Genomic DNA, 70,985 nt, shown 5'->3' with positions numbered 1-70,985 from the left:
CAAGGTGTGTCTCTTTCTGTTCTGATTTCTGTATCACTTTGGCCATAGCTAGTTTTGATCTCTCAGAAACAAATAAAGTCTTGGTTTGCTATTTCCCTTTCACTATCCAGCAATCATATTAATTTCTTTTCTTTTATGCATCTTTATCAAAACCTATACTTCAATAGTTCATTGCTTTGTTTTTGTTTTTTGGGTTTTTTTTTAGAATAAGGAAAGGTCAATGATTTTTTTCAATCTGTTGTCTTAAGCTAAAAGCTGTATGTTTTTTCACTTAGCAATAAGTGGTTTTCCGTGCCAATATAATTATTTTCTGTATCATTGAATAATCTCCTAAGACAAGTTTTGAAATATGGAAATTAGTCCATTTGGTGTACCCTGATGTATCTTCTGACTTCCTCTGGTTGAACATTTAGCTTATTTCGGTATTGTTTTTGACAATTATAAACAGCTCTGCAATGGACATTCTTGCACCTGGGATGCTAAATATCTGATGATTTTCTTAGATCACATTCCTTGAAGTGGAATTGCTGACTCAAGGGTATTTGCTTTTTTTAGGACTTTATATATGTATAGCAAATTGCCCTCCAGAAATACCATACTGTTGTCTAAGCCCATCAGCTATACATATTATCATTAAAAAAATCTTTATCAATTTATTTATACTAGTAGCAGCTACTAATTGGGCACGTTGGTTTCCTCAACTGTAAAGTATGGTCTAGGTATTGGGAGTCTTGTAAAAACTAAACATGTACATCAGACATGCCCATCACAAACTGAATATATGGTAAATTTTGTTTTAAGAATGATAAATTATTGAAAAGAAAAGAAAGAAAAGAACCAGCTGGCTGTCTTTCAGTGTCGTTATGAGGATTAAATGAGATAATATATGTGAAAATACTTCTAAGTGGTGTATATGTAGTGTATGAGTGCTAAGTATTATTGTTCTCCGTTCTTCTAATCCAAGCTTCTTGAATGCAAGAGTAATCAAAATCCCAAAGCCCTAGACAGACACAGGAAAGCAAGCAAATCATGTGCGCAGCATCTGAGCTTGGGGGTGGGTTGTAGGACTGACCCATCTCTGAAGAAGATCAAACACACCAACAAAGGGTTGACCTCAGGCAATCTACTTCCCCTTGGCGAAGCATTCAGACTTCTTTTACTTACAGATTTATCTGAGCATCTGCGTGTGAGCCATTTATCCACCAGACTGCCATTGTCTCCTCCCTGTGCTCCATCCCTGTGGCTAAGTGATTTTCTGCTCACCCCCACTCCCACTGAGTCTTTATAGGAATATGACCCAGGAACGGGGAGAGGACACATTTCTGGTTCACTCAAGAGCTCTGGGGGTCTTGATAACATTGGGCAGGAAGGAAGGGACAGAGTTTTGAGAAGAGTAAAGATGAGAGAACCAGCATAATAAACTGTGGGTATTTAAAGGGATAATCTTAGATATAGAAAGATGAATATATAAAATTATTAGAAAGTTAGGTCCAGAACTCAAAGACCAAAGAATTCGGGTTGGACAGGTGGAACGATTGATCAGATGTGCTTTTGCCTTGAGGTTTTCTGTAAATTTAGGGTCTTTGGGATCAAATATTGGCTACACGAAACATTTTATGTTAAAAGCCTTATTTTCTGGGACACCTGGGTGGCTCAGTCTTTAAGCATCTGCCTTTGGCTCAGGTCATGACCTCAGGGTCCTGGGATCGAGCCCCGCACTGGGTTCCCTGCTCCGCAGGAAGCCTGCTTCTCCCTCTCCCACTCCCCCTGCTTGTGTTCCTGCTCTCCCTGTCTCCCTCTGTCAAATAAATAAAAATCTTAAAAAAAAAAAAAAAAAGTTATTTTCTTCTTCCCCTTTTCTGCCTTTTCCCCCTGCTTTTCCTGCCCTGGGGTACACCCTAGTCATTTAAATGAAACCACTGTTTTACGTGGACGTTCAGTTCTAAAATACATTCGATTAGGAATAAATGGTCACTAGACCCACTCACACGGTCTTTTTGTCCTGCTTTGTCTCCTACTTGTGTGGCCCGAAATCAGCTCAGCATCTTCCATGTGTTGCCTTGTGAAGTAAATGAACCAGGCAAGTGTCAAAAACAAGGGTGTCCTTTTGGAGTTTATATCAATTAGGTTATGCATTCTTCTGCAGGTAGGAGATATTAAATCATCATGGTTTAAACAAACAAATAAAACGTTGTTTCATTTACATAAAAGAAGCCCAGAGTGAGGCAGCAGAGAGCTGGTAAAAAGGCTGCAGAGTGGTTTGGGCAAGAGAGAAGTTTATTCCCTTTTGCATAAAAGCCTGAATGTCAGTCGTTCAGGGCGGTTGTAGAAGCTACACAGTGTCTAGGACGTGGAACAACTTTCTGCTTTGTGCTCCCCAGAGCACTCATAGTCCAAACTTGAGTGAAGGCGTCCCACTCAGGCACCAAGGAGCAGAATAAAGGAAGGAGGACAGAATGAATGTATTAACTTCCTTTTGGGACTTTTAGTGAAAGTTGCATACCACATTGGAGCTTACATCCCTAAGTCACATGGCTATGCCTAGCTATAAGCAAATCCGGAAATAGTGCTTTTTTAATTCCAAATTTCCATATGCCCAACTACATTTTTTTTTTAAGTAGGCTCCATGCCCAGTGTGGAGCCCAATGCAGGACTTGAACTCACAACCCTGAGATCAAGACCTGAGCTGAGGTCATGAGTTTGGACACTTAACTGACTGAGCCACCCAGAAGCCCCTCATATGCCCGACTAAATTTAATTTTGGTTTATTAGAACAGAAGAGTGGAGAACAGATATTGGGGGACAACTAGTACTTTTTGCCACAACAGAATAATTTACCCGGTAGAGAGCATGGGAAAATAAATTGAAAATATGATAATTCATCAACCAATTAAAAAAACCAGAATTCTAATTCCAGTAAAACCAATAAAAGTTATACAAGAGAATAAAACTATAGTTATACCTGCATGACTTCGAAAAATATTTGTGTGGTCATGATAACAGAAACGCTATTTTGACTTTTCAGCTTTTAGAGTTAACTTTATAGACAAAGCACATAATAATTGGCCGTGCTACAGAATAGAATGTAAATGGTGTCAACCTTGACAATGTATTAGTAAAATTATAGATGACAAACTTCATGCATGGAAGGAAGGAAAAGAAACAAAGATGAAATTTAGGATACCAATAACATCACATCATGAAGTAAGGAGTCAAGAGATGGTATGGATTTTTAAGGGATAAAGAAATAAAGATATAGGGACATGTTGATTGTGAATATTGTTTAGAGGTAGAAAAATAAATAATAGAGAATTTTATAAATACTAATATAATTATGTGGGAATATTGGGCTCAATTAAGAGAAGGGATAAGGGAACTAAATATTCATCTGGGAAGACTATCCCACAACACTCTGGTGAGGTTTCCCTTCCCAAATGGTGAAGGGAAGTGTAGGGGGGCCCTTCTATGGATGGAGAACATAGATGAGAGAATGTCACTGTGATCTGAGTGGATAATATAAAAGTTATATGGATGAATGGATGAAGGAATGAATGAGTGGTCCTTAATGCAGGAGAATTCCTCTTGTTCAAGTAGATGCATCCGATTAACCGAGTGGGATACAATAAACCATTTGAGCCACCTGTACTCCCCACATGACCTTCCAGTTATCATCTGCCTTCCTGTAAGGTCTTCCTTCTCCCAAGGAAACTGTGTGCTGGGGCTAAAGAGCATGTCCCCAGAACGTGTGACAATTTTATTTTTCATTATTGAATTTTAAATTTATAAACTGGTATTCTAGGTCGTCAAGCAACCTTTGAACTTGGATAGACCATGAGAGACTGATCTGCCTTTTCTGTGCTGGTATGAATTTATGAGCCTGGAAAACTTGGGATTGCATCTTGGGCCACGATGACCTCATTAAGGGGTGTGGTGCCACATAGAAATCGTTTGGTGGTCAACAAAGCAGATCTCCTGGAGATGTCCTTCCTCTATTACTTCCTTCCTGTCATCTATGCAATGTTTTTTAAGGGAGTTAAGCCCTCACCCTCATAAAACTGGGTAAAGCTGGCTTCTTTGAAGTTGTCTTCTCCACTGACCAACTGATCTCTCTCTCTCTGTACTTCTGGGACATTTTGTGAGTCCCTTCATATGCCTCTTTGTAGCCAAAGCTTCCTTCCAGGGAGGAATACTTTTCTTTCCTTGCTGACATCCACTCCTATTCCAAATACCCCTTATCTTAGGTTCTCAGATCCTAGTTTCTCAGTCTGTGAATGCTTGGGTTCAAGTCCTGGCTGCACCACTACCAAGCTATGGGTGTCAAGTAATGAAAATTACTGAACAACTTTAGGATTCCTTATTTTCATCCATAAATATAATGGATTGACCTTAGTGAACCATGAGACCTCCCATTGTGGGAATTAATTATGTGGGCTCATAGATGGACTTACCTAGACCAACATTCCCAATACAATCAACTAAAGAGATGATTTTATTTTTACAGATATATAATTCAAGGGTTTAAAATGACAGTAATTGTTTTGTTTATTTATCCTAGAGAGAATAGTTGATGCTTTGTGATAATTTCCCAAGTTAGAAGCCAAGTGCCCTCCCTCTTATGAGCCCTGTTGACCAGTCCACTCCTTTAATGAGATCCTCATAATCATTCATACTCCCCAGACTTTCACCTGTATGCCTGTGTCTGCTGCCCTGCCTTTAGTTGGAAACTGCTCCTCAGGCCTGGCCCTCTGCCCTCTGCTGGTGTGGTCAGTCTCATTTGCACCTACGGCTTTCTTGCTTCCTTCCTCCCCTCCCCCATCCCTCCCTCCCCTCCTCCCTCCCTCCCTTTCTCTCTCCCTCCCTCCTTCCTTCCCTTCCTTCCTTCCTTCCCTTCCTTCCTTCCCTCCTTCCTTCCCTTCCTTCCTTCCTTCCCTTCCTTCCATCCTTCCTTCCTTCCTTCCTCCCTTCCTTCCATCCTTCCCACCTCCCCCACCCCTTTCTATCTGTATTTGGTACATTCAGGCCACATTTTATCTAGTTGTATGTGTGTCAGAAGTCACTAACTTATTTATCTATATTGAGCTTAAGAACACAGCCAATGTCTCACGAGCTCCTTACCTCTCTACACTTAATTTCTTTACTTTCTTTATTTGCTTTCTGGTCTCTCTAACAGATTCTCATGTTCTCACAACATTAGATATGTAACATACAGAAATGTTGGACCTGTGCCATTTCTAAGTAGTATGGCACACACACGTGACGAATATCTTTCAATTCCTTCCTTCTCAGTTTTTCACTCCAGTGAACACCAGTTGTTCTGTACCAGCTTCTTTCTTTATCTTTGCCTTCTTATCCTTCACTTCCCTTGGACGTGGGGACATTGTTCTGAAGAAATATGGGAGTTCACCTGACCTAGACAGGCCTCTGCTATTTAGTGAAAATACCACAATAGGGGCTACTTGTGCTTCACGTTTGTTTCTTCCTTAATTATAGTTTCATTAGGCCTAGAGGTAGTGGCCACACCTAGGGCTTTTACGAACCGTGCGGAAGCCAGCTCTCCCTTTCTCTCTCAGGGTGTGTGTGTGTGTGTGTGTGTGTGTGTGTGTGTGTGTGTGTGTTTGTCCCACAGGGTGACACAGCCTTCTAATGCGGAGCTTGCCTCAGCTACTTCACCAAGGACCTGAGGGGTGGTGCAGAGGAGAGCTGGAGGAGGAAGACGGTATCCCTGACAATGACCTTGCGCACCCATTAGGGGTGCTCACTTCACCTTAACTCCCTGTACTTTTCAACTCCTTAGCGAAGGATGGAACACTAAACCTCCAAAGACCACACCCTTGCCATGCAGGAGCTCCTAGGTTATTGACTGTTCGTCTTGCTTCCATCAATCACTGGGTCATATTAAATGTAATATTTACGTCCTTATGGGTAGAGAGATATTTGAAATATAAGCAAATATGCTTCAGATATAGATACATTCATGAGTAAGTCTCCGCAGACAGCTACTAGGCTCACTGTTTTTTACTACTGTGATCAAATGAAGTAATGGTGTCTTTTGGAGACCTCTAGCTTACGAGGAAAAAGGTAGAGGAAGGTTCTTCATCGAAGTGCATATCCCTAGGCCCTACTTGGGCCCTGGGTATATCTTTTACTGACTTCTAGCTGCATCTTATGCTTCCTTTAAATAAGTACTCAATAAATGTGTATTGGTGGTAGTAGTAATGTTTTTGTAGTCTGACTCAACTCACTTTGGACTTTTTCCTCTCTTTCTCATATTCCCTGATCTCTTCACTACACGATTCCTTTGAGCGTATCTAGCTTCCTGTGGAGACTCTTAATCCAGAGAGTCATTTCCTGAAAGTCCCAATTTTTGTGAAATTCGCCTTGTCTTTCAAATATTTGAAATTATTAAGACTGCAAATGCATATGCTCACAGAAAAAAATCTTGTTGTTTTGTTTTTTGCTTGTTCAACACTCTTGGGAAGAGGAAAATTAGAAGTATTTCATCTCTTGCCTCCCATCTGAGCTTTCTCTTGTTTCTGTCTCCACAGCAGGAAGCGAAAGCAAGCATTTACCTTGATAACGGGGCACACCACCATCATTGGAGCTTTGGTGCCAGACGACCTCGGGATGGCCTCTTGGCTCAAGTACCCACTAATCTCGCTGTCGTGGGCAGAATTATGTAACTAATCTGTTCCTCAGCTTTCTTATCTGTGGAGTGGGGTTGATAATCAAAGCCCCTGGAGCATAGGGTCTTCCTCAGCATAGAGCTGTTGAACATTTCAACACTAACAACAGTGCCTGAGGAAGCGTAAACACGAATAGATAGTCGAGGTGAAGAGCGTGTTTCTCTGCACACAGCAATGTGAATCCTGGCTGTTCCTCACTCTCCGGTGAGGAATAATATAGTGTAGTAGCTTAACCACATGAGCTTTGTGGTCGGTAAGCATTAGACCGAACCCAGATGATGCTTGTGTTGTGTGACCTTGGGCAGGTGATTTAGTCTCTCCAAGCCTCAGTGCCCTTACTAGTGACTTGGAATAGGACGATGCAGCTTTACTTTAAGGGCGATGATACATGGAAACCACTAGATTGCACCTGAACATAAGAGCAAGTTCTCTGTTAGAAAAAAGAAATTGCCCATACCTTCTATCTCTTTAATCCACTGATTTTAAAACTTGTTTTGGGTTTCTTTGTCATTTCATTTCAATTTGCATATGCAGCTTATTGTTTTCCCTAAGACGCTTTTCTGCAGTAACTCTTCACTTTCCTGAAAATTTCCCAACTTGCTTCTGTCTCAACTTGCTCCAGTGAGAGAAGCTCCATCACATAATGGAGGACCCACCTTCTAACAGAGCACTGGAAGATTCTAAGCGGAGTTCTGAGTGAGGCTTTGTCACATCCTCACTGCTCTTAGTAGTGACGTCAGGAGTAAACACCCCTGACAGGTCAAATAATCGCTGCTATTGATGTGACTCATCACAAGTCTTATGTTGGAATCTTAGGGCGCGCGTAGGAGAGAAGAGGTGCATGTGTGTGCACATGTGCTTTCGCTTCTCCCATCCACAGCTTCATATTCCTCTTTGGGGCACCTTGCTCTGGGAGTGACCGCAACCGGACGCCCCGGTTCTCCCTCTGACTTTGCTCTGTAGGGCTGTCCTTTTTGCCACCTGCCAAGGTTTCCGTGATCCCGGGAGCCACACCCGGAGCTCCGCGTGCCGGCTTCCACCACCGCAGCGGTGTGACCTGGTTCCCCACCCTCCATCCTGTTGGTAGCACCGGGCTGGTCCCGTTGCTGCCGACGTTACGCAGCTCGTGTCTGCTCGGTGGTACCTAGTTGTCTTTTTCTCTCACCTTTTTTTCCTGAACCGGCACCTTCGTCCTGTCTTGTTCTCTTTCCGATACTGCTCCTTGTGCTTCTCTCTCCCCTTGGGAGCTCTCCAACGCGGGCACCGAAGGAGGGGCCGGGGAGGGTGGCGGCCCGGACGGAGTACGCTTGGGGCATTTCTCCCACCTTTCCTGCGCTCCTCGCTCCTCATTATTTGAAGTCCACACCCCTCTTGAAATGGATAGCGTAGATTCCTCTGCTGACCCATAACACATCCTAGAATGATTCAGTAGCTCATCTAGGCTCTTATCTCCAGAGCGCCGCCCACGCCCTGCCCCACATCCCAGTAGGAGTTCAGTCTCTGGATTCCCTAACCCCACAAGGTCTTAGATCCCACACCACTACCAAGCACTGAATGTGCCTTTATCTTACAAGACAGTTCGTTCTCAGCATCTTTTCTTTCAGAGTTTCCAATCCACATATTCTCGCTCTTCCTGTCTTGGACCATTTACTCATGCCATGCCTTGTTTCTTTCACTTATATATCTGCAGATGGACCTCCTGACTGTCTATGAGTCTGAACGATTCCGGCACCTTTTAGATGCTTTTCTCAATAGGCATTTACTATGGACTGAAGGAAAGAAGATGCGGTTCGAGCCTAATGACTTTAAAATTCATTTAGTTACCCGCTCAAAATAAGGGGAGTGAGACTGGGCTCAGTGGATGGTATTCAAGAGTGTTATATAAATACCTCTAGCTCCAAAAATACAAACACTGCAAATCAGACAAAGGCTTTCTTGACATTTTTTGCTGCTTTATTTTTCAGAAATAACTATTAGTATCAATCTGGTGTGCATTTTTCCAGCCCCTTTTCTCTCTCTTTATTTGCATCCCTTACTAATATAAGCCACGTGGGAATGGATAGCAGGCACTCAGTGAGGACTGGTAGAATGAATGAGTGTGCCTGTGCACACACACATATACATAAACTACTTTGTGTATGTGTTCGCGAATATGTTTTGATATAAATCGTACTGCTTTATACATATTATTTGGCAACTTGGTTTTTTTCTACTTGACAGCATATCTTGGGACTATTTCCATGGTACCATAAATTGCTTTATTTCATTCAACAATACCGCTGCCTAGTACGGTATGTTATGGAGAGTTATTTTCCATCCGTTTACTGATGGGTATTTATGTGTTTCCTACATGTTGCCATTTATAAACAATGCCATAACATAAATCCTAGCAAAATTGACTGCCTGCATGTACATGTATTTTTATGGAATTGTTTCTTTGAAGAGAATTGTTCAGTAAATGTTATGTACATTTTTAATAAATATTGCCAGATTACCCTCCACAAAGACTGTTGCCGCTTCCACTCCAGCTGTGTAAACTGAGTATGTATTTCCCCACATGCTCACCAACGTCAGAGATTATTGATTCTTTTAATTTTGCCAACCTGATAAGTGAAATGGTGTTTGTTTGTTTGTTTGTTTGTTTTAAATTCACCTTTCACTGATCACGCGTTAGAGTCAGCATCTTTCAATATGTCTCTTGGCCCTCCTCACTGCAAGTCTATCCTTGAGACATTTTTCAAAATTTCTTTTCTCCTATTTCAGAGGAAGAACTTCCCCCTGTCTTGGTGCCCAAGAATTAATTTCTTCCTGCTTCCCTTGTTTCCCAATTACCTTCTCTCTTTGGCATCTTCCATTTTCCTGTCTTCGCAGATTTCTCCTCTTGCCTTTTGAACAAAAACCAGATTGCAATTTCCTTGGGAAAAAAGACTTGCCTCAACCCTACTATCCCCCTTAACTCCCCTCTGGTCTCTCCACCCACCTGCCATTTGTCACAAGAGTGTGCCGCATCCGTGGCTCTCACCGTCTCCCATCAACGATACCGGTGATTTCACTCACTCCAGATTTTATTGATCTTTTTATGGCCTTCTAAATATTCTCACCCTCTCTTTTTGGTCACCATCTCCTCTTAGCTCCCAGCTGCCACCCCACTTCTCTTCTTATTTCTAGGACTACCCTCTTTCTTTCTCAAGCTTTTTTCCTTCCTTTGCCCCAAAGTGTATGGGTTTTCATCCATTCTTATTTTTGGACCTTTGTTCTTTTCTGACACTTTGGACATCTCATCCATTCCAAACATTTCAACCCTTATCTCTGTGTCAAGGACTCCCAAATCAGGCCTGATATCCCATGAAAACTCCTGTCTTTTCCTTGGACTTTCCTCCATTGAATTGGGACACTGCACCTACAAGATCTGATCCCTAAATTACACTTATCACCACCCATCCCAACAGTCTTTGTAATTTTACCAGTTTTTGTGGGTACCAACAGGGAGAAGAATCTTATTTTCTAACTAGCAGGGTTCTCCCTAGATAGAGACTTACTTTGTCCACTTTATAAGTCAGTTTCAGTGAGGGGGGTGTAGGAGAGAGGGTGACTTCAGAAACAATGAAGCTTACGTACAACGAGGCTATGATGGAACTGCTTTCCCAGTGGGGCTGACCCACTGTTCCATTTTGGTTTTGCTGGCTGTCCTTTTCAAGAGCTGAACTGTCTGGGGCAGTAATGAGGATGGGAATGGCTGTGGAAAGAGGAGGAAAAGGTAGCTGGCATCCTGAATGGAAGTTTGGCAAAAGAACAAGCATGTTTAAGAAAGATTCTATAAAGCTTTTCACTTGGTAGAGAATTACAGATTGACACTGTTTTTCTATTCCCCTGAAAAGTGTTGCTCTACTCTCTTCCCTCTTGCATTGTGTTCGTCAAGAAAACTTCTGCCTCCTTAATCTTGTTCTGCCGTACAAACCATGTCTTTATTCGCTGGCTGCTTTTAAGATCTCTCTAACAATAGTTTTGAGCAGTGTGACTGTGGTCTTCTTTGGGGTGTGTGCGTGTATGCGTGTGTGTATGTGTGGTGCTTGGGTTTTGTCAAGCTTCTCGGATCTGAGGGTTTAGAGTTTTATCAAATGGGGAAACTTTTCAGTCATGATTTCTTCTAATTTTTTCCCCTTTTTTTCATCCCTCTCCTTCTCCTGTGGGACTCCAACAACAAGTGTATTAGGCCATTTGAAGTTGTCCTATATCTCACTGATGGTCTGTTTATTTTTCAAAAATTCCTTTTCCCTGTGGATTTCATTCTGGTTTGTTTTTAATGCTATGCTTTTGAGTTCATGAATAGTTTTTTCTGCAGTGTCTGATAGAGCATTGCTCTAATCCAGGGTAATTTTTTTTTTTTTTTTTCATTTCAGACATTGTAGTTTTCCTCTCTAAGAGTTCGACTTGGGGCTTTTAAAAAATATCTTCTATGTCTATATTTAACATCTTTCCTCTAGCCTCTTGAACATATGGGATACACTTATAATAATCATGCTAAGGTCTTTGTCTTATAAGTCTCGCATCTGTGTCAGTTCTGGGTTAGTTCTGATGGATTCATTTTTCTCCCACTATGAATTATATTTTTCAGCTTCTTTGCAAGCCGGGTAATTTTTTATGGCCTGCCACACACTGAATTTTACTTTTGTGTTGGGATTTTTATGTTCCTATAAATATTCTTGGGCTCTATTTTGGAACAGAGCTTCCTTGGAAACAATCTAATCCTTTTGTGTCTGGCTTTAAATATTTGTTAGGTGGGACCGGACCAGCATTTAGGCTAGGGATAATTATTCTCCCGGCCTGAGGCAAAGCACTTCGAGTACACTACACAATACTCTGTGAATTTTGAGGTTTTCTAGTCTGGCTGGTGAGAATATGCACTATTTCTGGCCCTATGTGAAATCCAGTCACTGTTCTCTTTAATCCTTTTGAGTGGTGGTTTTTCCAGCCTCAGACAGTTTCCTCGCATCTGTGCTCTGATCGACACTCTGCTAAATACGAAAGATCTAAGGATTCCTAAAATTCTCTTTTTGGGCAGCTCTCTCCTCTCTCAGCTCAGGAGGTTTGCTGGTCTCTACCTGGGTTTCCCCTCTGTGCACCACAGCCTGGAAACTCTCTAAAAGGAGCAGCTCAGGCAATTTATAAAACTCACCTGACTTTTCCTGTCCTTCCTTGCGTGGTCTAACATCTTAACCACTATTTTTTTTAATGTATTTTGTCCCTTACTTCATTTTGGTTGGAAGTAGAAAATCAGCTATTTTTAAAAATATTTTAAAAATTAAACGTGTCATTTTTGTATTTATCACATATTTACTATTGATATTCCATCAGTAGTCTTCTGTAGCTGGCTTACAGCAGCTCGTGAGACCCAGCTGTTATATATTCAGAAATAATCCTGACCTCATTGTTAAACTGTTGATAGCTTGAGTCTGGCCGTGGAGGAAAGATTTATATTCACGATACTGGTCAGTGCTATACATCCAAGCCTTTTTTCCCCCCTTTTATATCATAGTTCCCCACCTCTTCCCAACAGCTGCCTTTACCAAACCCCCCTGGACTTTTTTTTTTTTTTTTAATTTTGCCTGAAAGATAATCTTTAACATTTCTTGTAGTGTGTGTCTCCTGGTGGTGAGTTATTTAAGTTTTTCCAAGGTTTCTGAAAGATCTTTTCACTGGATATAGGGTCATTGCAGATGTAATTAGTTGGGTTAGGATGAGGTCATACTGGAGTCCTTTGGGCTCCTAATCCGATATAACTGGTGTTGTTGTAGGAAGACAGCCACGTGAGGAGACGACAGAGGCCGAGCTGGAGTTCCGTAGCTACACACCAAAGAGTGCCAAACATTGCCAGCAACTCAACAGACGTAGGGACAGGGGAGAAAGAATTCCCCTCCAGGTTTCAGAGGGAGCACGGCCCTGCTATCATCTTTGTTTTGGACTTCTCGACTCCAGAACTGTGAGACAATACATTTCTGCTGCTTTAAGCCACACGGGGTGCGGTACTTTGTTACAGTGGCTCAAGGAAACCAAGACCGAGGACTGATTGGATACCGGTTTCTTCATCATGGCGGGAAGCAGAAGTCCCCAGACTCCTTTAGCCTTTGCTGTCCGAATGACTTTCCCACCTTTCACTTAATGGATAATAAGTTAATGGAAGGCAAGTATCACATCTTATTTATTTTTGTGTTTCCCATAGCCCCTACTTACTACTGGATTTAACATGCCTGTCAGTTGGATATGAAATTTGTAGCTTTGGATATTGGGTAGGCAAAATGATTTTATATTTTATGATTAGTGTCATTTTATTTTTAAGTTCCCATGCCATTGGGGTACACGTGGTTCATTCAGGGGTTATCTCAGACAATGCTTTTCTCTTTATCTTTCTTCCTGGTTCTGTGGGAAGCTTAGGAAGTGTCAAGGCATTGTCAGGGAGGGCTCTTGGTCTTTGGTCATTGTTTATCTTTTCTTCAGAATTCTCATTCATGCTGCTTTTCTGCCTCTGTCCCCACTTATACCTGCTGCCTCTTAGGTGTGTTTGTCTGTCCTTCAGTCCCTATTGATCCACGCAGGATGCTCTACGTCTCTCATATTTCAACCAGGAGGTCTCTTCAGGCTTGATGTTTTCACATGAATGACAGCATGGCTATTCCTAATCTATCCTGAGTGCCTTGGGGTTCCTGAGAGACTATTTCAGGTCTCTGTCAAGATGCATTGTCGAGCCATGTATTTGTTCTCCGTTGCTGCTATATGAATTACTACAAACTTTATGGCTTAAAACAACACACATGTACTGTCTTATAGTTCTATGGTTCAGAAGTTTGACACAGGTTTTGCTAAGCTAACGTCATTTATGTCACAGCTCAGCTGTGTTCCCTTCTGGAGGTTCTAGGAGAGAATCATTTCCCTGCCTTCTGTGGCTTCTAGAGGTCATCTGCACTCCTTGGCTCATGACCCCCTTCTGCCTTCAAAGCCAGAAACACAGCATCTCTCTGACTCTGTTTCTGGCACCACATCTTTCTCTCTTCTGTTTTCCCCTTCCGTAGTTAAGGATTCTTGGGCTTACACTGAGCACACCTGGGTAATCCAAGATAGTGTCCCTATTTTAAACAAAGCTGATTAGAAACCTTAATTCCATCTTCAACCCTAATTCCCCTTTGCTATGTAGCCCAAGGGACTCACAGGTTCTGGGAATTGGGGATGTTGACGACTTGGCAGGGGCATTACTCTGCTTACCACAAGCTGTTTCTACTTACCGTTCTGGTATGAGTGACATGTACGGACCCAGGACCTGGCTCTCCTCACCCTGGAAATTAGCATAACTCTCCTCTGCAAGAACCTCTGAACTTCTGATTCTACACCTGTCTCTCATTTCGTTTCCTAATCAGGGTGTAGAGGCCAGGACACAGAGAAAGAGAGAGATCAGGGAAATGCAGGCACCCCTCCTTGGCTGACTCTCCTCCCTTTCCCATAGCCAAAGTAATTTTTAGCTCTTTCAAAGAGGAACAGATAGACCCTGCAAGTGTCTTCCAAATTCATCATTTAGGGATAGATTTCAGTTTTAAAATTAAAAAGAGAAGAGTTAAATTTATTGTCATTCTCTTCACGTATAAAGCTTTATCCTGTCAGTAGTGATTCATTACGAATCTAGTGAGGAGAGAGAAACCCAACATGGTAACAAAAGGATTTGAGGGGAGACTTGCCAGAGAGGCGGGCACCCACCTAAGAAAGTGCCCAGAAGGGCAAGGAGACAGCAGAGCATAGTTCAGGCCAGCCTTCAGTTCAGCTTGTCTGGCTAACACCCCCTCATCTGGGCCAGAGATATGGCTGGTTCCTCTCTCAGATGTAACAGAGTAGAGGAATCATATTCTCATCCACATTTCAATATATGAATGACTTGAATGAATTGAATGAATAAGCGATATTACAGATGGAGACAGAGAGTGAGGAGCTATTTTTCTAAGGCATGAGCCATATGGAAGTTGCTCCAAGCTACTGAGTTGTGACAATCATCAGAGTCAGGAGCCAGCTGGCTCCCCTGATCTGGCTGACATGTCTCTTCGCCCTCCAGTCTGTTGTGCCATCTCTCGGAAGGAAGACCATGTTGCTCTCCATGCGTGGTGATGACACTGAGCCAATGCAGGGGACGAGTTACGTCAGCTCCCATGGGCTGTGCAGGACCCACACAGCCTTAGCTGGTGTGAAAGCCCGCCAGCCAAATGGAGGGATGACGTGGTCTCATCAAGAGCAAGAACACTCCCTTCGCCCTGTATCTGGGGCCACCCTCCGCCTCCCTCCCTTCACTCGCTCAATAAAAATTCCAGGGGCCGACAAGAAGGACAGAAAGGTAAACAAAAGGAGAAAAGAGGCTGCGTGTGTGCCTGTGGGCATGTGTCCATCTTGGGCTCACTCCCTCCGATCCTGACATGTATACATATTATATTGAGTCCTCTCAACGAACTTCTAAAAACTGAGAGTGAACAACTAGTTGGCGATAGCAATTTTTCATATGTTCTAAATGTTCACAGAATGCATGCTACACTTACCACTTGATTTACCATTATTTAAATATTATAAAAGAATTCATTAAATGTGGGAAGATTAAAAAAACCAGTACTCTACCACAAATACAGTGTTGCAGCTGACACTCTGTTAGAAGCTAGAACCCCAACGCTAACTTTGAATTGTGTGACTGCGGCATTGGCAATAATAACAAAGGTATTACATCACTAGACCCTGATGAAATGGTGATGGGTCACAGATGCTTGATTTATCTCAGGCTCCTTCTCCCTGTTAGGTCACTTCTACTGCTTCCTTTCCCAGGTGCTCACCTTAAGGCACTCCATCACAGCCAACCCAAAGAGGATAATTGTCTTGAAAATGAATCTTCAAATGACAGGGCATGGCAAAGGAAGAGGGAAGAGGAGGGTGGCTGGGACACGCTGGCTGTCCTCCAGGCATCTTGGGGTCTTATGTCTCCTTTCAACAGAATGAGGTTCTACCAGCTGCCTAGCCAATTCTCGTCCTCAGCTATTATGAATCGATGGCTTGGCAATGCTTCTCGTGTGTCATTCCCTCAGCCCCCACCCTCCATCCTATCCCACTGTAAATCTCCCAGCCTGCTGCAGGCACAGGCTTTCCCTTGAGTCCAAAACCCAGCCAACACTTGTAAGAGTTGCCTGCATCAGGCAACATGCATCTTTCAACCATTTGGAGGTATTCTAATCCTTCTCTTAATCTTATGGATGAGAAAATGAAAGATCAGGGCTTCCTAAACCAGCAAGGAGTAGAGCTCTGATTTGAACCCAGGTCTGTTTGATTCCAAGTCCCCGTGATGTTTCCTCTACCTCATGTTGCATTTGGAGCATAAATGAGATCTAGGGAGGTCATTAGAGGCAGAGGGAATACAGAGTCCAACTTTGATCAGTTCACTACTTGACTCTGCCTGTCCAGGTCTCAGATCCTGTGGGCCAGGGATGAAGAGGATGCAGATCCCTTGGTTGGCTGTCAGAATGGCTTCCTTCCCTCAGAGCTGAGCCTTTTTTACTTTGAATACCCTGAAGACCTAAATCTCTTGAGCTCTGATCCGCTTTTATCTCCTTTCCAGCTACCCAGGTGACATGTCCTATAGCTCGTTTCTAGCTTCAGATACTGAAATCCCTTTTCATCATCCTGCTGGTGTCACACTTTCTCCTTCGGTTACGATGACTCTCAGTGGTCTCCTGGGGGAGCCAGAGAGTCATCTCTTGTTTACAGGTAAATAATGAGTCATTCAATATATTTACATACTAGGACTTCAGCAGGATTTCAGTAAAGATAAGGTGCTGGATAAAGCTGGTTCCCAGGGAGGATGCGGTGATTCATCACACACTTAAGAAAGGACCAGCCTCATTTCCTCCCCAGCTTGAGGGGAAATGATCACTCTGCTCTGTGGCAGCCCATTTGCAAGAGGGAGGAGCCCTGCAGCCACAGCTCTGGCACAGATGAGGTGTCAACCATACTAGCCGAGCTGAGGCTGGCTTGAACTATGCCCTGCTGTCTCCTTGCCCTTCTCCTGGGCACTGTCTTAGGTGGGTGCTGTTCTCTCTGGCAAACCTCCCCTCAAGTCCTCACCCGCATGCCAACCCTTCGAATCCAGAGTCTCGGGTGTTGGATTGACTCTTAGTACAGGCCTTCCATTTTCTGGAATGAATATGGGACTTGAATCCCTAGTGACTGGTATGCTGAATCTCGGTTTTCTCTATCCTCTGGGAAGGAGTTTGCTCTCTCGGTCTCCCCTTGCCCAGTGCTCTTCTGCACCCTTAGCCCTTCCAGTCTACTCCCTCCAATGGATTGATCCCATATGCCTGAGCCATGGATGGACTTGAGCCACCCCTGGGTCAGGAAGGAAAGCAAGCTCCATTGGGGTTCTTCACTCTAAATGGCTTTTTGCACTTCCCTCAGGTGTCAGAGCTCAGACCATCCACCAATGGCCACCTGTCAGGGTGCAGCTTGTGGGCAGTCAGCTCTCCCTGGAATGCACCGTGAAGGGGACATCAAACCCTTATCTATATTGGTACTGGCAGTCCCTGGGAGGGACCCCACAGTTGCTCTTCTCCTCCTTAAGCATTGACCAGACAGTTCGTGAGACACCGCAGAACTTCACAGCCTTGAGGTCCCAGGACGGCCAGTTCATCCTGCGTTCTGAGAAGCTCCTCCTCAGTGACTCTGGCTTCTACCTCTGCGCCTGGAGTCTCACACTGAGCTGGGTGGGGTAAACGTCTGTGCAAAAACCCCACCCTCTCCCGGAGCCCTCCCTCTGGGGCTGGGTGGAGGATTACTTGGGTGTTTGATTGTCAGCCACTGTGAGAACCACGGAATCAGGCCAGATTCTCCAAAGGAACTTCACTAAGTTCTCAGGGAGAACAAAAAGATATTTGTGTGTAGGACCTACCTGTGGATTGCACACACGGAGTCAAGTCCCCAGGGCACGGATGCGTTGTCCTGGGCTGTTATACTCCAGCCCTCAAACTGAGCTGACCTTGCCCCACACTCTCTTCGCCTGAATGCCTGTCTGTGCACACTGGGGAGTGAGAGAGGGGGGAAACACCAGTAGCAGGATGTGGTGTGGTGGCAGACAGGTGGGCACGTAGGAGGATGCCAACTTAGGTGACTTCAGTGGCTAATTTTCATCACCTGGAGAGTCTCCTTCTGTTAATCTTTCTGCAGAGAGTAGATGTCTTGGGGAAACTTGGATGAGGCTTTGTGCTAGGGAAGGGGCAGTATGTTCAGTAGGCTGTTCTCTTGCGGGCTGGAGTTGTGCACTTGTTAGTATCAGAAACCACACTTAGGGACTGTGATTATTGTTTTGGATTTTAGACTTTTTAATTCATACTCTACTGTGTCTCATCCCTTCCCTTGTAGCAAAAGGGAGCAGAGAAGCAGATGGTGACCAAAGACATACAAAAGAGGGAACAAGATGAGGGCACACGTGTATAATGGTAAAACCCTAAAAAAGAGAAATTACTTGGATGAGAATGAAGGAGAGGAAAAGGCTTCTGGGGGTGGCTGGGAAGAGATGCTACAGTTCCCTTGGCAACCGAGCTTCCTTCCTCATCCATTAGTCCCTCATCCCTCCCTCATCCTCCTTATTCTTAACAAGCTTTTCTTTTCTAATATCCTTTGTGCTCCACGAGGGGGCACAAGAATCTTAAAATCTTAAAATACTCTGTTCCTGGCATCACTTCATCTAGGACAGTTCAGACATTTGTTTATTTTTCAGTACCTTTCGATCTGCGGAGGAAAATCTGAGACACAGATAGACGGTGACCAAGATAGTGTTTACAAATGCCCAAAGACTCCTACTGCACCTTCAGAATGGGGGGGTGCTCTGAGCCATCACAGGGATCAGAAAGAAAAAGTTGCACTCAAGATGGTGCTGGGCATAGTCGCAGCATGGCTTAATCAAGGCACTTGGTTGGCTTTTTTCTCCCCCATGTGTGAAAATATTAATTTACTAAGGCAAGCAGTATATTTGCAACTCAAGTTTGGTTCACACTTAAAAAGTAAACAACGTTTCAAGCTAATGTTTGTTTGCTAGCTGATTATTGAACATTAGCAGAGTTGGATCTCTCCCTGAAACAGTGCTGCCAGATTACCTTCAGTTAATGGACCTCAGTATTTAGAACAGGCCTAGAGTCACATCAGCATTGAGCGGATGGATAATCGAGCACATTCTCGTATTTGTGCCTCTGCTCCCCCAGCTTCCCGATATTAACATCTGACACTGTGTGGCATGTTTGTTACTTCTTATGCTGTACCTGTCTGTGGTTTTTGACAAAGACATCAGTGTTCTGCAAACAGTTCTACTGGCCCAGGTGTCCCGTGCTTCACCTACTGACTTCTCTCCTCATTGCCTGATCTTTTCTGTCTCTGTATTTTTAAGGCACCTTGCTTTTTGAGTCTAAATTTACCAGTTGGTTTTAACCTTGGGCTAATTATCTCATCTCTCTTTCCTCACTTGTCAAACTTTGCTCACTGGATTCAGTGTATTAAATGAGCTGGTGTTTTAATGCCCCATTACAGGGTCCAATTGTAAACAGATATTATTTTCCTCTTTTAGCTTACAAGATATTTTGATCCCAACTTACCCAAAAGAAAGACTTATTTAAAAAAAATTAAATTTTAGGCCAGGTAGTAAATATTTTAAAAAATGCTGAATATACTCAGATGGCAAGCCGGTGAGACTTGTACCCTGTGTGGTACCAATTCAGATGCTGGTGGTTTCTGGTGGGGTTTGATGCAGTCTCAGAATCCTTCACAGAGAGCTGTTCCAGGTAATCACTACTAGTCAAGTGGTGGGAGAGGTAAGACAGGTTTTCATTCCTGTAAGATATTCAAAAGTTCTGGAAAACGTCACAAAGGAGAAGTTTTAGTGACGGTTAGCTTTTTAGGAAGCTAGCATTTAGATAAGCAAAATGACATTCTCAGCCAGAGAATCTGTTTGAATAGAAATGTGGAGTTCCCAATGAATATCGCAAGTTCTAGAAAAGCAGTGAGTGAACAACCCTGATCATTGCACAGTGACAGAGAGACAGGAGGACATTAATAGGTAAGGGGAAGCTGGTCAAGGAGAGGCTTGAAAGCCATCCAAGTTCATCAAAACAAGTTGACATCCTCCATGTTATCTGCCCTATTCATGAATATGAGTCCTCGGCCCTAAAGGTTTCCCTGTGTCTAAGGACTCAGGAATCTACCATTACCTTAATTTCAGGGGACAAAGGAAATCAGCTCAGGATGGCAGATGATGCTCAGATATACTTTCTCCTGCAAGGAATTCATCAATATCAATCCTGCCTGGTGCAGATGAGGCTGCCTCCTTTCTAGGAGAGCTTCCAGGACTCCATTCTTGGCTGACTTTGGAGGCATGGCAGGATCACAATTCCCATGCATGTCATTCCTAGGCCACTGGCATGTGGAAGATCCAGAGCCACGTGCCGGGGGCCAAGGAAACTCAGGTTGTTTTGCCTGGATCTCAGGCACTCATGGGATTTATAGGGAGTGAGCCAGGAGCTCTCAACAGCTGAGGAAGATGGGAAAGGTCCAGGGTTGGAGAGCTGGTGTTGCTGAAATTGGGCTGCTTCATATTTTTGTCCAGGATTATGTGCTTTGCGTTGAGTATGGTGTAGCCCAAGCACGCTTGGCCTGTGACATAGCCTGTCATTTCCCACTCCCTCCTTCAGGGGATTCTCTCTGGTTTTCTGTTCTGTCTGCATTATGTTCTTCCTCCTCCTCTTAGCCAGCTGGGACAGAAAATATCCATCACATAGACCTCACCCACCTCAGCAGTAGGGGATGAGGCTTTAGAGAAGCCCAGGGAGTCCAGCACACAGACACCAGTTCAGATACCCAGGGACTGTCCATGCTCAGTCTGTTGATTATTTGGGGCTGCCTTTCCTGTGACTCATTAGCACCTCTCATTAGATGAATGGAAGGCTGCAGGAGGGCGCAATGGGGGAAGGTGGGGAGGTGGGGGTGCGCATTTAGGGAACAGGTGGGAGGAGGGAGTTGCCGGAGCGATGTGAGGCCAGGAGGGACCCCAAGTGGGCCAGAGCGGTTTGCACCTGTTTTCCTTCTTCACTATCTCCACGGCACCAGCTGCAGCCTCTGATCTCGGGGTCACCTCCAGCAGGTGCAGACGTGTTGGTGGGGTGGTCTGCACGGGGAGCTGAGGTGCCTAGATCCCCCTCTAGAGGGCCTTTCCTCTCCCTCTGTAGTTCTCTTTCCACTGCCACAGTGCTCGCCGGAGGCTCAGTAGAAAGAGCCGCAGGGAAGGGCTTGGGGCAGGATGTGGTGACTGTGGTTCTCATGATGCTCAGAAGGGGTGCTGGAGGGGGGAGGACTTTCAAAGGCCTCCAGATGCAGGACCTGCTAAATGTCAGACCACATCCTGTTGTGACCCCTGAGATGAGCTAGGGGCAGGTGGGTGGCTGTTGTGATGTTGCTCAGAGATAAAGAGCTCAGCAGCCAGCCCTGCACTTAGACATCCCCAAACGTCCCCCCGGTTGTCTCCTAAAAGACCCCAACCTGCATCTTTTTACTTCCTGCCTTTGATTCAAGGCCACTCTCCTTGAAACACTATTTTCCTCTCCTCATTCACGGCCCAGCCCAGCCTCCTTCCTAGAGGAGGGCCAGGAACAGGTGTCAGGGCTCCAGGTGCCTTAACTGTGGGGTTCCAGGGTCGGCACCAGCCCCCTCCCCCCCAGAGACAGCCCCCGAGGCTGTGTCACTGTGTGAATGATGTGTGTCTGGGAAAAACTTAGGTTCCCCGAGTTCTCTTCCTCATGGTGATTTGGGGCCTGCAGACTTTGAATCACTGAATCTAAAGAGCAGAGGTTGAAGATTCTTTAGACATCACTTTACACAATCTCCTCCCTTCACAAACGAGGTGATAGAAGCCCAAGAAGCAAAAGGAGTTGTCTAGGGCCATGCAGCTGTGGACAGAGGAGGACCAGAAGCTAATTCTCTGTGTTTGAGCAGCTCCTGGATCTCAGGCAAAGCTTAGAGGAATGTGGGCTCCATATTGAGCTGTGATCTTGCTGTGAATTTTATGAGCTGCTTATGGGGGAATACATAAGGTGCAACCCTCAGACCCAAGTGACAAAGGAATGGAGGGGTCAATACAATGATCTGCAGAATTAGACTCCTCAGAAACTAAACAGGTTGAAGAGATCAGCTAAAGAATTGTGATAAGATTAAACAAGTACTCCCTGTCTCCCCTCATCTCTCCCCAACCCCCCAAAAAGAGAAAAGCAACTGTCTGCACGCCGGAAGGGTAGTGTATGACTCATAGCAGAACCTGTGAAAAAGACCCAAGGTCTGAGTCAAAAGTGAGTTCTGTGAGTGGGTACAGGATGTTGAAAATTGCCCTAACAGGGGCGCCAGGGTGGCTCAGTCGTTAAGCGTCTGCCTTCAGCTCAGGTCGTGATCCCGGGGTCCTGGGATCGAGCGCCGCATCGGGCTCCCTGCTCAGCAGGAGGCCTGCTTCTCCCTCTCCCACTCCCCCTGCTTGTGTTCCCTCTCTTCGCTGTGTCTCTCTCTGTCATAAATAGATAAAATCTTTAAAAAGAAAAAAAATTGCCCCAACAGACCCAGTGTAGACAATAGCGAACCCACCTTGCCCTGTGTTCTGTTCTGAACAGCACACTTTTAGAAAAGTAGAAGGCTGAAAACAAACATAAATGTTTTCAGAAGAGGGTGGCTGGGCTGTGGAGAGTTGGGAGTGCTCAAAACTGGGCCATATGAGGAAAACATTGGGAGAGAACTGGAAATGTTTAGCCAGAAAATAAACTTTAGGCTAATAATAATTTTTATAATAGTAGCTAATATTTATGGAGGCTGTGAGAACAGCTTTGCATGTTGTGTGCATTAATAAGATGAAACCACCTTATGAAATCAGGGTTGTGATTCAGCCCATTTTATAGGAAGGAAAGGTGAGTCTCAGAGGTGGTCATAAAGCTGGTAAGTGCAGATCTGAGGCTTCAACCAAGGTCTCTCTGGCTTAGAAGTGCATATTCTTTGTTGTCATAATGTTCTCCTCTCTCCATTGCAGGCTTTTTCTCTACTGCAAACTCCAGCTTTTAAGGGTTGTGTTTATTGTGTCTCTTCAGAGATGTGTAGACTTGGCTGGGGTGGGCTTGCTAGCTGTCACAGGAAGTGCTCTCCTGGGATTATCGTGATGGTCAGTGAGGGGTGTGACAGGTGTCACAATGAGATTGATGGATACGGAAACAGGACAGAATTCTTCACAAGAGCCATCCGGTGATGAAACGGCTACTCAGGCAGATGGAGAGCTCCCTGTTCCCAGGACAGGTCAAGCATTACCTGAGAGGATACAAGAACCCTTACCAGTGAGAGCGTGTGTAATTCCCAGACCCAGTCAAGACGAAGTCTCACCGTGGGAATGAGGGTGCAAAGGACCCAGCTGTAATGGCTGGAGTGACCTATCCCTTGGGCAGGAAGGGTCATGCCCAGGACCACCCTCAGGTCGCTATTTTAAAAAAAGCACTTCCTTCCGTCAGTGCATTTGATCAGGAAGCAGTAGGCCTGCAGGAAGCCCTGGAGGGCAGTCTCCTGTGAAGACCACCCCTCAGACTCACAGAGGACAGGCTGAGATACTTAGAGCTGGTTGAGGACGCTCCTGGGGAGACAGTCATGGCTGTGAGCTCTTGTTGACGTACAGATCCACTCATTTATCACTGGGACCCCATCCTCCCCACGGAGGGAACCCTATTAGGACTCCAAGTACAGCAAAAATAAGGACAGTGGACAGAGATGGAGGAGAGTCCCCATGTAGTCGGGCCTGTGAGTGTGTGGTGAGCAGAGACTAGGTCCTCTGTTGGAGAGAGATGATTCAGGGTACGGCCAAGTGCTGTCACAGTAAATGCTAAGGGAAGGCAGAGAGGAATGGTATGTTAAGGAACCCAGGGACCTCGGATCCATAAACATAGCTCGAGAACAGAAAGTCTCCAAGGCGGGAGGGGAACATATCCAGCCCTGGATGGAGGCAGGAAATTCTTTGTGTTTGGGGCCCAGATGGGGTCGATAACGTCTCAGATTATGGGGTATCAAGGCCCGGAAATCACCATTCTGGTAACTACAGGAGTCTGCTACAAACAATGGGAATGAACTGTAATTAAAATTGTTGCCCAGGCTTGGTGGCCTTCCATACTAGAAGTCTTCTTATGTGGGCACAGGGTAATTTCATGGACAGAGTAAAAGTGAACTTGGTCATGAAAGTTTGACAAGAGGTCAATGGGTGAGCAGAAGAGCAATTCACCCATAGGTCAGTAGTGGTTCTAAGAATTGACATGGGGGTTTTAGCCATTCCTGATCCCCATTAGGGTCTCCTAGCACCCCTACATGAAAATACATGTAAAAAAAAAAGAAAATACACGTAGGCTTAAGCATGTTTTTGGTTTCAAGTGCCAATCATCTGTTCCCACATCCATCCCTAAGTAGTGACCTCATGAGTTTCCTTCTGCACAGGACATTTAGCGCTGTGTGTCACACTGACTGTGAGGGGCTGAGATCAGTCAGCCTCCCCTTCCCTGGGTCCCTGTGGAAGAGGAAAAATAGGGAATACCTCAGGGCAGGAAATGGAGATATTAAGATCTATCAGGATCCATTGCTCGTTTTCCACCCTCTCTTGTTCTGAAATCCCTTTTTCTCTCTTCTCTCCCTCCTTCTTCCCTAATCACTTACTTACGAGAGAAAAAGTCTTTGTCTCTTGGATGGTCCCAGCCCCTTCTGCCCCCATCCCCACTGCCCAGCCTGTGTGTAGCCTGGCCATAAGCCCCACAGGAGGAAGGCATGCGGAGTCTTTCAGATACTAGTGCTGATAGGAAAATTTTTCTGGGCAAGTGACGGTGGCTTGAGCAGCCCTTCCCCACAGGAACCTCACCCCCTACCAAGATGTTCTCCTGATGCCCTGACCAGTTGGATGCTCCCCTCTCCCACCTAATTTCTAAGTAAATCTCTAAAGGTCACAGGCTTGAGATTCCTCTCCTGGAGTGCTTCCTAAGGTGAGTCCAGCTGTGCCCCGGGGAATGGTGAAAACTTGGGGACCCCAGGCATCGTGCCTGGCTTCTGAGTCTCTTCAATCAATAAGCACACTTTGCCCTGTACTGGTCTCACTTGTGGGGTTTGCCCCGGGGCTACCTTCTGCCCACAGGTGTCTTCAATGGGACGAAGTTTAGATGAGCCTTGAGACTAGAATAGGCAGACAGGTCCAGGCCCATGAGGAATTGCTTCAGTGCTTCCCATTCTCTGGACCCAGAAACTCTTCGGGGCCCCCTTTAATTGGAATGGCCGTGTGTCCTAGTTTGCCAGGACAATCCTGGTTCACTTCATTTTTTCTTTTTAAGATTTTATTTATATATATTTGAGAGAGAGATAGAGAGTGTACATCTGCGAGGGGGAGGGACAAAGGGAGAAACAGACTCCCTGCTAAGCAGGGAGCCCGACATAGGGCTCGATCCCAGGACCCCGGGATCATGACCTGCTCAACCTGCTGAGCCACCCGGGCACCTGCTAATTCACTTCTTTTGTCCCAGAATCCCATCTCTCACCCTCAGTAGTGTCCCTATTCGGGCACTACATGATAGGATCACCTTGCCTCTAACCTGTTGTTGCTCAGTTTCACCTGGGGGAAGGATGCATGGGATGCCTAGAATCAGTCCAGAAGGACCTACTTGGATTCCGGAGAGAGGGGCAGAGGCAGAAGAGGTTAACTTCCCAGTGCTCTGAGTTGGATATTGGGGAGGTGGGGGGTGCTGTCTGAGGGAGAGAAGGAAACAGCTGTAAGGATAAAGGGAAGGAGGCTCCCCTTGGGTCAAACAGGGTGTGCAGTGTGGACTAGATGATGTTTGTAACTTTCTCCAGCTCTGTTATGTCTCCAGGAGTGGGAGGGTGGGGGTCATTCATCCTCCTGAGGACATTCCTTCATTCTTCAAGATTCACGTCCCTCACATTGGCAAACCCCAGGTGTCCCCCCGGGGCATCTCCCCCCCACATCCTCCCAGCTGCTAATTCCCCTGCTCAGCATGCCCCAGATGAGGATCACCAAGCCTGCAGACCCTGTTTCCCGCCTGTGTGGGGTTATCTTCTCCCCACCTCCCCCTCCATCTCCATCCTGCTCCTGCTCAGCCCTCTCACTGCTCTGCACCCACAAATACCTGTCCTCCAATGCCCTGTCCCAGGCCACCCCCTCTGGTCCACACAATGCCCTCTTCTCTCTGGGGAGCTTACTTGTCCCTTCAGCTGCTCCTCTCCCATCCCACCCTTGTGAGGAGGCAGCACATGTGTCTAAAGCATGCGAGGCACAGCCCTTGCAGGTGCTGGTGTAGGGCCTAAACTCTGTCCCCTTTGGGGGGCTTTTTAGTCATTATAAAAATAAATAAACAAGAAAAAAACTGAGCTGCAGTTTGAGAAATCTAGAAATAACTACGACCGATGGGAAGTTAACAGGCACGTGATGGGTTCCCCAGGCCACCGCCGCCCTGGGCTGTTTCCTTTCCTGGCCTGTGGGAGCGGGGTCTGGAGAGCCCCTCACATCCAGGTCCTGGACACTCAGTGCAGTGGGATGGACAGTGTCCACCTAGACTTCATGCCCACCCCGAACCTCAGAACAAAAGTGACCCAGTTTGGAAACAAGGTCTTTGCAGATGTACGTGTCAAGGATCCCAGGATGAAATCCTTCTGAATTCGGGGTGTGGCCTAAATCCAATGACTCCCATCTTGATAAGAAAAAAATAAGGGAGAAGTCAAGGCACAGGGACGCAGGAAGGTGATGTGGAGACAGGCATACGGTCGGAGGGATGCTGCCACAAGCCAAGGACCACCAAGCAGACAAGATTCTCCCCTGGAGCTTTTGAAGGGAGTGCGGCCCTGCTTGCACCTTGATTTTGGACTCCGGAACTGGGAGAGAATAAATTTCTTCAGCTTTAAACCATCAAGTTTGTGGTCCTTTGTCCCTGCATTGCTAAGGAACAAACACACCCTTCGGTCTGTTCCTGTGGGTCCTGCACGGGAAGTTGGGGGTGGCCACTCCACGGTCCCTCGGGGACAGGCACACCATTCTGGCCACTACTTGGAACAAACTTCCCCAATTTCCATCTTCCAGACAACGTGCCACGGTGTCACCGCTTACCAGTCATTTGATCTATGAACTGTGGCTTCCCCCCCCACAGAGGAGGGAGGACACCTGCTTCCAGGGCCATGGTGGGGATGAAGGGGGACAGCGCTGGTGCCAGGGCCCAGCCCCAAGTCGGGAACAAAGCAGGCCGCCAACAAGGGGCTCCACCTCCCTCATCCTTTCTTGGCTGTCACACTTCCTTCTCACCCCTGACTTCCTGCCTAAATGAGCCTATCTCTGGTCTCTCTCACCGGTCTGTGGGTCTGTGTCTTCTTTGCCCTGATTGCATCCCTTCCCTCCCCCGGTGCAGGGTTCTACTGCAGTGAATGTGACTTGCTTGGAGAGTCTACCCCAGTAAGATAACTGTCTCTGCCTCAGCATGTGCTCGACATGCTGCATTTGGGGTGGCCTGCTCTCTACCCCATCAAGGGAAGGGCGGCTCCGGTGCGACACCTCAGCCCCTTCCCCATGCCTTCCCCAGGGCGTGACCCCGCAAGCCCCCCATCTGTGAAACCTCTGGGCTTCACTTAACGGTAGTTTCAACTCTGTGCCTTCTTTAGGATTCTAACCTAGGTATGCAGAATAGAGCTAGATCTGCTGAAATCTCAAAACAAGATGAGACGGAGGCCTTCAGAACAGACACAGATAAAACCTGAATGCATAATAAATGAAACCTGAGTCTGGAATTGAGAAATGACCAAGCATTCCAACACAGAGGTTGCCCTGCCCTGGGCCCCGTGCTGAGGTGGGGTTAGGGCTCACCTCTGCTCATCCTTACGCAGGTGCTCCCCACTCCTTGCCCTTCGGACCAACCCTACACTCTAGGAGCCCAGAGTGCCTGGGTATGGACCACGGAGCCCATCCTCCATCAGTATGAACAGGAGCAAGCAGCCTTGCTTAGAAAGAAGGGTCAGTCCCTCCATATGCTGTAGGCGTGGGGCCTTCCTTAAATCTTCAAAGGACAGAACCTCATAGATACCCCCAAGAGACAACACGGCCTGGCAAGACACTTTTATTAAGTCTATTTCAGTTTCAGGGTTGAGGAGCTCAGTCTGCAGGAAAGCATAGAGAAGGGACAGATATCCCAACAGGAAAGAGATAAGAGGGGGAGAGAGAATAACTTTTAGAAACGCCGACTGGAAGCACGTCAAGGCGAATCTAGGGTGAGGATGATGAGCAACTCAGGATGCATTTTCAGAGCTGGTCTCAGGAACCCTTTCTCTTGACCTGCAGAAGAGAGGGCATTGTCAAGGTCCCAGGGGCCATGAATAGCAGGATGGGGCTCAGGGAGCCTGACTCTGGGCCTGATTTTGGGTATAGGTGGTCGACTCTCCCCATCCTCTGACGCAGCATCCTATAACAATCCCCATACTTTCTCACCAGTCTGGCAGTCCCATTATGCTTTCCTTGAGAAATAGAATATATCAGGGCTAAGTCAGGCTCTGAGATCCCCTCATGCTCCATGCATGATGTTCTACCCTCTCCCTCCAGCCTGCCTGCCCCACCCTGCCCACCTCCTTACCTTGGCCATCAGCACCAGGGCGCTGACCAGCACGGCATACAGGGTGGCCTTCCCCAGCAGGATCTCATAGAGGATGGTGGCAGACAGGATGCCCTGCTGATAGGACACTGTGGGCGGGAAGGGAGAGCGCACAGGGACCTGTGAGCAGGTGTCTCTGGCCTCTCCACCCCCCACCCCGGGGTCCATGGTTCTCCATGCTTGGCTTGCAGGACAAAACCATGGCAGACGGAGAACAAGCAGAGGAGAGGGTCACTTACCTGAAGTGAAGCCACAGTCTGAAAGAGAGAAGGCGGAGGGAATGGATGAGAGACCCCGTCTTCTAAAGCAGACGGAAAGCTGCCAAGTTAGGCACACGTGAAGCTAAGGCAATACTATTTGTCAGCTGTGCTTCAGTTAAGAACCGACCAGACACAAACACAAACACACTAAGTCAGCCTCCTGGTTAGCACGGACCCCCAGGCTCAGACCAGGCTTCTCGCAGACGCCTAGACCGTCTTTCTGGAGCTGTGCCCGCGGAGCCGCACCATCCCAGGACCCCATGGAATGTGGTGGCACAGAGGGGCTGGGGGCACCCCCGTCAGTGCTGAGCCATACAGGCTCGGACAGTGAGGGGACCCCAGCTGCAAGGCTCTGCTGGGCTGAGGATCTGGGGAGGAATTAGCCCCGAGGTGCCCGTTCACCCTCACGCTGGGCTTTAGTCTTCCCGCCCTGTCCTGTGTCTGCCTGGTCTTCTGCCTGGATCCCCCCTTTCTGTGCTCTAACTCACTCCCCACCCAGCCCCCCAGGCCCCGCTCACCTGCTCTGCCCCAGGTCTCGTCACTGATGTTCTGGGTGATGGGTTTGGGCCGGCTGGTGTTTTCCCACTTGTCGTCGTCCCCGAGCCCGTGGAACTGGACTTGGCAGCGAAAGTGGTTGCGAGGGTTGTGCCAGAAGGCAGAGGACACCCTCAGCCGGCTGCTCAGACAGTAGCTGGAGCCATTCTCGTTGGGCCGCTCCTTGTAGGGCTGCGGGTCCGTGCTGACCCCATTCTGGACCTCCTTCCCGTTCACCCACCAGCTCAGCTCCACGTGGTCGGGGTAGAAGCCCGTGGCCAGGCACACGAGTGTGGCCTTCTGGGTGCGGGAGGTCTCTGCTTCTGATGGTTCAAACACTGTGACCGTGGGAGGTTTGACCTTTTCCAGGTTCTCTGCAAGGGAAGAGAGGTTGGGACCAGGGCTGGTCTGAGAGCTGTCTGGGTTTGGGGTGTGTGTGTGTGTGTGTGTGTGTGTGTGTGTGTGACAGAGACAGAGACAGAGACAGAGACAGAGGCAGATACAGAAATAAAGAAAGAGAGAGGCAGAGATAAAGCTGGAAATGGAGTCCTCCTAAGCGGAATTATGTAGTAGTAGGTCCTGTGTGTTTGGGCAGCACTGTCCCCATCCCTCTGTAATTGTTCGTCTGCCCTGCCTGTCCTTTGCAATCACCCTGTAGACATTCTGAGTAATGTCCCCTCATTGATGTTATTTGACTTCTTTTCCATCAGTAAAAGGCTTACGTGTCTACATTTCACTATATAACGTAGTAGTTATTCAAGGGCAGTGAGCACAGGATTGGAATCAGAATAATAGGATCCAAATCTTAAAACTGACTTTGCCCACCAGTGTGCCTTTGGGACAAGTGTCTTCATTTCTCTGCATCATTTTTCCTGCTTGTGAAGGGAAAATCCTGACCCTGACCTTCCGGAGTGGCCACGGAGGTTAAGTAACATGAGCATTCAGACGGCCTCTGTCCTCAGCCGGTGAATTGCTTCGAAATCGAAGAGGCTGAGGAGTGAAGGGGAATTGGGCAAAGGGGGTCATTTGAGGGCTGGGGATTCTCTTCAGATGACAATCTACAAATGGCATATTGTTGTTCACTCAGGCAAGGGTACCCTTTTGTTTTCTGGTGTGCTCATGAGAATGTGCGGTTTTCTGACTTTCTTTGTGGTTTATGAGGTCCTCCCTCGCCATTCCTCTGCTTTGAGGTACCCCCTGAAGTTCCTCAGCGCAGAGAGCAATCTCTCCTTAGATCAAATTCAGGGATTTGTCAACTTTCTTTGCGCCTTTGCTTCCAAATGTGATACTTTTTTTCTACCAGTGAGCTTCCTAAATAAGCATCTGAGATCATCAGAGCAACTTCTTGCTAGCAGCTGCTTTGATACGGTTTTTGTGCAAAGCCTCTCCTCTGCAGAGTCGGAGGTGAGGGCGCAGACCACCCTCTCTTGCTGGCTCCCTTCTTCGGAGTCTGCTGTGCATTCATTTTATCCTTCTTTGCTTTCCACGGATTTTTTTGTTGTTCATTTTTTGGCAATTCTGTTAAAATGAAAAATCTCCTTATGAGATTCTAGTTTAGAATGGAAGATGGAGAAAATGTCCTTCTGACACTTCCCATTTCTCGGATGGGCCCTAACTTTTGGGGCCAGCTTCATAAGTGTAGGACCCGTGTACAGGACCCTGTGCTTACAAAGGCCCCACCCTTGGCTTAAGGCCCGTTGTCACCATCTTGAAATTCTAAATAATTTTTAACAAGAGACTGGCATTTTCATTTTGAGCTGGTCGGGCTTCCCATCCTGCCAGCTTCCCCTCCCTGCAACTCCTACTTGCTAACCCAGACGATGTCTCTAGGTCTTTACCAGAGGTGGTAACACCCTCACATCTGTACGGCCCAGCTCCATCAATCTCTCTGCTCAGCCTGGTGTCGTCACTCTTGTCTCAAAGACCCTGGCTCTGAAATTGGACCAGCTTTCCTGGGGCACTACTGAATGTACTCCTGGGGCCCCCACTCAGTCCTTCTTGCAAAATTAGCGATGTCCTTTGAATCATGTGTGATGCTTCCCACGATGTTTATGGACGCAACAGGCAGGACAAACAGGACGCCGTGACACTCTGAAGCCCCCGTCTACACAGCTCCGTGTGAGGGCAGGGTCAGTTTATCCTTCCATGTTTGTGAGTCCCTGTGGGGTGTGGGTGAGCTTGCCTATGTGGGTGTAAGTGTATGTACTAGTGAGCTTCTGTTTGTATATATGCTCCGTTTGTGGGTTGCATGGGCCTCAGGCAGCACTGTGAAGTTTATCTTTCCTGTTCCTGATCCACCGCTCACGCCTACCCAGCCCTCCCCTCCATGATCCACATGCCAAATCCTGTCCCTCCTCGGGCACTGGGCTCACCCTTTCCCCTCACGCCCCATTGACCAGCAAGAGGAAGGGTGGAGAAGAGAAGGGCCAAATAATAACAATCCACCTTCCCTGCATACTCAACGCGTAGGCTCTCCTGTTGGTCACCCTCGCAGCAACGGTAAGTGGTAGGTATTGCTGATGACCTTGTACCACAGAGGGGACCGAACTTCACACAGATTCATTTGCCCAAGGTCATCTGATCATCAGCGAGCCAGTGACTGGGGCCCAGGTTTATCTGGCTCTAAAGTCTGGTCTTGGGCCCACCCCTGCTGATCAGAGGAATCTGGCATTTGCCCTGGACAGAGTTTAGATGAGCCCCATTGGCTCGGGCTTAATGACAGTCTAAGGACAAACGGGGCTTGTTGTTATCAAATAATCCAGGTTAATGTACCAGTATCATGAGTTTCTTCCCCTCTCTGGCCTCAACATTCTCCTCACCAGGTGATGTTTGAGGTTCCTTTCCACATCTAGGAGCTTAGGATTCTCCTGGAAACTTCCCTCACCTCACAAACAAAATATCTGCATTTTAATATACGTTTGCAACAGCTGAACCTCCTCCACCACCTGGGCTGTTGACGCCGGAATTCTTCGTGTGAGGTCCGAGATTTCAGGCTGGGGGGCAGAGGGAGACGTGGGGGGCGGGGGGCAGGGGCGAATGCATCCCAGCGGCTGAGGGTTCCAGTCCAGCTCACGGGCAGGAATGGGTGCTGTAGACACACCTCAGGGGGCTCTCTGGCTTAGGAGAGCAAGGCAGGGGTATTAAATATGATTTTAAATGCTAAACAGTAAATCAACTAACCCTGCTTGTTTTGACTCTTTTCTTCACTGACTCACGTTGATCTGGCCTCTCTATTCCTCTCCTGTTTCTCATTCCTTTTCTCCTCTGTTCAGCGGCCTCCCCTCCATCTACCTCCCCCAGGAGCCCGCCCGGCTGGGTGCCCGCCCGTCCCATGCTTGTCCTTGCTTTTGTTCCTGCCCCTCGGGCTCGGTGCCCGCTTTCTATAGCAGCCACACCCCTCCTCTCCTCCCCGCAGCCCTTCTCAGTCCTGTCCCCCAACCCAGCGGCTCTGCGTCCTCATCAGTGCTCTCGCGCCCCACTCACCCTGCCCCTAAATACCCCAGGAACAGGAAAAGAGCCCCACAGCCCCCTGGCCCTCCGCCCTCGTGCCCGGCCGGCGAGGACCCGGTCCCTGCCCCCTCGCCGGGCTGACCCCGCGGACCGACAGCCGGCCGCGCGCCCCAGCCCTGGCCCACCCGCGCCTTCTCCCGCCTCCGAGGGACTGTGGCGGGGCCGCGGCGGTAGACGCCCAAATCTCACCTATGACCGTGAGCCTGGTGCCGGCGCCGAAGTACTGCTCATAGGAGCACAGAGGCCCAGCCCCACACGCAAACCCCGCATCGCCCCAGCCGCTTCCCGCTCCCGCTCGCAGCCGGGCCCCAGCGCGGGGAGCCCACCAGGGACCGGGCGGGGAAGAGCCCTGGGGCCGCCGCCTTCCCTCCCGACCCCGCGGCGCTCGCGGCGGGTCCCGCGGCCACTCACCCACGACGGTCAGCCGGCTGCCGGCCCCGAAGGTCAGGGCAGAGGCTGTAAAGCACGGCCCCGGGCCCCCAGCCAAGAACCCGGCCGCGCCGCGCGCCGCGCTCACCTAGCACCGACAGCCGGGTCCCCGCGCCGAAGTACTGGGTATTTTGGCTCACAGCCCCCCGGGGCAGCACAAAAACAGGCCCGCCATCCCCTGGCCCCACCGCGCTCCCCGGCGTCCCCGGGCACCCCGCGCTTACCTAGCACCGTCAGCCGGGTGCCCCTGCCGAAATACTGAGTTTCTGTACTCACAGCCCGGAGCCCCAGCGCAAAAATCCGGCGCTGCCCTCTCCTGCCAGCCCCGCTCCCTCGCGCACCCCGCACCCAGAACCGGGAGTCCCGGCCCAGGCGCCGAGCCCCGCCTCTAGCACAGCTCCAGAAGCCGGGCAGCTGCCCACCTGTCTCCACCCCACCTCGCAGAGCGCTCAGCCCCCAGCTAACCTCCTTACCCAGCACCGTCAGCTTGGAACCGGCCCCAAAGTACAGCTGTCCCGTGTTTGCACAGCTCTGGGGACCCAGGCACAAACCCGCCCTCCCGATAGGGGCCCAGGGAAGGGCCAGCACCCACTCCTTGAGGGCCAAGGTCCTGGGGATGGTCCAGGCTGGGCAACCCACCCTCCTTCCCACCGGGAGCGGCTTTCTTACCTAGTACGGTGAGCCGGGTCCCTGGCCCAAAGTGCTGCTCCGCGTATTAGCACAGTGGGCAGGGGCTGCCAAGAATTTCTCCTCCTTCCTGCTTCCCTTGACACAAGCTGGGGGTGCACTCTCCTCCTTCCTGGGCTTCTCTCATCCCCCCTCCAGGGCTAGCTGGACATAGTAATGTCGATGCCACGGGAGATCATCTCCAGTTTGCCGAGGAGAATCAACCTGGCTTGGGGACAATACAGTGGAGGTGGAAAATGAACGGGGATTGGTGATGGGGGTTTGGGCTGGAGTTGGGGGTTGTTCCAGGCTAGACCCTGTCTCTTACTACTTACAGGACCTGCAACCTCTCTGGCCTTATTTCCTTCATCTGAAAAGTGGGGTAATATGTTTTACACAGTGTTGTTGTGAGTTCTTAATAAATAAACGCATGTGTAAGTACTTTTGTCAAGGGCAAGTTTTTATGAAAAATGCTGGATGATGATCCCCCCCTTTTTTTTAATCACTGCAAAAATGGTCATGATGATCCCATTTTGATGCATTGGCCCTTCACGTTCCTGGAAAGCTGTCTGGGACCCAGGGACCAGCTCCAGAGACACCTCCCAGCCACTCCCCATCCAGGAGCTGTGTTTCCTGAGCTGGGTGGAGATATTTTCTGAGGCAGGGCTTTTTGTAAAAGCACCCCCTCTACCTGAATCATGGTGGCCCCCCAGCTCCCACAATGTTACAGCAGGATACAAAATGTTTCTTTCCCTTTGGTCCCCTCCCCCAGCCACTGGGCAGAGGCAGGAAGTGCAGATGACAGAGGTTTGATTGACTGGGGCTGGGAGCAAACTCAGAGTACATTTAAAGTGGGGAGGGGCTGGGGAAGGTCATGGTGCTCATGGGGTGGGGGCAGGGCAGAGGCCCCACGGCAGAACATTCTATGTCACCAGGTCTCCCCTCTGGGACTCACTGTGCCCACCTGCACAGACAGGCACTTATAGTGAGGTGGGGTGGGAGGGTTGAAGGGTGGATTCCATAGACCAGGTGATAGCGGGGGGCATGGGGACAAGCAACCTCTATAATTCCCCACTGCTCCCTGAACAGAGTCCAAGCTCCTTATCCTTCATGTATCCCACACACTCCATGAACATCCCCTATGTGCATGAGTCCACCCTCCGAGGAGCACGCACCAGCCTGCCTAACGTCTCATCCTTCCTATCTCGGAACCTCGTCCCCAGCTAAGCACCCGCGAGTACCGGACCCCTTTGTTTCGGCTCTGGTTCATGTCTCTGACTGTCACAACCAGCGCCTCACAGGGGTAATTAGACCAGTTCTTTCTTTGAAGAGTTTGCCACCCTGATGATCTCAGTGGGAAGTTGAGTGCTAGCCTCTGATTGCATTTTAGTAGACAGCTCACATTGCTATTGGAAAGCATCACTTTGTATTTCCACTGTTTCTATTCATGAATGACCCCCTTGTGAACAGGTAGGCTTCCTGGGGACTGTGACATGGATCTCTTTATTTTCCTGAAGGTGAATAGCAGAACATTGCAATGATGTGTGCTCGATGAGTGGGTTAGTGCACGCGCGCGTGTATGTAAATATATATATATACATATATGTGTGTGTGTTGTAGAAGTGTGCACACACATGTGAATGCCTCATGCATCGCAATGGAGAGAGAAAGTCATGTGTTACAGTCCCATGAGTGAGAGAGTAGATGGCTAGCTAGTTCAGGCAAGGAAGCGCCTGAGAAGGCTTCTTGCCGGGGAAGATGTTGGGGCTGAATCTTCAAGAATAAGTAGAAGTTGGAGTGCTTTGTGCCTCCAGGTGATGGAGTGCAAAATAGCCTGAGAGCGGGTGGCTCCGGGATGCAGGGTGAGAGGAGCGGGGTATGCATGGAGTGAGGAAGCAGAGGACCACTGCCTAGAAGCCATCCCCAGGACTGTGCCCCGCATCACCACGGTGACAATGAGGCAACTGAAATGCTCTTAGAGGATTTCTAGAAATAGCAATAGGGCTGATTCTTGGTTTTGGCGACCTTTATTTTCTATCCTTCCAGGAGTGATCATTTTCACACCCATGTAATTCACGAGAGAGAAACTTATAAACAGATCTGTGACTTAAACTGGAAGACACATGTGCTACTTGAGAATCCATCTCCAAGTCAGCGCCTTCTCTTCTCGGCCGCCAAGACTGCTTGATGACAAATGAAAACAGTGGTGTACTCAGGGAGACAGCTGAAATGAATGGGGTGATAGGTATGAAAGCAAGCTTCTTTTTTTTTTTTTTTAAGATTTTATTTATTACAGAGAGAGGGAGAGCATGAGAGGGGGGAGGGTCAGAGGGAGAAGTAGACTCCCCACTGAGCAGGGAGCCCGATGTGGGGCTCGATCCCAGGCCCCGGGGATCATGACCTGAGCTGAAGGCAGACGCTTAACCGACTGAGCCACCCAGCCATGGGTACATGACCAGTTGGCGGGAGACACACCTGTGTAGGTGGACTCTTCCTCAGAGCACCTTTGTCCAGGTAGGACAGAAAGTTCTTATAGGAAACGTCACCAGTTTTTCTGGGCTATTCCTGAGTAAGTCTCTTCAATCCCAGCGCCCCTGTTCACATCTACTCAAGTTACCCTGACAGAGAGGAGCGGGGTCGCCCCAGGCTGGGTCCCTCAGCCCTGGTACCGGAGGGACCTGCTCTTTCCTTGAAAACCTCTTGTTTCTAGCCTGACTGGAGTCACATGGGAGGTCAGCCATGGGCAGAAGAGATATCCAGACATCACAAGGCAGAGTCAAGCCAGAACAGGCCATTTTTATTGATTCAGTCAATTTGGTCAGGCTAGGGTCCCCCCTGCATTAGGGAGATTTGGGTCATGAGCGTCCAGGTGTGCATGAACATAGGGGGTAGCTATTGGGGTGAACAGAGAGATGAAAACAGCTCTTGAGAAGCACCGGCTTGATGCTTGAAGTGGAGAAAGGAGAATCCATACTGGGGCAATAGAAGCTGGAAGGTCCTAGCTCTGCCTCTGAGCTAGTTTCAGGAACCCTTTCTCTTGACCTGAAGAAGAGAAGGTTCCAGGGGTTAGCCAGAGTCAGGAGTGATGGGGATGGAGAGGAAGTAAGATGGTCCACTGACAAGATGAATGGTAGTTCTCTTTACCATGTCCATTAGGTTTTCGTGTGACCCCAGCTTCTCCTTCTCTGCCTGGCTCTCCCACTGTGATCCCAGAGGTACAGTGTGTCTTCTGAGGCATGTGGGTGGACCTCCGTCTTCCTCTACTGCCCACCCCTGGCCCAAGCAAGGTCTCTTGATACTCCCAGCTCTGAGTTGCTATGTTTTAAGTGTCCCCTCCAGGGCCCCACCCTGCCCACCTCCTTACCTTGGCCATCAGCACCAGGGCGCTGACCAGCACGGCATACAGGGTGGCCTTCCCCAGCAGGATCTCATAGAGGATGGTGGCAGACAGGATGCCCTGCTGATAGGACACTGTGGGCGGGAAGGGAGAGCGCACAGGGACCTGTGAGCAGGTGTCTCTGGCCTCTCCACCCCCCACCCCGGGGTCCATGGTTCTCCATGCTTGGCTTGCAGGACACAACCATGGCAGACGGAGAACAAGCAGAGGAGAGGGTCACTTACCTGAAGTGAAGCCACAGTCTGAAAGAGAGAAGGCGGAGGGAATGGATGAGAGACCCCGTCTTCTAAAGCAGACGGAAAGCTGCCAAGTTAGGCACACGTGAAGCTAAGGCAATACTATTTGTCAGCTGTGCTTCAGTTAAGAACCGACCAGACACAAACACAAACACACTAAGTCAGCCTCCTGGTTAGCACGGACCCCCAGGCTCAGACCAGGCTTCTCGCAGACGCCTAGACCGTCTTTCTGGAGCTGTGCCCACGGAGCCGCACCATCCCAGGACCCCATGGAATGTGGTGGCACAGAGGGGCTGGGGGCACCCCGTCAGTGCTGAGCCATACAGGCTCGGACAGTGAGGGGACCCCAGCTGCAAGGCTCTGCTGGGCTGAGGATCTGGGGAGGAATTAGCCCCGAGGTGCCCGTTCACCCTCACGCTGGGCCTTAGTCTTCCCGCCCTGTCCTGTGTCTGCCTGGTCTTCTGCCTGGATCCCCCCTTTCTGTGCTCTAACTCACTCCCCACCCAGCCCCCCAGGCCCCGCTCACCTGCTCTGCCCCAGGTCTCGTCACTGATGTTCTGGGTGATGGGTTTGGGCCGGCTGGTGTTTTCCCACTTGTCGTCGTCCCCGAGCCCGTGGAACTGGACTTGGCAGCGAAAGTGGTTGCGAGGGTTGTGCCAGAAGGCAGAGGACACCCTCAGCCGGCTGCTCAGACAGTAGCTGGAGCCATTCTCGTTGGGCCGCTCCTTGTAGGGCTGCGGGTCCGTGCTGACCCCATTCTGGACCTCCTTCCCGTTCACCCACCAGCTCAGCTCCACGTGGTCGGGGTAGAAGCCCGTGGCCAGGCACACGAGTGTGGCCTTCTGGGTGCGGGAGGTCTCTGCTTCTGATGGTTCAAACACTGTGACCGTGGGAGGTTTGACCTTTTCCAGGTTCTCTGCAAGGGAAGAGAGGTTGGGACCAGGGCTGGTCTGAGAGCTGTCTGGGTTTGGTGTGTGTGTGTGTGTGTGTGTGTGTGTGTGTGTGTGTGTGTGTGTGTGTGTGACAGAGAGAGAGACAGAGACAGAGGCAGAGGCAGAGGCAGAGGCAGATACAGAAATAAAGAAAGAGAGAGGCAGAGATAAAGCTGGAAATGGAGTCCTCTAAAGCGGAATTATGTAGTAGTAGGTCCTGTGTGTTTGGGGGTCACTGTTCTGTTCTATTCTCCCTCAGCTTTGCCACTTCTCTCGGTTACCCCATGGATGCCTACTGCCAACTATCTCTTTCATCCCCTAAGGCAGTAGTGTGTCCTGGTTTCTTTGGCTTTCTTGGCAGAGTGTCTTTCTCAAGGCCTTGTTCCGTATTTGTCAAAAGAGTCTATCTATTTTTCTTCCTCATTCAAAACCCTCTTCGGTGAGTGACTATCTATTCTTTCAGACTTAGAACCAGCTATGGCAGAGTCAAATGAGCCTGGTATTTGAGGCTGAGGATCCTCACCAGCAACATGATTCCAGGAACCCAATCAACTTTTCCTAATTATCAGTTTCCTTTTGTACAAAGTGTATGAGTATCTGTTTGGGTGATTGCACACGTGATAATTAGGCTTTGTTGCCCGAAGGAAATGCTGTCCCATTGCATCTGACTATACTTTTTCCTAAATGCTTTCTCCAACTCACTTTTTTCCCTTTTCTTTCGTGTGTGTGTGTGTGTGTGTGTGTGTGTGTGTGTGTGTAGGTGGGTGTTAAACACGTAACCTGCTTTGAGGAGCCAAGAAGCCTCTGGCTATTATGTTATCAGATATTTCACATTTATTCCATTTACACTGGGGCACACGGGTGTGTGGTAACTTGCCCAGGGTGGCTGTAATCCCATGAAAGATACTGCTCATGGGCTGAATGCTTTTTTCCTTCCAGCGCCCAGCAAGGCTCCCTGCCAACTTTGGAAATCCTAGTTCATGGCTGAACTTGCAGGGTGTGAACGAATTCCAAAGTCTAAGGACCATGTCGTCAGAGTGCTCATGTTGCAAAGTCCTAGGCCATTTTTCATGCCTGACACATAGGAGAGAATTTCTGGAGTTGTTGGAAGGCCAGGCCTCATGGGAAGACACAGGGGAATGAGAGAAAGCACATCCATCTCCCACCTTCCCATCTTTTTACCGGAATGGACTGTGCCCGCTATTTGGGTCTATACTGACCATTGGGATGGCTTTTTGGAGCAGAACTGTGGGAAACCCAGATGTCTCCACTTTATCCACATTGGGAAGTGTTTTTAATGGGAAAACTGAGAGACAGTTTGGGAAAAAGGCCAAAGTCTGGGACACAGTGACGATAAACAACAGGAACGAAAAGGATGGCCCTGATAAGCCGAGCCTTTTACAAAGATTTCCATATAAGTTAGCCCCTAACAATTTAACACCCCAAGGGGCTGGCACAATTATCCCCATTTTATACATCCCAGAGATGCTGAGATTTCCACTTTCCGATTGCTCGAGCACCCCCAGCCTTGTCCCATGAGCCCAGAGTTCTGGGCATTTCAAACCCCAGTAATTTGTACTTTCTAATTGTTATCACGCTCACTGGCATGAGCCCCCATCTGCAGGATAAAGTCTGTTCCAGCCAACCAGTCTGGTAGGACCAAGTGTCCCATTCCTCTGGCCTTGTCTCTATGCCCAGCACAGACCCATCCTTCCATGCCCGGTCCTCCGCCTGTCTGCTTCCTCCCCGAGCACGCTAACGGTGTGTTAATATTTCATGATGGGCCCCTTACCCTACCAGCCCAGCATAGATCCTGAGGTTTGAGAAAATGGAGCCTCCTGCCTACTTTCTCTTCTTTATACCTTATCTGTTACTAAGATGGCTTAGGTTTCCAGTTGTATCTCCTCTGATCCTGCCAAGCACTGTGTCCCTCAGACACCCATTGCAGCTCTCATGATACTGTGACATGAACTTCTGCCCTCAGGGCTCAGAAACACCCCTCAAACAGCCCAGTCTCACCATTCTGTCCCCCCACTGCCTCCTGAGCCCTAGATCACTTCAGGAAGACACAGATGGATCTTTGGAGGCTAGTCGAGACAGAGAAGGAAGACGACAGAGGCAAGCACAGAGTTCTGAGCAGGTGGTAGATATTAGAAGGACTTTAACATAGAAGACAGACCAACTCACCAAAATGGAGTCAATGGTGAAGGCTTGGAGATAGAATAGGAGGGAAAATGGAGAAGATCTGAATTAAAAAAAGAAGGGGGGAAGTAAAACAACAGACTCCTAAAACAGGAGAGATGAGAGGAGTCCCAGAGAACAATGAGGAGCAGAGCAAGAACATACAAAGCCAAAGAATAAGCTGGAGCCCTACATCCGTGGGTCCGCAATCAGCACGAGAAGCTCTGGGAGGGAGGGGGCGGCTCTGAGTGCTATCCTTACACCCCTGTCCCTCCTCCTGGACTGATCGGTCATGCATAGGCACCGCCAGCCAAGAGTGCAGCCACATACCTGTCACGGTGAGCCTGGTGCCCATCCCAAAGTAGAGGGGCGAGTTATAGGAACACAGCTGCAGGCAGCCGTGGTAAAACCCACGGAGAGCTCCTGCCAGAAGGCAAGTCCTTGCTCCCAGGGACCGGGCTCTACCACCCTCTCCTCCTGGATGCATGGCTCTGGACCAGAGGGGTCCCATAAGGAGAAAGGTCCAAGCATACTATGGGGAAAGAGGAGCAGGCTTAGAAGGGGCACAGACACACACATAAGAAGGAAGGCTGAACCAAGGAAAGAGTAAGGAGGAAACATTAAGGACTGAAGACTCAGGGAGGAAAAATAGAGGGACCCACCAAGACACATCAAGAGGAATGGCAGCCACAGCTCCTTGGAAGCTCCCCAGGGCTAAGAGAGTTGACTTGACCCCCCTACCCCCGCCCCCCGCCGACAACCAAGGCTGGGAGGAGAGACGGGGACCCTGTGTCCAAGAGACAATGGCCCCACACCCCAGTCCTGCTCCTTACCTAGGACAGAGAGTTGAGTGCCAACTCCAAAGTGCTGTGCCTGGTTGCTCCACAGCACAGGGAGAGAGTGACAAACCCCAGGATTGCTCTCCAGAGCCTTTGCTTCCAGAAGCCAGCTTCCATCCGAATTTCTAGGGACTCAGCACCTCCTCTGCTCACCCACACTCTCTGAGCCTTTTCCCTGCTGTGTCTCAGGAGTACTCCTGGGACTGCACTCTTCCAACACACTACCCCCAGAGCAGCCTCGTCCTTACCCAAGATAGAGAGCTTGGTTCCCCTTGCGAAATACAGTTTTTCATTGTTACACAACACTCCAGGCTGGTGGGAAAACTGCCCTTGGCTGCATCCAGGTCCTGCCTTCCCCAGTGCACCTGCCTGCTCTCCTCTCCCTTTCCTGCCTTCCCAGGTGCACCTGCCCGCTCTCCTCTCCCTTTCCTGCCTTCCCAGGTGCACCTGCCCGCTCTCCTCTCCCTTTCCTGCCTTCCCAGGTGCACCTGCCCGCTCTCCTCTCCCTTTCCTGCCTTCCCAGGTGCACCTGCCCGCTCTCCTCTCCCTTTCCTGCCTTCCCAGGTGCACCTGCCCGCTCTCCTCTCCCTTTCCTGCCTTCCCAGGTGCACCTGCCCGCTCTCCTCTCCCTTTCCTGCCTTCCCAGGTGCACCTGCCCGCTCTCCTCCCCCTTTCCTGCCTTCCCAGGTGCACCTGCCCGCTCTCCTCTCCCTTTCCTGCCTTCCCAGGTGCACCTGCCCGCTCTCCTCTCCCTTTCCTGCCATCCCAGGTGCACCTGCCCGCTCTCCTCTCCCTTTCCTGCCTTCCCAGGTGCACCTGCCCGCTCTCCTCTCCCTTTCCTGCCTTCCCAGGTGCACCTGCCTGCTCTCCTCTCCCTTTCGTTAGCAGAATTTTGGCACCAGGAGGTGTGGAGGGGGGCCTAGTGTGCAGTGTGAAATGCCCTGGTCAGAGGACCGATTCAGCCGTGTGACCCCCAGCCCTTTCTCCTGTGTCCCTCTCCTTTCTGAGCCGAGGCAGAAAACATCAGGACTAAGGCAGCTCTGAGGCCAGAGGCTTCCCATCTACATGGCCATAATGAGGTGCCCTCCGGGGAGACAGGGGATGGACAAGGAGACCCCAAAGGGAGACTGCCTGCCTCCCAGTAGGGGAACACGAACTTAGCATTGCCTGTCCATGAAATTACCGGAGATGGAGGCTGTCCCCACCTGTCTGCATCAAGACAAGAATTCAGAGCTTACTGATAAAAATGTGCTTTAACCTACGCTTCCAAGATGGAGGCTCCACATGGACCCTTGCCCCTCCTTGTGGGTTCCCAGCCCTCCGCCCCGATGCACTTACCTACAACAGTGAGCCGGCTCCCCTCCCCAAAATGGAGGATGTTTCAAAAGCACAGCCTCCCAGATCCACTTCAAAACCTCCCCGTCTTCAGCTGGGATTCGGGGACAGATTGGTGCGTTCGTGGAACTCTTCCCTCCCAGAGCCACCAGCCCGGCTTCATATTTTCCCCACTCCCTTCCAGAGCTTGCCCAGATCCCTGGACAGTTGGAAACAAGGAGCCACACAGTGTGGCTTCCTATATAATCCAGAGCGAGGAAAGTTAGGAAGCCCCTGCGGAGAGTCCCAGTCCACGAGGAAGACAGACCTATGTCGGCGCTCATTAATTGCCCTCTGGGCTTTCTCTAGGCTTCCCTCTGTCAGAGAACTACTCAGAGGGGCAGTACCATTTCCTTTTCCTCCTCTGCCTTAACCACTGAGGCTCAGCTCTGAGTTTACAGAGGACCCCCCTGGTGGCTGGCTAGATTTGCCCTGACCGGGACCCTCCCACGTGTTGGTTCCCAGAAGAGGAGATGACATCTCCTTAACCAGGACCAAAGACCTGGGCAATCCCTTCCCTCCCCCATCTCCCAGGATAGAATTCTCCTCATCACACCCTCCCTGGAGACCTCCCCACCTTACCAACAACTGTCAGCTTGGTCCCTGGGCCGAAGGTAAAATCATACACATCAGCACACGGCCACTCTAAGAATGGACACTTTGGACCTACTTTCACCTACAAGGGGCCTGGAAAGACCCAGCGTATGTCTTACCTATTACTGTGAGCCTGGTGCCTTCTCCAAAGAAAAGTTCAGTGTTCACACAGCGACATGGAGCAAGGAAGCAAACAAGTTTGAGGCATGGAAAGAAGAGGTGGCCCTGGTTGGTCTCTGGAGGACTCTGGTATAAGAAATCCCCTCCTGTGCTTTATAGATATTGCACAGAAGAGTATTTCCAACTTTGATTCTTGGGGCCACAGAGCATGGCCAGCATCTATCCAGTGGGCCCCACACTACTTTCTCAATTCTTTCTGAGGGTCCATCAAAAGGACGTGGGTCAAGAGAGAAGAGGGCAGGGTCCTGGAGACAGTGACCAGGTCCATGGATGGCCGGGATATTTTTGGCTTCTTCTTCTATGGGATGGGTCACCTTCCATGCACCTTCCCACTGGTCTTGCCCTGAGTGCTGTGGGGCTTAGGATGAAGGAGTTTCCCGGAGTCCTTCACCCGAGGGGTCACTGAGGCCTTCTGCTTACACCTGGGCTCTCTGTCTGCAAGCTTCAGTCCTGATCTAAGCCTGTCCTTATCCATGGTCTTGGCTTGACAGGTGAATAGGGGTGGGATGGAGGCATTCTGACTTGCACCACCCTCGGGCCCGTGACTCAGAAGAGTGGAGAAACTGGGGTTGGGGACAGGCAGAAAGGTTTTTGTAAAGCTTTCTCATAGAGTTGAATCACCGTGGCCGCCTGTCCCCACAATGTTACAGCTTCATACAAAAAACAGCCCCTCCCATGGTTCTGCCCATCAGAGTCTGGAAGAAACGACCCGAGCAGCTGCTCCTTCCAAGGCATTGGAGGGCAGGTCGGTGACATCACTCCCCATGTTGTGAGGTGGTGGCAGGGTACAGATGAGGCCGGGAGCGGGGGCGCCCTCCTCACCCCCATGCCCTTTCTTCAGGACTTGGCTCCCCAGAGCTGTGTGTCTTTGCGAGGCCAGTTGGCACAAGGGCTAGTTTTCCCTGGTATCCGCCCCTCTGTAAACTCATCACTCATTGTGGGGAGACACCCTCCCAAGAAGAAGCAGCCTCCTTTCTACCCAGGGCCTGCCCCTGAGACTGTGTCACTCAGAGGCCACACCTTTCATCTGGGAACGGGATCCTTCAATACTCAGACCATCCCTTTGGCCAACTCTGGACCTCTCTAGGGTGGTCTGGAGGGGAACTGACATGAGCTACTCAGGGGTAGGGCTCCCTAGATAGAGACAAAACGACAGCTGAGAGCTCAGAGTATTTCCAAGGGGGTGCTGTGTGGGGGGACTGGTGTGTTGTCAGCCTGCCTCTCTGCCCGTGGACTTCAGACATCAGGGTTAGGAAAAGGGAGCCGGGGAAGTGGATGTGGAGAGAGCTGCATACATAAAGTCACAGGAACACTCAAATGTAATCACGGTCACTGCCTTCCCCTCTTTTCCCTGAGGGGCAGACACATTTAAGTTGCTGTCGATGTTTTATTTTCCTGCACAAGATGACCTTGAAATGTAACCTCTGGTTGAGTGGCCTAAATCTTATTTCACTCGATGGTGCTTCCTTTTATTGCCTTTCAAACTCTAACTTAAAATCTAGAAGGAAAAAAAAAAGGACAGACTTCATTACATAATGATGACACACTTTCACGGAAAAATATACACAGAATCAAAAAAGAAATGACAATATGGAAAGAACATCTGCAATCCTCATCCTAAGAGCTGATCTCCCCAGTAGATGATGAACTCCTAGAAATCAGTAAGAAAATAATGCAGCAGCACAACGAAAGTGGCAAAGAACAGATGGTTGAGAGAAAAAGAAATGCAAAGGCTGCTTCACCATAGGGAAAAAATCTTGCAGACAAAAACTGCATCAAAATATCTGTTCACCGTTATTGACAACATTGAATTAGGGAAGACCATTAGCTAGTGTGTGGTGGAATATACACTTCACAAAAAATGATACAACCTAAGTGGGGACCAATTTGTAAATATCTATGAAAATTACAAATGCATTTACCTTTTCACCTGGAAATCTCTCATCTGGGTGTTTATCCTATAATTATTCTTGCATACAAGTAAAAAAAAATGTAAAATATTTGCATTATCTGGGGTAGCAAAAAGATCAGGAAAACTCAAGTACCCAATCAGGAAGGGACTGGATAAATCACCTGGGATACATCCACAAAATGGAATATTAGGCAATGTTAAAAAAGAACACAAATGTTTCCCTGCTGTGGGAAGGTAAGATATGCTGTTAACTGTAAGAAAAGCTAGCTGCGGATTCGCATTTCTGTGCACCACCTTTTGTCCCGCAAAGGGGGAGCATAAGAATTATACATTTGTTTGCTTGGTTCTGCACAAAGACACACTAGAAGGATACAAAAGAACTTGATCAAGGTGATTGCTTACTAAGACTGAGTGGAGGAGACAGAAACAAGATAGAAGTAAAAATAACATTTTTAGTTTCAACTTTATTGTTTCCATTTTTGAGCCATGTAGCCTATCCTGACTATTTAAAATAAAACTTAATAAAAATTTTCAAGAAAATACCAACAAAGTTGTATGGTGATTGACATAACAATAAAAAATTTAAAAAAAAGAAAATACCAACAAAGTATTGCTTTAAGTAATATTTTGAAATGGTCTACTTAAAAAAACCTTCTTGTTTCATTTACAAAGTCATTATTTTTCCAAAGAAGATCAGCTTATGTAAGAAGATGTGTTATGGTCCTGACTTTGCTTATCGGGGTCTCCAATCACTCAAGAAGCTTGTGAAAAGTGCATATTTCTGAGTAGTCCTCAGGATCTTTTGTGTTACAAATCTCTAGTAGTGGGTTTATTGATATGCATTTAAATAAACAATCAAGCACAAAATTACCCTGGGTATTTCCATTTTGGCATGGGGCTTGGGACCCACTGCTTGCCCCTCTGGCAGGTGTCAGCCCTGGAGAATGTCAGAACGCTATCTGGTGGTGCCACGGGCTGGGTGCAACAACGTGGCTCCTAGAATTTAGGGAAAAAAGAAAAAGATAGTCTGTGCATTTTACTCAGGAATAGTGACGGATCTCACAACACTCTGCCATTGCCTGGATAAAGGGTCATTGATTGCTTTCAACAAGTGGAAAGTGGCAAGCTTCTTCTTTAGTCCTTTCCCACCTTGAGGAACACTTTCATCAATGTAATGATTTATTTTGATCTATTTCCACATATTCTCCTGTCCCGTTTACCCCTTTGTTTATCAGCAATTTACTCTCTAAGTAAGTTTCCTTTTGACCACCCCTCAGCCCAGCTGGCCTTACAAAGTAAATACCACTCTGTCTTGGTGTCACAGCTACGTTCAATCCTGATGGAGTTTGTCTCATCTTCGCTACTCAGTCACACTGTCGATGTGCCCAGGAGCACGCGCAGCCTTTCTCTTTTTCCCTTGTAGGAGGAGTCAGTCAGGTGTCCGGTGGGATCATTCATCATCTTCATTCAGCATCTTGGGCAGCAGGGGGCAGCTTTTCCTTATTTATTTTAGACCGAAATCGTTGCCATCTCGGGGTGGCCACTTGAGGGCGTGAGAAGAATGTGGTTGGTGCTGGATGGGGGGATCCCCCGCCCCCAATTCCGCTGGGGGAACTGTGTTACCTTCATGCCTTTCTCGAGGCTAAGACCTGGGAAGGAGATACACAAATTGCATCTCACGTGTGTAATTCTTGCATCTATTTTTTAAAAAGATTTTAAAATTTATTTTAGAGAGAGAGAGAGAGAGAGAATGTGCATGAGGGGGAGGGGCAGAGGGGAAGCCGACTCTCCGCTGAGCCTGGAACCCCGCCCAGGGCTCCATCTCCGGACCCTGAGATCATGACCTGAGCCGAAACCACCAGTCAGAGGCTTAACCGACTGAGACACCCAGGTGCCCCTTCTTGAAACTTTTGGACCGCATTCCTAGATTCATTTAAAAGCCAAATTTGTCTTCTAATTTCCTCAGATGAAACTGCAACCTGAAGAGGCTAAGTGAGTTGTTCCTGTCATGGGACATGATTGACATGGCAGAGCTGGAACCAGCACCCGGGCCTCCGTGTTTAACTTCCGGGGCTTTGGTGGGGCCACTGAGGCTCTGCCCCTCAGGGAAGCCCACCTCCCAGGGCCAGAGTCCCCGGGTCTCCAGTCCTGTCGGTGAGGCCCAGGGCGAGCTGCTAAGCCTACCTTAGGGAGTTATGGAGAGATCTAAATCAGATAATACACATGAAGCTTCTTTCTGGTCCCTGAAAATAGTGAAAATGTGAGTGGCCGCTGCTTCCACAGAGACCACTGGCTGAAGGATACCCCCACTGCAATGGCTCTCAGGCTTCTGTGTGCATCAGAACGATGTGGAATTCTTGGAAAATGCAAGTGGCCGGGCTCCATCTCAGAATTTCTGACTCAGTAGGTCTGGGTCAGAATTGGCACTGTGGAAGGTCTGAAGGAATTTCACAGCTCCTAAATTCCCAGATGATTCTGGTGCCCCCGGGGCCAGGGGCCACACTTGGAGAACCCAGTGTTCTGGAAGGTGCTTTCTTTCTTCCATACATTCTCCTCCAATCCTAGCTCATACTTTAATCATTCAAGCATTCCACCACTGCCTAGTATATTGTAGGCATTGTTTAATCACTAGATATGCCAGGATGAGCAAGACAAGATTTCTTGCCTAAGGAGCTCACCGTTGGAGGCCAGGTAGATGCATCCACAGTTACTGGGCAGCAGGCGCAGGACTGTGGCCGCGGTAAGCATCCTCAGGAGGAGGACTCCTCGCTCGGACCACAGGACCAACAGGGCCAGCACAGGAGTGGGGCAGGAGGATCCCAGGGCAGAAGGCATCAGAAATGACTTTTCTGAAGAGGGTGAAGGGGCAGGTGGGAAGGGCGTCAAGCCAGATGGACCAGTAACGCCCAGGGCTAAAGATGTGAGGTCCATGGCTTGTTGAAGGAGCCCCTGGGATTTCTGAGCACTGGAGCAGAGATAGAGGGGAGGACTGGAGAGACGGAGGGGCAGAGAAGGAAGAGCCTTACATCTGCAGGATAAGGAGCTCTGGTTCTATTTTGGGAGTTGTGGGAGGTCAGGCAACGTATTAATCAGGAATTGATGCAACGTGCAGCATCTCTCTGAGCACAGGACTGGAAGATTGGCAGGGACCAGAACCCTCATGAAGCGTAAGGAGGCAGAGAATGGCCTGGAGAGCCATAGAGGAGCGGGGCTGAAGGCGAGGCAGCATCTCAGACCACCACTGCAGCAGGAGGGATGGTGAGGGGGCAGGGAGGACACGGGCTTTGGGGCCAGCTAACGAGGAGCCAGACCTCAGGTTTGCTGTCTGCTGGATGAGGGATCTGGTAAGCTAGCCACTTTCTTTGAGCCTCTGCTTTCTTGCCTGTACCGCTGGGATAGTAACCGCTTCAGAGGGGAGAAGGAACTGGAGTGAAAATGTCTGGAAAGTGCCCAGCGTGGTAGACACACGTGGGTATCATTCTATGGGATGAATAAGAGGCAGATTTTGAAGGAGTGTGACGGATGGAGACCCAGGGAGCTGGGTTGTCTCCCTCAGACACATGAGCAGGTTGTGGGAAGGAGGGCCCGGGGCGGCCTTTTGCTGCCGGGAGGCAGTACATGCTGGGCTAGAAAGAGCATGTGTATCAGGGGCTCAGCAGAGGCCACGGTGATCGGCACGAGGGTCTCCGAGATGATTTAGCTCTGGGTGCCAGTGGCAGGAGGTGGTGGGGCCGCACAAGCCATGCCCTGGGTGGGCGCACGTGAGCACTGCACTCCAGACCCCGGGGAAGTTCCAAGGTCAGTGAACTTCTTTAATGCAGCCTTCTGAAATGTATTTTTCTCTAGAAAATAGTCCCCGTGAGCCCCTGCTTATTATTTTTTTGGATTCCGTCTCTTCACACACTGCTAATCTAGTATTCCATGGAACACATTTTGGGAAATGGGGCACTCTGTTCATCTTTAAGAGGTAGAGCCCAGCCTGACCTCAGCTGGGAGGATGTTCCCAGGGGGCGGTGGCCAGAGGGAGCAGGCAGGGACACAGACAGTTGTAACAGGTGCACTTTATTAGCATAGTGACGGCAGAAGGACTGGGGGGCTTTAGCTATTGTCAGCTATGGTCTTCTTAATCCAGTCTACATAGTTGTACACCCTGGTGTAGACTCCAGGCTTGTTCTTCTGGGCACAGCCATAGCCCCAGGACACAATTCCCTGGAGCTCTCCTTTGCAGACCACAGGGCCACCAGAGTCACCCTGGGGAGGAAGAAGTTGGGACAAGTTTTATAAAGAAGGCGAAAAGGGCCAACAGAGCCCTATATCATCTGAACCTTTTAAGATTGCATTCCGGTCAGCTCTGTGGCTCTGCATGTCTCCCATGGTGGCCCGTTCTCCGTTCTGACGAAGGGGGTGACAGCCATGCAGTCTAGCCTTCCTCGCTTCTATGTAAGTCCACTGCCTGGAGCCCTCCTGCACCAGCCCCACAGCCCTGGGTGTTCAAATCCTGCTCCGCAGGAGGCCATGTGTACCAGGGGTCTCAGCATGGGAAGGGTCAAGTCACCTGGCAGGAGTCCTTGCCTCCTTCAAGGAAGCCGGCGCAAAGCATGTTCTTTGTGATCTTGCCAGGGTAGGAGGTTTCGCACTGGGTCTGACTCAGCAGTGGGGCATCCAGGCACTGCAGCAGCTCAGGGTGGTTGGCTTTGAGGAGCAGGGAGAGATCAAGGAAAGGAGGAATGTGAGTCAGGCCAGGATGGGGGACAGCAATCCAGTGCTGAACACTGACGGCAGCCAGGAGAGGACACAAAGAACGTAAGCTCCGACAAGGAACAATGGGTTTTAGTTTCCAGCTGATCCCGGCTGAACCCCTCCCTAGATGGGACAATAGCAAGTGCTACTATATTTGTCCTATATTTTGATTGTAGGGGGTCAACTCCTTAAAGCTTCGCCTCTTTTGAGGACCCAGCACAGAGTCCTGCGTGTAGTGGGGTTCAAGCTCAGGGGCAGGCCTGGTTCTGGGAAATGTGGGGAAGTTGGAGGATGAAATAGGGAGGGTCCTACTCACTGCCAGAGCTCAGGGTGTTGCCCCAGCCAGAGATGAGGCAGTAGGTGCCAGCAGATGCACGGGCAGAGGGCAGAGATATGGTGGACACCTGTGTGTTGAGGACGGCCGGCGAGGAGAGCTTGATGAGCATGATGTCATTGTCCAGGGTCCAGCTGTTATAGCTGGGGTGGCGGATGACCTTGGATGAGTCGATGAACTGCTCATCCCCCTCTTGGACATCAATGTTGTACTCCCCGAGCCTCACTTGGATGCGGCTATTGGGAAGATAAGCATGGGGAGACCCTTTTCTCCATATGCTTGCTTTCCTCCAGGGTTCTCAAGCTCCCTGCTCATGCGTGGGAGTGTGGCAAAATTCCCTGCAGGAGAGAGGTGGTGGGTCCGTGCAGGGGTGAGACCAAGAGCTTTCTCCTTCAGAGGTAGGTGGTCATGGAGCAGGGATGACATGGGGGCTGCTCCTCAGCCTGCTTTTCCAGCTGCCTTCCCCACAACCCTCCCCCGCACCTGGTGCCACAGGCACAAATGACCGACCTGAAGTTCCGCATATACTCCTCACCCTCTGCAATTTTGCTAACTACGTGCAAGTGACTTCTACTCCCTCCCTTCTGGGTCTGGTGAGCGCCATCATCCCGTATGACCCACTCCAGGGGTTCTAAGTGCTGCCCTGGGACCTGCAGCCTCAGCATCTCCCACGAACTTGTTAGAAGTACAAAGTCTTGGTTCCTACCCCAGACCTGCTGAATCAGAAGCTCTGGGGTGGGACCCAGTGGTCTGTGTTTTAGCAAGCCTTGCAGGTGATTCCGATGCTCACTCAGGTTTGAGAATCTTTGGTCTAGGCAGTGATTCTCAGCTCTGCTCCAGAGTCAAGTCACCAGAGGTGGAAAGCATTAACAACTCACGAAAATTCTGAGGTAAGTGCCCTGGGATCGGACCCAGGCATCAGTATTTTTTGAACATATCCTAGGTGGTTTTAGTGTGTAGCCAACTGGCAAAGGTTACTCTTGCAAGGTCCTTGGGCTGCTTTCCCACTGGACCTCACCACCCCAAAAGAGTCCCTCCCTGCTGTTCTGATCCATAGCCTTTGCTCGTTCATCTATTGGTTTTGGATGTGCGAGGCTTTCTGTTGAATGCCCCTCTTCGCCCCCTCATTCCTGTGAGCGGGGGTGGCCAGTGACAACTTCTTGTCCCCACCCACCCATTTTCCCCAACCTCCACACTCCCGGGCTGACCCCAGCTCTCAGAGAGCGTTCTGGGAGACACAGCACTTACGGCTTGTAGCAGTGAGCTGCGGACACCACCCACTGGTCACTGATGAGGGAGCCGCCACAGAAGTGGTAGCCCGAGTTCAAGGACACCTGGTAGGGGACGGATTTCTCCATGCAGGTGTAGCCACCGACGATCTTGTCATCGTCGTCAGTGGGGAAAGCAACTTGAAAGGAGACATGAAGGGAGAAGCCAATTCAGCAGATGTGGGCAGGTGGAGCCCAGAGCCCTGTGGCTGGATCATGCAGATTAGAAGTCCTTAATAAGCACAGAGATGGTAGATCGGCAGGTGGAGAGCATTACATCTCTGGTAGGTGTCATAGCACAGAGCTCTCCAGAGTCGCTTGGTGTGTCTGCAGGGCGTATGGCCAGGTGCCCACTGGGGCTTGGGCATGGACCTCTACTGGGACTCCGGAGCAAGGACACAGATAACGCCCTCACAGTGCACTCAATGCGACACAGGTCTGAATGCGGTATCTTATCCACTCAATGCTTCTCTTTCTAATCACTGGTCTACTCCTCATGGCTATTTGAGCCCCAGATTGTCAGGATGGGTTGGCCCAGCTGGGAAAATCTGGCTAAGTAGTCCTGGCTATACCCAGCTTTTCCCATCGCTAAAAATCTGCATGGTGTGCCCGGGGAGAGGAGCCCCCAGACCCATTAGGCAGGACAAAGGTAGGCCAACTGTCATTGGCCAAAGGAATGGTGGTTCTCAACCTTGGCTGCACACCTGGGGATCCTAAGATCATTTGGGAAACTTAAAAATTCAACGCACAGGTTATACCCCAAGCCAACTCAGTCAGAATTTCTAGGTCTAGGACTCTGGCATGAGTGTTTTCTCCCTCGGCATACCTGGGGTTGAGGACAGCTCTAGGGTAGCTATCCCAGAGCTGCCGGAACTAAACTTCAAGACCCCCTGGTTCATTGCATGGACCACCTGCACCTGGTCTCCCTTTCCAACCTCTCCCAACGAAGTCCTGAAATAAAGGGATGAGTGACAGGGTCGGGAGTGGGGTCAGCACAAGGTGGGAGGGGTGAGGCTTACAGAGCCCAAGCATGGGAAGGAGGGCTGCTGGACATGGGAGATAGACTCTCGGAGCCCAGGTAAACACAGGTGAGCAGCAAGGGTGGAACAGGGATCTCTTCTAGGAGGGGGGCGAGTGCGACCCGAAGTCATGCATGGGACTCACCAGCAGCTCCCACAAAAGCAAGAATCAGGAGTGGACTCATCATGGCAGAAGGACAGGAGCTGAGTGGCTGGTGGAGAGCCTTTATACCTCCCAAGGTGAGGGAGAGAGTGGACGTGAGAGTGGAGGATCACCGCTCCTCCCAAACACACCTGTGGCTTTCCCTTCCCTCAGCCCTGTGTCAGCTCTGTTGTGTTTGGCCATCTGTGGATTTGTGACCCACAGGTGATAAGAAAACTTACCTTGTGAGGGCAGAAAGGAAGACCAACGGACTCCTGGGAGGATTCTGGGGTGCGGGGAAGAAGCCAAGCCCCCATATTTCACAGCTGGTCCTTCTTAGTCTGAGATGAGAAGAGGAGGAAGAACAGCCGGGTTCCTCTGACATGGAGATTTATTCAACTTACTCTAAGCAAAGGCTGATCCTGGAAGCAAACCTGGCTGCCAGTGACCGGGAGCCCCCATGGGGAGAGAGAAGTCTTGTATCTGTAAGCATGAAGACCCTTCTCCCAAGTCGAAACCACTGGGCAGGAAGGTCACATCCAAGGCTTTGGCGAACCAGGATCCCACTGTCAAGAGGGGATGAGAAGGGAGAGGCAGAGTTTTGTGGGGGTCTGGGCTTTCAGCTGGCTTTCCTTCCCACCAAGGCTTGCGGACAGGAGCACTTGGAAAGAGGAGTTAAGTGGGCATTTGCCTGATACATTTGGATGATGGAAGCCCAATACCACATCCTTCCTCTTCCTCAACTATTAGGATCTTCGTCTTTCTCATCACTCACACTGTTGTGGGTTTCTTTAAGCAGCCGCGTGGTTGCCCTGGGAGTCTGCACCAGTCGTGATTAAACTGCCCCCACCTGCTAGGGGCTGAGAGCCTGAGCTCCGATTGTATACTCCAGATCACACATTAGAAAGGGTCTGGACAATGGTAAATTTAGGTTCTGATCGGAGAATCAGCAGTAAGTAGAGAGACTACCACATAGTGAAAGGGTGGAGTATTTGGTAATCATTCACAACAATGAAAGGGGGGGTATTCTGGAATGTTCTATTTTAGATGCAGTGGGACTATTGTGCTGGGCTCAGTACAGAGTTAATCTTCCCAGAAATGACCTCAATTTGGGACCCTCCACGGCCACCAAGACACAACCCTGTAATTTATTGAAGCACAACTTGGCCAGAGAGGAATAGAGGTGGAGCGAGTGTCTATGTCTTGGAAAGACACTTCTCCTTCCCAGCTCCTCTGAGCTCTGGGGTGGTGAAGGGCCAGAGGGCGCACAGTCCACATTTGAATTCTCTGAAAGGTGGAAATGAGTGGATGTTCTGGAGGTGGTGAGCAAAGTGAAAAAGGCCCAGAAGTCTGGCGATGAGACAGGAAGTAGGATGGGGATTGAAGTAAATGAAAACTAGCAGAAGCTGGAGAAAATGCCGCTGTGGGAGGGGCCCGTAGGATGTCTTCTTCCAGTGCCTGGCATGGCTGGAGGCTGGTGTCCCCACAACAGGAGAGCCACTGCCCAGAGCTCTGGCCTCTCGGATGGTACCTCTTCTCATCCTGATGGGCTCGCACCTCCGTGGGAAGGTGCTATATTTGTACCATGCCTGACATGCTTTTAACAAGCCTTCACACACACAAACAGTGGTATGCTTATCCTCATTGGCATTGAGTTTTGAATTTGACTGTTCACAAGTGTTTTAATTGTGAGACATGCAGAATGAAATTATTTCCATTTATAGAGGAAGAGACTGAGAACCAGCAAGGTTCTGTCCTGCCTGCGAATACAGATCTAAAAATGGCAGAGGTGGCCTCAAGGCTACCGGAAGATGTGGACAGCGTTGGAAGTTTGGGAATTGGTGCAGATGCCATATAAGAGAAGGTTTATTTGGAATCAAGCCAGAAGTTCCCAGAGAACAAAATGTACCTCCCGGTCCCTCCTGATGCTTGGCTCCCTGGCAGAAATACAAGATTGAATGAATCTTCCACTTGGCACCCGGTCTCAGAGCTTGACCTTGCCATGGCCCTGTTCCACTCTAGGCCACAACTAAGGAGCGGATGACATGTCTCTCTGTGCTCATGGGGAGCTGACTCGGGTTGTGGAGCCTCGATAATAGAGGCTTTCCCTGTAATGTCACCAGATATGCTATTTAGTTTTGTCCCTTTGTCATGGGGTGTTCTAGGAAGTCCTGTGGTAGCAGATAAGAGGAATACATAGCAGTGTTCCCTGGATAGGTACACTATGAGGAGGTGGTCCTTGGTAGAAGATAGGAAATTGGGGAATCGGGAGGAAATTTTTGGTTAGGTGTTTGTGGCTTTGACTCTGTCTAAAAGGGAACACCCAAGAGCTTGAGGGTTTTCCGTGTCTAAAGCCTTAAGACTAGCTTTTGCCTGATATTTTGTGCTCCTCCTCAGAATAAACTATTATACCCAAAATATAGTATGAAGTCAGTTTTCTTGAACGTAGCAGGAATCACTTTATAGGCAGAGAAAATAGCTCTAAGTGAGAGTATGATGTCACGCTTTAGGCTCAGACCTGTAGGATGGATTCAGTTCCACCTTTTCTCAAGTTCAACTGGATAAGTCTATGCAGCTCTTATGATCTTCATTCTGAACCATTTCTCTAAGAGAGTCTCGTAGTTCATTAACGATTAGCCTATCAGACCACTGGGTTTTGTTTTTGTAAATATATATTTATTTATTTATTTGAGACAGAGATAGAGTGGAGGGGCTGAAAGAGAGGGAGCAGACTCCTCACTGAGTGCAGAGTCAGACTTGGGGCTCAATCCCAGCACTCTGAGATCATGAGCTGAAATCAAGAGTTGGCCGCTTAATGGATTGAGCCATCCAGGCACCCCACCACTGGTTTTTAATTATGATAGTAGTGAATAGTTTCTTCTTGCTTACTATACCAAACATTTTCTAAGTCTTTCATGGATCTTTTTTGACTTTATTTTAACAACCACCTATGAGGTTGCTCATTTCATAGATGACAAAATGAGCCTTATAGAGGTGGAGTAACTTGTTCGAGATCACACAGCCAGTACGTTGTAGAGATGGGATTTCAGCATGATAGTCGACTCTAGAGCCTGCCTGCTCTCTACCGGAGAACATTCAGCTTCCCTTCTCCTTGTTTGATCCCCAGGGCAGCCCCATGAGGTAGGCAGCAATGCTGCTTTCTCAGCACTGGGTGTTGTATGCGAGTGAGGAATCACTAAATTCTACTCCTGAAACCAATATTACCCTCTATGTTAACTTGAAGCAAGCAAAGAATCTGAAGCTCAGAGGTTAAGTGACTTCTCCCGGGTCACCTGGTTGATGAACGTGGAGTTGACACCAGGCCCTTTCCCTACTCAAACTAAGTTCATTCCCCATAGTGTTGCTCCACACTGGGGGCTTTTGGACCTCTCAGTGGTCTGAAAAGTAGATTTTGGTCAGATTCCAGATCACTTGTTTTTTTTTTTTTTTTTAACACTTTCACCCCAAGCCCTTCACTATTCCCCCACAACTCAGGTATTTCTCCTCTACTCATAGTCAACTCCACCTTGGGCCCCAGTGTCCCTCACTGCTCTTCAACCACATTGTCAAATTCTGAGCTGTCTTTTCTCCAACCTCCAGCTCCTTTCCTCCATTATTTTTTTCTAAACTACATATTTTCCCCATGGCACAATTTCTTCCTGTCCAGTAAGAACTGCTTTCTTGACTCTCTGAGCCTGGGAATCACTGACTCTGGATAGTGAAGGGTGGATTTGTGCGGTCCAGAAAAACACACTGAGACAGAGGTGTGGACGTGTAGACAGGCCATGGTTGTTTGGCTAAAGGGGGGCATCTGCCCTTTTCCTCCCCCTCATCCTGCTCCCCACCTTGAAGCCAAGGGAGACAGGCAAGTGTTGTGCCCACAGCAAAGTTCCTTTTGCATATTTTATCTATTCCTCAGACTTGAGGGGTGAGTGGGAAGTGTCTGGCAATGGAGGCTTTAGCACTCTGACAAAAGACTGGTTCCCGTGATGTAACGGTCTTTCTGTTCCCATCTCCATTACTCCATTACTTGTCCCATCCCTGGGCCTCTTAAATCTGCTTAAGCGGCTGCAGCCTCTTCTGGAGGGTAGTAAGTGGAAGAAAGACAGGAGAGAGTCCAAGAGCAATATCCATGTGGGTTGTTATTAGTGTAGTAGCCCTGACTTATTCCATGATACTCAGAGTTTAATAAATGACATGCATATTTATTTTTCTAAATCATATTTGATCCAGATTGAGCTCCATAAGCCAAATTCAGGAATAAGTCCAACCAGTCCATTGGGCTCTCTCTGCTCATTTGACTTCTAAAAACTCTAGAATGTGTTGTCCATTTGGAAGGCAGCCACTGGTTAGTCCAATTCCTATTGGTCAGCCTGTCCAGGAGGATCGCCAAATGTCTTCCAAGGCTTGGCATTGAGTGCTCAGTCCACACAGGCATCAATACTGTTCTAATCTGAGGACCCTCCACTGCAGGGCTACTGTGTTTGAGCAGGTTCTGGGCTTAGCTCTCTAGAACCCATTAACATCTTTTCCCTTCCCCAGCCATGGGAATGCAGCAGAGGGAGCTGACACATTGTTGGGCCACCTTTCTATTCAAACATAAGTCGAAACACCTGTTCTGTCCCCATTAGGACAATTCGGTTCATTTGCTTATGGGCTTACATTGTCTAAAGTCAAATACTTTTGTAGACTTTTTCTCCGGGGAAATTCATACTGCTTGGCAAATCTTCCCCTTTTGTTTTGAATCATATTTATGTACTCAATGTATTAGTTTGCTGGTGCTACCATAACAAAATTAGCACAGGCTAGGTGTCTTAAACAATAGAAATTGACTTTCTTCCAGTTCTTTTTTTATTTAAAGATTTTATTTATTTATTTGGCACACAGAGAGAGAGATAGCGAGAGCAGGAACACAAGCAGGGGGAGAGGGAGAAGCAGGCTTCCAGCCTAGCAGGGAGCCCGTTGCGGGGCTCGATCCCAGGCCCCTGGGATCATGACCTGAGCTGAAGGCAGGTGCTTAACGACTGAGCCACCCAGGCACCCTGACTTTCTTCCAGTTCTGAGAGCTAGAGCTCTAGGATCAAGGTGTCAGCAGGGTTGGTTTCTCCTGAGAACACTCTCCTTGGCTTGCAATGGCCTTCTCACCATGTCCTCATGTGACCTTTCCTCTGTGGGCACAACCCTAATGTCTCTCCTAGGATGTCCTCATCTCTTCTGAAAAGGATACTGGCCAGATTGGATTAGGGCCACTCTAATGGCCTCATTTTTAAGTTAAAGACCAAATCTCCAAATACAGTCACATCTTAAAAGAGTGGGGCTTAGGACTGTAATTGCATGAATTCTGGAGGAGCGCAATTCAGTCTGTAACCCTCAGTAAACACTGGCTGAATTCCTGTGACGTCCCTGGAGTTTTTCTAGGCTGTAAGGAAACAGCAATGAAGATGATAGGAAATGTCCTTGCTTTCATGGCATTTATGTGTATTTTTGTGTGTGTCCACACGCACGTGAGGAGGCGTAGTGACAGGAAGCGGATAATAAATAAGAATATATATATTATGTGTACAGAGTATATATATTTATGTCAAACCATGGTGGTTAGGTATTATTAAAACAGGATAAAGTGGTAATAGGCGTGAGTGACTGCCAGGTTGACACATGCTGTATTAGCTAAGGTGTCAGGAAAGATCTCTTTGGGGAGATGGTATTTGAGCTGAGACCTAACTACAAAGGGGCCAGTCATGTAAAGGGAGGGCTTTCATATTCCCTGCTGAGTCTGTAACAGAAATAAATCAGCACACATGCCATTGCTTTTCTTTTAAACTAAACAACCCTGTCCTCTAGCATATGATATTTACCTTGCTTAGTTTTGATGGTAAGATTGATATAAAGGATAGTCATCAATATATTGAAATAGTCCTATAAAAGTTAATGTAAAGTATATTTAAAAAATATTTTTTGTTAAAGATTTTATTTAGTTATTTGAGAGAGAGACAGAGACAGAGAGAGAGAGAGAGAGAGAGAGTACAAGAGCAAGGTGAGAGGCAGAGGGAGAGGGAGAAGCAGACTCCTCGTTGAGCAGGGAACCCGATGCAGGGCTCAATCCCAGGACCCCAGGATCATGACCTGAGCTGAAGGCAGACGCTTAACTGACTGAGCCACCCAGGTGCCCGTAAAGTCCATTTGTGACATGAAATGGTATTTATGAAATATTCTTGGGTTGAGAGAATAAATAATAAAACAGTATGTATCATATGATCAAATTTTATTTAAATGAGTGATTTCAATTTTTACAATAATACATATTGACTTTGTAATTAAAATAGCTAAAGGAAAGAGAAACAATGGCAATAATAAATGCAATTTTCCCAGAGAGGGCAATACCTAGCCTTGAGGAAGGAATTGCTAGTGGTAAAATTTCAAATATTACAGTGAGAAAGAAATTTAGGCACTGTTAAATTAACCGTGTGTTTTGTCTCCACCAGGCACAGTATTATGTGTTTTATGTGGATGATTTCATTCATTCTTAAAACAAATTTCTCGTTCCTCATTTTTTAATTTTGTGATTATCTTCATTTAATATGTGAGGATAAATGTAATGAATCTGTGACACCCAGTGGTAAAGCAGTAGAACCAAGGTTTTTTTTGTTTTTTGTTTTGTTTTGTTTTTAAGATTTATTTATGGGACACTTGGGTCGCTCATTTGGTTAAGCGGCTGCCTTCAGCTCAGGTCATGATCCCAGGGGCCTGGGATCAAGTCCTGCATTGGGCTCCTTGCTCGGTGGAGAGTCTGCTTTTCCCTCTGTCTGTCACTTCCCTTGCTTGTGCCCTCTCTCTTTGTGTCAAATAAATACATAAAATTAAAAAAAAAATTTATTTATTTGAGAGAGAGATAGCGAGTGGGGGGGCAGAGGGAGAGGGAGCATCCTCAAGCAGACTCCCTGCTGAGTATGGAGCCGGACTCAGGGCTCAATCCCAGGACCCTAATATCACGACCTGAGCTGAAGCCAAGAGTCGGCCACTTAACCAACTGAGCCACCCAAGCGCCAAGTTTTAAACTTAGGTCTGCCAGATGACGGAGACCAAGTTCCTCTCACGATACTGTACTGCTTCTTAAGAGACAATTTTTCTGCAATATCAGGTGCTGGCAATCTGAGGCTCATCTGTAGGTGAATTTGTAGGCTTCTTAGCCTTAAAATCTTTTTTTTTAAAAAAGCATATTGGGTCTGTTACAACTCAATTGCTTGACAGAAGCAAAAATAAATATTTCCTGGAAAACAATGAAGTTGTTTTTTTAAGGAATTCCCAAAGATGAGTTATGTAATGCACAACATCAAATTATATAATACATAAAAAAATAAGCCACCCTGAGTGACAATCAGCAGAAGGTACAAAGAAACAAACAAAAAGATGCAAAACATCGTCTGGCATTAACAGATAAAAATTCCAAGCAGACATTTAATATCCTCAAAGAAAATAATTTAAAAATACACAAGGGGCAAGATGCTTTCAGAAATGACCGCCCATATTTGTAAAAGATCCAAGTAGATTTACCAGAAATGAAAATATAATTTAGGGTTGAATGGCTTATTGGAACAGAGGAGTGAATTAGTAAACTGGCCAGTAGTTCCAAAGAAAGGACCCAGAATGTAGTACAGAAGCAAAGAGAGAGAAAATGCGAGAGAACAGTCTAGATGAACATGTGACAGATGTCTCGATGACCCCAGGACATCTCCCCTCCCATAAAATGTGAACATCCAGATTTACGGGCTCAAGTTGTGGCCCTTGAGAGGATTTCCCTTCACCACTCCCTTTCGAAACCACACTTGTGTTAGACTCTGTGGATGATTCCGGAGTAACGTGCAACCCAATGCGGAAAACAGGCCTGTGCTTTTTCACCTGGAAATAGGAAATCCCCATGCACCCTTGGGTGTGGATCAGCAGTGAAGGCAAGTGGGTCGGGGTGGGTACCATGAGACTCACGCTTGCTTTTGAAATAAAATTGTGCCTTCCTCCAGCTGTGCTTGAGTCTGGTCCCATATATTTACCAGTTAATAACAGAATACTCTGTGCATGTCCAGCCTTATAGATTTGAGGGTCAGCTAACACACAGTTTGAATGTCATGATGATGCATTAAATCAAGACCTAGGGGCAGCTTTTCAAAGGAAATGAAGTTGTTGGCAGGTAGAAGAGTGTGGCTTTGCACTAAAACTCTTTGCATCTGCTTAGTGATTCTCTTATTGGGGAATGTCAGGGGCTCCACAGAGAATCCCTATCTGCCACAGGCACTTGAAGAACCACTGGGCCGGGTTGGTTTATGGCCCAGGGCTTCTTTAATCATGCCTTGTTCTGCTACAGAACCCCCTCTCACACTGCCCCAGCCTTACAGGTGACACAAAAAATGGACCACAACTATAGTGTATGGTAACTCCAAAGTCCAGAGAGACTCACTAAGCATTGCAGCTCTTTCTACTTGGCAGATGGTGTGAGGTTCAGCAGCTCATCTCTCACTTTACAGGGTTTAATCCAACATGTCCCAGATCTTGGGCTCCTCAGAAGCTCATCGATATGGCAGCTCCCTGAACTTTTGCAGACCTTACGTTGGTCTGGCATGCATACGTCACACTGAGGCATCACGAGCACTAATTCCTACTCCTTGAGAACACCCGGCATAATGCCATCGGTCTAATGGACCAGTACGATATCAAGGTGATCAAGAGCCTTCTATACTGATGGAAAGCAAGCTAAATAGAGTCTTGAGATAAAATAGTTAGAGGTCATTTCTGACCCTGCCACTTGAAGGCAAACTATATCCAATGGTCTTTACCAAGTACTTCTCAACACTCTTGTGGAAGCAATTTTATCCTCAGCCTCCTGGTCGCCACACTTCCTGTGGTTCGTCCTGCAGTCTGTCCTGCAGAGTCTCTCCCCGTGGCCAGTCGACCCATTCACACCCAGACCCGCTGACAAGCACGCGAACAGCTGGAGCTGTGGTTTCGCCCTGCCAGCCTGCCTTGACTGGGGCCTCGGGCTCATCTGGGTGGGAGCCGGGCAGGAGGGAGCTAGCCGAGGTTCTTGCTCAGATCTTTGATCTGTGCTGGGCACTGTGTCTCCAGCACTGCAGAAGTAAAAGCTGCTGTCTTCGAGGCTCAGGTTGTTCACAGTCAGAGTGGAGAACATTGAGGTTGGGTGGCTGATGGGAAACTTGTCTTTGGTAAATCCACTTTCATAAGTGGCCTCCATGCCCTGGTTTGCAGTTGCGATCAGTATCAAGCTCTGTCTTGGGAGCTGACGGTACCAGAACATTAAGGTGAGTTGGGTATCGACCTCACACTGGATCGTCATGGAGGTCCCGCGTTGACAGATGTCCCTGCGTGGCTTTTGAGAGAGGAGAGCACCAAACACAAAGCCTAGTTTCAGAGAGAGAGAGAGAAAGAGAGGGCTGATAAGCTGGTCCCCAGGCAGGAAGGTCTTTTTACTGTTTGCTTCAGTGTCACCTCGGATCCCAAAGAACTCTGGCATTGCCTCCATTTTGTTCTTCCAACTGTTCTTCGGTCAGAATCCACCTAACCCACTAATCCATTCCCTCATCCTCCGATGGGCAGCCTCAGATCCTCTACTCGGCATCAACATTAACCCTAAACTTCCCTGCCGGATTAGCCTCATACCTTGTCCCAGGAGAAGTAGCAGGCAAGGCAGCATCTTTAGGTGATAGCCCCTCATCTTCCTTGAGAAAAGGCAAACTAAAGTTCCTCTTTCCTCCCCAACGTGTTCTTCCTTCCCTACTGTTTCTGTTCCCCTCCTGTAGTAGGAGGATGAGCTTCTGCAGAACGTGGGGAAAATTTGTCTGCCCCCTAGTGGAGCTGTGTGGCTCTTCACTTAGGTTGGATCTTCATTCACAAGGCATCACACGCAAACAACGTCCACCACGTATCCATCACCACCTCCCCATCTATCATTGAGCACCGGTGTGTGCTACCCTTTGGGTAATTGCCCGTGGGGAAGCCTGAAAGATCATGCATAGGCTTTAACCAGATCCTGCCTCCTCATAGAACCTTTACATTTCCATATGCATTTTAGAATTTGCTTTTTAGTTTCTAAAAAAAAAATCCTGTTGAGACAATAATTGGGATTTTATTGACTCTGTAGATCAATTTGGGGAGAATACTCATTTTAACAATATTCAGTCTTCCAACTTATGAACATGATATATATCTCCACTTTGTAAAGTTGTCTTTCATTTCTCTTAGTATCGATTTTTAGTTTTCAGTTTACAGCTCTTGCGTGCCTTTTGTTAAATTTGTTCTTAAATATTTTGGGTTTTTTACATTCTTTTAAATGCAAGTTTTAAAATTTAATTATCCCATTGTTTGCCACAATATATAAGATATATAATTGATTTTTACCTGTTAATATTATAACCCATGCCTTTAAGAAATTCACTTATTAATTTTATAATTTTATAGGTTTCTTTTGATATATAATTGTAGAAGGTAATTTCATCTCTTAAAAGGTTGCAGTTTATCACTTACTCTTCAGCCTTTTCATCTTTTTCTTGTCTTTTTTTTTAAAGATTTTATTTATTTATTTGACAGAGAGAGTTAGCGAGAGCAGGAACACAAGTGGGGGAGTGGGAGAGGGAGAAGCAGGCTTCCTGCTGAGCAGGGGGCCCTATGCGGGGCTCGATCCCTGGACACTGCCACCATGACCTGAGCCGAAGGCAGACTGAGGCACCCAGGCGCCCCTTTCTTTTTCTTGTCTTAATGTGCTGCCTAGCACCTCCAGTAATGTAGAATAGAAGTGGTGTGAGTGAACATTATTGACTTGTTTATTATCTTAAAGCTAAAATATTTAACATTTCTGCCATTAAGTATGCTGTTCTGTGTTGGCTTCTTGCAGATGTCCTCCCCCAGATTGACAAAGTTCTATTCTGTTCCCAATTCTCTGAGTGTTTTTATCATCAATGGGTATGGAATTTTGTTGTGTTTTTTCTATCTCTAATAATAACTGTGTAGTTTGTATACATGTGCTAATAGGGTAAATTACAATGACTGATTTTTGAATGTCAGACCAAACTTGTTCCTAGGATAGACCCTATATAATTATTTGGAAAAAAATGTTTTATTCTAGTTTCATTTGTTAACTATTGACATTTTAGATATATCTCTTTAATTTTTTTAGTGACTGCTCTAAAAATTATCATATTCACTTTAACCTTTTTACAGCTTACTTACAATTCATATGGTAAAGATTCCCTTAAAATATAGAACTTTGCAATTAAATGAGTCTGTTTTCTCCATCCTCATCCTTAACATTATTATTGTCATCTTTATTGTGTGTGTCTGCTCCATGCCCTACAAGACAATACTGAAATTTTGCTTTCACGAGTCCTACATATTACAAAGAATTTAAGAAAAGTCTTTTTTTTTAATATTTTATTTATTTATTTGCCAGAGAGAGAGAGAGGGAGAGTACAAGCAGGGGGAGTGGCAGACAGAGGGAGAAGCAGGCTCCTTGCTAAGCAGGGAGCCCGATGTGGGACTCGACCCCGGGACTCCGGGATCATGACCTGAGCCGAAGGCAGTTGCTTAACCAACTGAGCCACCCAGGCGCCCACATCATTAGTTTTTGATGTAGTGTTCCACGATTCATTGTTTCTGCATAACACCCAGTGCTCCACGCAGAACGTGCCCTCTTTAATACCCATCAGCAGGCTAACCCATCCCCCCACCCCCTCCCCTCTAGAACCCTCAGTTTGTTTTTCAGAGTCCATCGTCTCTCATGGTTCGTCTGCCCCTCCGATTTACAGGAGAGAGAGAATCTTAAGTAGGCTCCACACTGGACCTCCAGCACGGAGCTCCATCTCACGACCCTGAGATCATGCCCTGAGGCGAAACCAAGAGTTATCCGGATGCTTAACCATCTGAGCCACCCAGGTACCTCTCAAAATCCAAGTTTTTTTCTGTTTTTTAAAATATCTTATTAATCTGTGAGAGAGAGAGAGAGAGAGAGAGCGCGCACGAGCAGGGGGAGTGGCAGAGGGAGAGGGAGAAACAGACTCCTCCCTGAGCAGGGAGCCCAACGTGGGACTCCATCCCAGGACCTGGAAATCATGACCTGAGCCAAGGAGTTTCTCATTTGGCATATCACAGTCTATGTTGTGACAATATTTGAAAATGTACCCTGGAGTCTCCCTGTTTCCTTCTGGACTGGTTGCTAACCAGTTCTTCTGCACAGTTCTTATCCTGGGGCTTTTTTTTGTTGTTATTCTGAATTGGATTCCCTATTTCCTGAATCCTATGATTTCTTCTCTTTTTGATGTGTTCCCGCAGTTTGCTGAGACACATTATTCAAGAACTTCCCAAGAAACGATGAAATGGAAATTTATTTAGTTTTCAGATCCTGGCAGAAATGAACATTGCATTTTTTGGATAGCTTGGGTTAGTTGAGGAATGCAGGCTGAAAATTATTTTCTATCAGGATTTCATAGTTATTTTTTACACCATTGTTTTCTGGCATTCAGTGTTGCTACTGAGAAATGTGAGCCGTTCTGTTTCTCATTTCTTTATTTATAGCTTGTTTTGGTTTTTAACATTTTTCTTTGTCTTGCATCACTTAAAGATCATTTTATCCACACTGTTCTGAAACTGAATGAAAATATGCCTTAGTTTCAGTTGTTTTATATTCCTTAAACACACAGCTGGCCTTTTTTATGGCTGTCTCTGCTTGTCCATCAATAGGATGATACCGTTTCTTCCCTTAACACGTCATTGTTCTGTGTCGAGATAGAAATGTTGAAAGTTTATGCTACATCATGAAAAACGTCTTTGGTGCTGGATATGCTGCTGGTACAGAGGTAAGGGACCCAAATCTTTGGCTGTATGAATTATATCTTTATACTAATGGTTGGATTTGAGAACCATTCAACTGAGCATGGAAATTTACCCACCTTGGATTCGATTATCTGATAATTGCAAAAGCAATATAGGAACACTGATTTCTGCCATTAACTTATCAGCTGTGTAGCTTTGGACAAGCTATTTAAATTTAGTTTCTTCATTTATAATTAGCAGTAATTCTCTCCTTCCCTTTCATTGCCCCTCTTTCTTAAAAAGCCGTCTCCTCTTCCCCATCATGTCCTAGTAAATCCTGTTTATATTTTAATTTAACACAGAAGAATTTGTTCTATTTACCAGAGTCATAAAATTTTAAACCTTGCTTTCTTGGAGATTTAGGATAGAATTTTTCCTTCTGTGAATTTTTCAGGATCCTAATGTGATGTCTGTTTATCCAAAATAATGGTTTACATTTCTGAGTGCTTCCTTGTGCTCTTATGGAAACGTTGGTTAAAATTTTATGTGCTTTTGAGAGTGTATTCTGTGAACTCTCCTTAGAACACTTCATCCAATTTATTTCTAAGCTCAAGTCTCCTACCCCAATCTACAATTCTTTCAACCTCTTTCTATGTCTTGTATAATTCATTTGATGTATGATATTCAGTCTCTGCATATTTCCCGTTTAATTCATGTGTGCCACCTCTCTGCTTGGGCGACAGCTCCTTAGGGAGGTGAGATGCATGGGAAGGAGCAGGTAGCACTGTATTAGGACTGGGCCCTATTAGGACTGGGTCTGAGGTTTGTGCTCTTTCTATGGGGTCTCCGTTGAGGTGAGGATGGTCCCACGAAGCACCGGGAGTGAAACCACAGTGCTCGTAACTGTTCCCCTCTCTCGAAGTTCATCTTCTGAGTCGATGCAATGCTTGTGGTGGGAAATAAAAACCTTATTGGAAATCATAGGACTCCCAGACACCCTGAGAGCCCACTGAAAATAGATGTTTGTTAGACATGTTCTGTCATTTAACATTATTCTGGGAAGGTGCATGTTCTCTGTTCTAGACACTGGCCTCAGCTGGGAGACCTGTGATCCCTGCTTTTTCTCAGAGAAAGAATTCACTTTTTCATCCCAGCAGGATCTCTCACAGAAACATTGCAGGATGTTTCTTTCTTTTGACACTTCCTCTTGCCTTTATTTTGATCTAAAATCAGCTCAGGTCCTATCTCTCATGTGAACTTAATCCTGAATATTGTAACACACATTGATTTACTCCTTTGAATTCTACAACATAAAAAATTAGCACTGAATCGAAACATCTTATATGCCTGTTTTGTCTCTTGTTACTACTTTGGCAAATTCCCTGACATTTGAGATTTCCAATGCCCTTTACATTTCTTTTGCATTCCCAAAGCAGAATAGGCTCAGTTAATATTTACTGACAGGATAGTGTATGTCTCATTCCTAAAGTAAATAAACGGATACTTTCTCCGGATGGTTGTGATTACAGGTATAGCCCGACCCATTCTTACCACCTTCTGCGTCACAGTGTACTCCTTCCTGATCAGTATGTTCCAATAAAACATTATTGACCATTTCGAGAACCTCAGAAAGATGTATTTTTATCAGTGTTTTTCTCTTTTTCAATGGAATGAACAGAATTCAAATTCCACAAACTTTCCTTTTATTTTTTAAATTTTTATTGTTATGTTAATCACCATACATTACATCATTATTTCTTGATGTAGTGTGCCATGATTCATTGTTTGTGCATAACACCCAGTGCTCCACACAGAATGTGCCCTCTTTAATACCCATCGCCAGGCTAACTCATCCCCCCAGCCCCCTCCCCTCTAGAACCCTCAGTTTGTTTTTCAGAGTCCATCATCTCTCCTGGTTCGTCTCCCCCTCCGACTTACTCCCCTTCATTCTTCCCCTCCTGCTATCTTCTTATTTTTTTTTCTTAACATATGTTGCATTATTTGTTTCAGAAGTACAGATCTGTGATTCAACAGTCTTGCACAATTCACAGCGCTCACCATAGCACATACCCTCCCCAATGTCTATCACCCAGCCACTCCATCCCTCCCACCCCCACACCACTCCAGCAACCCTCACTTTGTTTCCTGAGATTAAGAATTCCTCATATCAGTGAGGTCATATGATACATGTCTTTTTCTGATTGACTTATTTCACTCAGCATAACACCCTCCAGTTCCATCCACGTCATTGCAAATGGCAAGATCTCATTCCTTTTGATGGCTGTATAATATTCCATTGTGTATATATACCACCTCTTCTTTATCCATTCATCTGTCGATGGACATGTTGGCTCTTTCCACAGTTTGGCTATTGTGGACATTGCTGCTATAAACATCGGGGTGCACCTACCCCTTCGGATCCCTACCTTTGTATCTTTGGGGTAAATACCCAGTAGTGCAATTGCTGGATCATAGGGTAGCTCTATTTTCAACTGTTTGAGGAACCTCCATACTGTTTTCCAGAGTGGTTGCACCAGCTTGCATTCCCACCAACAGTGTAGGAGGGTTCCCCTTTATCCACATCCCCACCAACATCTGTCATTTCCTGACTTGTTAATTTTAGCCATTCTGACGGGTGTGAGGTGGTATCTCATTGAGGTTTTGATTTGGATTTCCCTGATGCCAAGCGATGTTGAGCACTTTTTCATGTGTCTGTTGGCCATTTGGATGTCTTCTTTGGAAAAATGTCTGTTCATGTCTTCTGCCCATTTCTTGATCGGATTATTTGTTCTTTGGGTGTTGAGTTTGATAAGTTCTTTATAGATTTTGGATACTAGCCCTTTATCTGGTATGTCATTTGCAAATATTTTCTCCCATTCTGTCGGTTGTCTTTTGGTTTTGTGGACTGTTTCTTTTGCTGTGCAAAAGCTTTTTATCTTGATGAAATCCCAAGAGTTCATTTTTGCCCTGGCTTCCCTTGCCTTTGGCGATGTTTCTAGGAAGAAGTTGCTGTGGCTGAGGTCGAAGAGGTTGCTACCTGTGTTCTCCTTTAGGATTTTGATGGACTCCTGTCTCACGTTTAGGTCTTTCAGCAATTTGGAGTCTATTTTTGTGTGTGGTGTAAGGAAATGGTCCAGTTTCATTCTTCTGCATGTGGCTGTCCAATTTTCCCAACACTATTTGTTGAAGAGACTGTCTTTTTGCCATTGGACATTCTTTCCTGCTTTGTCAAAGATGAGTTGACCATAGAGTTGAGGGTCCATTTCTGGGCTCTCTCTTCTGTTCCATTGATCTATGTGTCTGTTTTTGTGCCAGTACCATACCGTCTTGGTGATGACAGCTTTGTAATAGAGCTGGAAGTCCGGAATTGTGATGCCGCCAGCTTTGCTTTTCTTTTTCAACATTCCTCTGGCTATTCGGGGTCTCTTCTGGTTCCATACAAATTTTAGGATTATTTGTCCCATTTCTTTGAAAAAACTGGATGGTATTTTGATGGGGATTGCATTGAATGTGTAGATTGCTCTAGGTAGCACTGACATCTTCACAATGTTTGTTCTTCCAATCCATGAGCATGGAACGTTTTTCCATGTCTTTGTGTCTTCTTCAATTTCTTTCATGAGTATTTTATAGTTTTCTGAGTACAGATCCTTTGCCTCCTTGGTTAAATTGATTCCTAGGTATCTTATGGTTTTGGGTGCAATTGTGAATGGGATCGACTCCTTGATTTGTCTCTCTTCTGTCTTGTTGTTGGTGTATAGGAATGCCACTGATTTCTGTGCATTGATTTTATAGCCTGCTACTTGACTGAATTCCTGGATGAGTTCTAGCAGTTTTGGGGTGGAGTCTTTTGGGTTTTCCACATACAGTATCATATCATCTGCAAAGAGTGAGAGTTTCACTTCCTCTTTGCCGATTTGGATGCCTTTGATTTCTTTTTGTTGTCTGATTGCTGTGGCAAGGACTTCTAGTACTATGTTGAATAGCAGTGGTGAGAGTGGACATCTCTGCCGCGTTCCTGACCTTAGGGGAAAAGCTCTCAGCTTTTCCCCATTGAGAATGATATTCGCTGTAGGTTTTTCATAGATGGCTTTTATGATATTGAGGTATGTACCCTCTATGCCTATACTCTGAAGAGTTTTGATCAAGAAAGGATGCTGTACTTTGTCAAATGCTTTTCCTGCATCTATTGAGAGGATCATATGATTCTTGTTCTTTCTTTTGTTAATGTATTGTATCACGTTGATTGATTTGCGGATGTTGAACCAGTCTTGCAGCCCAGGGATAAATCCCACTTGGTCGTGGTGAATAATCCATTTAATGTACTGTTGGATCCTATTGGCTAGTATTTTGGTGAGAATTTTTGCATCCATGTTCATCAAGGATATTGGTCTGTAATTCTCCTTTTTGATGGGGTCTTTGTCTGGTTTTGGGATCAAGGTAATGGTGGCCTCATAAAATGAGTTTGGAACTTTTCCTTCCATTTCTACTTTTTGGAACAGTTTCAGGAGAATAGGCATTAATTCTTCTTTAATTGTCTGATAGAATTCCCCTGGGAAGCCATCTGGCCCTGGGCTCTTGTTTGTTGGGAGATTTTTGATGACTGCTTCAATTTCCTTAGTGGTTATAGGTCTGTTCAGGTGTTCTATTTCTTCCTGGTTCAATTTTGGTAGTTGATACATTCTCTAGGAATGCACCCATTTCTTCCAGGTTATCTAATTTGCTGGCATAGAGTTGCTCATAATATGTTCTTATAATTGTTTGTATTTCTTTGGTGTTGGTTCCACAAACTTTCTCTTGAACCAGCACATAGATAATAAAACTGATCTAAAGGAAGAGTTTAGAATGTGTGAGTGCCCTCTAGCGAAATGTCAGTGAAGAGCAAAGACATGGGGCAAAGTGGCAAACAGGGGAGGATAGGAACGGGGAGGAGAGATGGGTAAACAATCGGAGAGCAGGGCGTGTCAAGTGTGAATACGTGCGAGACGTCTCCCAGTGGTTGGGGTGGGGTCTCATGGATTTAGGCTGGGGACCACACCTAAGGTTGGGTGGGTTAAGTTCAGAACGGCCCCTGACTTGAAGAGGGGTGGTGGTGAGTGGGGCCTGAGATGTATGCTTGTGGCCTTGGTTCCTCCTTAGAGGACACCTAGCCCTGAGTTAGGGTCACTTCCCCCTGAAACCTGCCCTTTTTGTGCAGAGAGGATGTGACTGTGC

General features: G+C 47.7%; 1 protein-coding gene and 2 gene segments (V, D, J or C); all 3 read right to left on the bottom strand.

Annotated features, from left to right (window-relative positions):
* Positions 1-27,873: 27,873 nt before the first annotated feature.
* On the bottom strand, positions 27,874-34,516 carry LOC114204316 (T cell receptor beta constant 1-like). The segment is given in 7 exon segments: positions 27,874-28,104; positions 28,400-28,506; positions 28,657-28,674; positions 29,196-29,585; positions 33,133-33,238; positions 33,499-33,681; positions 34,508-34,516. Coding segments are annotated over 7 exon segments (834 nt in total).
* Positions 34,517-36,586: 2,070 nt separating this feature from the next.
* On the bottom strand, positions 36,587-40,992 carry LOC114204317 (T cell receptor beta constant 1-like). The segment is given in 5 exon segments: positions 36,587-36,858; positions 37,181-37,287; positions 37,438-37,455; positions 37,976-38,365; positions 40,893-40,992. Coding segments are annotated over 5 exon segments (561 nt in total).
* Positions 40,993-49,559: 8,567 nt separating this feature from the next.
* On the bottom strand, positions 49,560-53,007 carry LOC114211590 (anionic trypsin). 2 transcript variants are annotated; one of them, XM_088018495.1, is made up of 5 exons: positions 52,968-53,007; positions 51,773-51,943; positions 50,518-50,817; positions 50,017-50,153; positions 49,560-49,712 (listed from the first exon to the last, which is right to left on the bottom strand). In XM_088018495.1, the coding sequence occupies exons 3-5, from the start codon at positions 50,645-50,647 to the stop codon at positions 49,560-49,562; spliced, it is 420 nt and encodes a 139-aa protein (XP_087874621.1). In that variant the 5' UTR covers positions 50,648-50,817; positions 51,773-51,943; positions 52,968-53,007. The 2 variants fall into 2 exon arrangements, with proteins under 2 accessions (XP_087874621.1, XP_027961986.2); XM_028106185.2 differs by having other exon boundaries at positions 50,518-50,771; positions 51,784-51,943.
* Positions 53,008-70,985: the final 17,978 nt, after the last annotated feature.

The sequence above is a fragment of the Eumetopias jubatus genome, unplaced genomic scaffold (assembly GCF_037043125.1).
Source record: "Eumetopias jubatus isolate StellerSeaLion01/CBP00866 unplaced genomic scaffold, mEumJub1_p1.0 scaffold_14, whole genome shotgun sequence".
NCBI lineage: Eukaryota > Metazoa > Chordata > Mammalia > Carnivora > Otariidae > Eumetopias > Eumetopias jubatus.
This window is presented reverse-complemented; position numbering and strand designations above follow the sequence as displayed.

Coding starts and splice junctions, on each gene's coding strand:
- LOC114211590 (XM_028106185.2), bottom strand. CDS start 53,007: ATGAGTCCACTCCTGATTCTTGCTTTTGTGGGAGCTGCTG. Junction 51,944..52,967: donor TGCTTTTGTGGGAGCTGCTG/GTGAGTCCCATG, acceptor TCTCCTTTCAAG/TTGCTTTCCCCACTGACGAC. Junction 50,154..50,517: donor CAACACCCTGAGCTCTGGCA/GTGAGTAGGACC, acceptor TGCTCCTCAAAG/CCAACCACCCTGAGCTGCTG.